This window comes from Danio rerio, chromosome 5, assembly GCF_049306965.1.
Source record: "Danio rerio strain Tuebingen ecotype United States chromosome 5, GRCz12tu, whole genome shotgun sequence".
Classification (NCBI taxonomy): Eukaryota; Metazoa; Chordata; class Actinopteri; order Cypriniformes; family Danionidae; genus Danio; species Danio rerio.
Genome location: NC_133180.1, coordinates 32,741,482 through 32,813,570, shown reverse-complemented (window position 1 = coordinate 32,813,570; position 72,089 = coordinate 32,741,482). Strand labels below are relative to the sequence as shown.

General features: G+C 34.8%; 3 protein-coding genes and 1 long non-coding RNA gene across 5 annotated transcripts; 2 read left to right on the top strand and 2 right to left on the bottom strand.

Annotated features, from left to right (window-relative positions):
• Positions 1 to 14,234: 14,234 nt before the first annotated feature.
• taok3b (TAO kinase 3b) lies at positions 14,235 to 35,650 on the bottom strand. Its single transcript, XM_021476516.3, has 8 exons — positions 35,222 to 35,650; positions 31,329 to 31,565; positions 29,212 to 29,340; positions 28,874 to 29,077; positions 26,966 to 27,205; positions 26,130 to 26,342; positions 20,205 to 20,387; positions 14,235 to 15,971 (listed from the first exon to the last, which is right to left on the bottom strand). The coding sequence occupies exons 2-8, from the start codon at positions 31,512 to 31,514 to the stop codon at positions 15,810 to 15,812; spliced, it is 1,317 nt and encodes a 438-aa protein (XP_021332191.1). The 5' UTR covers positions 31,515 to 31,565; positions 35,222 to 35,650; the 3' UTR covers positions 14,235 to 15,809.
• A 4,206-nt stretch (positions 35,651 to 39,856) lies between these two features.
• m17 (IL-6 subfamily cytokine M17) lies at positions 39,857 to 42,828 on the top strand. Its single transcript, NM_001079833.1, is given in 3 exon segments — positions 39,857 to 39,897; positions 40,160 to 40,311; positions 42,286 to 42,828. Coding segments are annotated over 3 exon segments (648 nt in total). The 5' UTR covers positions 39,857 to 39,860; the 3' UTR covers positions 42,745 to 42,828.
• Positions 42,829 to 49,523: 6,695 nt separating this feature from the next.
• Positions 49,524 to 56,203, bottom strand: tescb (tescalcin b). 2 transcript variants are annotated; one of them, NM_205693.1, is made up of 8 exons: positions 56,076 to 56,173; positions 54,852 to 54,921; positions 53,951 to 54,031; positions 53,311 to 53,450; positions 53,117 to 53,178; positions 52,900 to 53,007; positions 50,779 to 50,826; positions 49,526 to 50,627 (listed from the first exon to the last, which is right to left on the bottom strand). In NM_205693.1, the coding sequence occupies exons 1-8, from the start codon at positions 56,137 to 56,139 to the stop codon at positions 50,550 to 50,552; spliced, it is 651 nt and encodes a 216-aa protein (NP_991256.1). In that variant the 5' UTR covers positions 56,140 to 56,173; the 3' UTR covers positions 49,526 to 50,549. The 2 variants fall into 2 exon arrangements, with proteins under 2 accessions (XP_009299742.1, NP_991256.1); XM_009301467.4 differs by lacking the exon at positions 53,951 to 54,031 and having other exon boundaries at positions 49,524 to 50,627; positions 56,076 to 56,203.
• A 106-nt stretch (positions 56,204 to 56,309) lies between these two features.
• On the top strand, positions 56,310 to 63,345 carry LOC137495604 (uncharacterized). Its single transcript, XR_011015524.2, has 3 exons — positions 56,310 to 57,519; positions 61,754 to 61,852; positions 62,204 to 63,345. It is a non-coding gene; the product is annotated as an uncharacterized lncRNA (long non-coding RNA).
• Positions 63,346 to 72,089: the final 8,744 nt, after the last annotated feature.

The following is a 72,089-nucleotide window of genomic DNA, read 5'->3' as shown; positions in this document are numbered from 1 at the left end:
CATCATTTGTGAATTTGCCTATTAAAGACTTAAATATTGGAATTTTCTAATCAATTAAGTAGTTTTGATCTGAGGTTTATTAACAGATTTCTGCAAAAAATAAAAAATAAAAATTCATTTTTTTTATCTGATGCATTTTTACAGCAGTTTATTTAGTGGATGTCACCAAAAACCATTCTACTAGCTGAAACACAGAAAAGGTTATGGTCAAATTAAGATTCAAAATCACCCCACAGTGGATGAAAACATGCCCAAATGCACATAAGGGTTAAAACTCTCACGCAATGACTCTGGTTACAATATCAATCGTTGTGTTAATATTGATTAGGCTTTATTAATACAGCCCTTCTGGATGTGTGTGGATGTGGAACAAATAATCATAATAGCAGGACTACTCAGGGGCTACTTGGTAGACTGACCTGTTGGTAAAAATGACCTGATGATACTTGAGGCAAGGCTACCTATAGACATTGCCTTTTAGAGTTTTAGCCATAAAAGAAGACATACAGATTTATGTAGTTCATTCCAATTTAACTTTCAGCTGTTGGTAACTGACACAGACAGTTTTATGATCCATATGGTACATGCTAGGAGGTAAAATGCCTTTCGCTTATGTCTTTCACTCTAGCAAAACCACGTGCTACACTCATGTTGGTCCCCCTGATATGATACCTTTGATACTTGACACATTAAAAGTATGTCTTGGTGTTACTGGTGTGTTGCTGGAAACTCTGATTGATCTGAAGGAAGAAAACAGGACCCTCTAGCAGATTATTTTCTTCTGATCTGGCTGTAAAAGAGTATGATTCTTCAGCTGGACTCAGTTACCTTTCTTTCTATTTGATATGTAAATAGTGCTTACGTTTACTGTACTGTAACTACAGTAATTAACAATTCAATTATTCGTTCATTTTCCTCAGGCTTAGTCTCTATTTTAGAGGTTGCAAAGCAGTAAGAACCACCAACTATTCCAGGCTATTTTTTATGCAGTGGATACCCTTGCAGCTGCAACCCAGTACTAGGAAACACCCATACACTCTTACATTCACACACAGGCATACATTATGACCAATTTAGTTAATCCAATGGGTTCTATGCACAGCTAGAGTTTTAAAGTCAACGATACACTTTTAGTAAAAGCTTAATGTCAATATTTTCAATTTCACAAGGTTGTTTTTACAGCATCAACGTTGTAATGTGATTACAATACATTCAGTTAAGAATAAACTTAAGCTTTTATTTAGTTGTTCAAGTGTGAAATAAGATAAAAGACTGTTGTAAAAGCTAGCACCCTCAGTAGCAACAGGTTAGTGCAGAAATTCCATTAAAAAATACTGGGGTAAAATAAAGTCATATTTTAAAAACATGGTGGGGGGAAATGGAATTTAATGCAGTGCTTCTTGACCAATCTGAGACCCACTTTATATTGTAAATCTATCAGGCAGTGAAGATTGCTGATTTTTAAAGAAATGAGATCTTAAACGTGACAAACAATGGAAAGACAGTTTACCAGAAGCCCTTGGACTGCCTGTCTGAAAATTAAAAGTGTGTGTCCATACAGCCCATTTACCTAAAGTGTTCAATGAAAAACACAGACTGTGGAATGTATGTTTAACAGAAATATTCTGTGGATTGTATTTTTGAATGTAAAATGTTAAAAACAGTAGATTACTGGCAACCATAGCTGCCAATATTTTTACGTAAAATCAAGAAAGAAAGAAAGAAAACAGCAAAATGTTTTTTGTGTCACCATTGTGGAGGATAGTAGCGTCTGTGTTCAAGTCCAAGATGGACTGAACTTATCTGATGTTTGGCTGCATCTTCTTTTGTTTAAATGTAACTGTGTAGTCACTAATGCAGTGAAAATCTGTTTGCTAATTGCAAACACACTAGTGCACACATTAATACAAACACATTAGTGCATTGAAGGACTTTTTGTGCACTCAGCTACGATTTTGTGAACTGAACATTGTATCAGATCATGAAATATGGTTATTTTCCATAAATTTAAACAGTTCTATAAAACTTCTGTATTTTTTTACGGAAACATTCTGGCAACCATAGCGGCTAGTATTTATTTATTGTAAATTTAACAGATATTTTACCTATATTTTTACATACATTTTTGTTAACCCTTTCAAAAATGTTATCTTTAACACTTTCATAGTGGTTGCCATATTAACTCTGAGGGAGTGTTCGTTTTACTTCTAAGGTATTTAAATCTACTATCTAAAATTTGCAGTGTAGCGCATGTCTTTGGACTATGGGGGAAACCGGAGAACGTGGTGGAAACCCACGCAAACATAGTGAAAACATAAACTCCATAGAAACACCAACTTATACAGCCAGGACTCAAACCAGTGACCTTTTTGCTGTGAGGCGTCTGTGCTAACCACTGAGCCATCGTGCCGCTTCATGTATTCACTTGTTATTTCACTGTTTTTGGCTTTAAATGCTGTATCAGATGCCAAAATTAAGGGATAATTAATGACCTGCTTCGCTTTATGAGCACATCAAAGCTTCAAATGTGCATTTTATTCTAAAAATACAACAGATCAAAGATTATTATTCTGATTGTACTATGGTCACCACCACACCTAAAGACAGCTGTTGTATTTCAGCATTTGTCATGTTTTTGTCTTTACATGACTCCTGTGTATAGGACTAATTTCTCACCCAAAGGCTTTTTTTCATAAATTTTCCTTTTGGCTTAGTCCTTTTATTAATCTAGGGTCGCCACAGCAGAGTGCATTGTCAGCTTATCCAGAATATGTTTTACACAGCGGATGCCTCTCCAGCTGCAACCCATCACTGGGAAACACCCATACAATCTCATTTACACACATACACTGGACAATTTAGCTTACTCAATTCGCCTATAGCACATGTGTTTGTATTGTTGGGAAAACCGGAGCACCTGGAGGAAACCCACGACAACATGGGGAGAATATGCAAACTCCACATAGAAATGCATACTGACCTAGCCGAGGCTTGAACGTTCTTGCTGTGAGGTGACAGCGCAACCCACTGCGCCCCCACGCCGTCAGCTTTTTATCGTTAAATTATGTATTTTTTGTTGATATTGTAGGCTGTGCGATTTGGAATAACTAATTAGCTCAGCATAGTGATATAAGTTCTGTAGAACTGTGTGGTCAAGACCTGCCTGGAACTACTATAGCTGTGCATTTACCTGAAAATAACTGCACACCTTAGAATCAACACCCTTGGGGTGTTTATGTTGGATTCATGACAAGGCAATAGAGTCAGTTGCAGTAGATTAATTTTACAGCACTAGCCTAGGCACTCAAGTACAGTACATTAAAAATAAATGCAGGCCATGACTGAACATGCAGGGTGATCTCTGAGTGGCAGTCTCCAAAATTAAACCCAGAAAAGACTTGTGCCCACCAGTCTTATTAGGTGAGGTTAATATTAAATTAAAATAATGAATTAATGACTTTAAAAAATTGCAATGGTTGTTAGCAGTGTTGGGGTGCCGCATTACAAGTAGCGTGAATTACTTAATAATATAAATTGTCTAAGTAATGAGTAAAGTAATGCATTACTTTTCAAAAATAAGTCATAATATTTGAGTTGCTTTTTAGTTTAATTAATTACCTTTTAAAAATAAATTGCTGAATTAAAAAATAGTCACAATAAATCACACAGTCATGAAAGAAAATAATTTTTCTTAAGACAAATAGTGAATAGCAACATTCACTGCAGATTTTATTTGACTCCTTTATGGAAAAACAGTAGTTGTGATTTTTAAAGATAATACTCATCCCCTTCACTCAGCATTTGAATTGTTGCCATCAGGACACAGGTTTAGAATTCCTAAAGCATGAAGAAATGCTTATAATAAGTCATTTATCCCAATGGCAGTGGTTATTTTAAATCGGATCACTGTTTGAAGTGAATGTGGTGGTTGCCAAGAATGATCTGCAGTAGTTTGTAAGAGGCTAATTTGGATTTTAAACCTTTAACTTATGTTGTTGTCTTGATGAGTGTTGTTATTGTGTGGTTGTTGTATGTATGCAATTGTTGTCTGTAAATCCAGTGTTAAAGACAAATTTCCTTTCTGTGTCAAGCAGAACAGGCAATAAAATAAAGTTTAAACTAACTAGTACAAAAGTAGGAAACATATTGCTTTAAACTTTCAATAATTTTTATATATGGCATGTGTATACATATATGTCAGGAATCTGGGGTCAGGAAGTTCTCCAATAACATTATCCTAAAATATTTTTTTTCTGTGTTTTTAAAGGTAAATGTTGGTGTAGGTTATACAGTGCATTCTTAATCGCAGAGCACAACTCAAGTTCTGAAAGAGATTAAGCCTCAGCCAAGCAATGCAAAAGTAACTCAAAAATAACGTAACACATTACTTACCATAAAAAGTAACTAAGTAATGCAACTAGTTACTTTTTGGGGAGTATAATTCAATATTGTAATGCATTTCTTTTCAAAAGCAGCTTTCCTCAACACTGGTTGTTAAACTGTTGCACTTTTTTGTGTTGTCAATATGTGCTTGTTTTGTTTAGACCTGTTGGTGTGTGTGTGTGCCGTTGCGTGCAATGTTTGTATGTTTAAAACCCCCTCTGAAAATATTAAGGGTCGTTGGCATCGTTATTTTGGGGGTCGTAGGCCTAAAAGTTTGGGAACCCCTGCTGTAGTGCACATGTGAATATTTTCTTTAGTGTCTGAAATGACCAAACAGTTATCATAATGGGCTATTCAGACATTTTTGGACAGCTTGGACCTGAAAACAGTATTCCATACATCACAAATTAACAAGTGGATCAGATAAGCTTCATGCATGCTACAGTACCATGCTTGAAATTAAATGTTCAACACAGGTAATGCCCAGCACTGATGTTGGGTGAGGGGATTGAATGTTCAGGTCTTGGGCGTTTTGCAGGCCAGTCTATTTCATCAACACAAACATAATTTGTTTGTGTCCTCTCTAAACAGTTTTAATAAGTTAAACATGCACAATTCTCCAGAATTCTCAAGAATTGCTGAAACCATTCATTCAGAGGTGGCAGGTGCAAAAAGATGTCTCTTTAAAGGTGCTTCTCAGTTTTTAGATCTACATCATTCTGAACAACATTTGTATTCCGAAATGGCTCAACAGAAACTTGATATTTGTGTTAAATTAACAAATATGCCAAAGATATTACATATTTGCATTTCTTTTCATATTAAGCATGTCTTTAAAGCTATCCTATGACATTTTGTCTTATTTTTCTTTAAACAACTGTAGGTTTCACCCACAGTCCATGCACAGTTGGAACTTCTGGCCTTCACAACAGCTATTGCAAATCGATTATACAGTGCTCAGCATAATTGAGTACACCCCATTTTAAACATGAATATTTGTATCTATTTCTCAGTAAATATAGGCAATGCACTTTGGTGCATTTAAATAAAACAGATTTATTAAACAGATATGTTTATTAAAATAATATTTTAGTCACCAAAAATATTTAGAAAATGAAAGTTGCAATTAAATTCAAGTAAATATTGCAAAAAAATGACAACCAACAAAATTGCAACCAAATTTTATTTATTTATTTATTTATTTTTGCTTTTCTTGATTTTTCCACTTTTTTAAATTTGTATTTAATATTTTTCTATATCATATAAATGTGGGTGTACTAGTTTTTAGACTGTTATCGTAAGGTATTGTGTTAGATAAGCTTCAGATTTGGCAGTAGTGCTGACTAATAATGTATATGCACAAATACAATATTGTAGAGCTTCCTATTAAAAATATGAATTTAAAAGAGAGATTTGTGAGGGATCTACTTATATATGCTGAGCACTGTATGTTAAAAAAAAAATTATATATCAATCACAGACGCCGGTGTGCAGAAATGCATGTTGTCATGAATTAACTTAATTGCTCATGAATTAACTTAATTAACTTAAATCCTGTTAGGAAAGAAACAATATTGTATTAATAATATTAAATTTGTTTATAACATTATAACAGATATTAAATACATTTAAAGAAAGGTTCAATGATTATTAAACTTAAAAAGGCAGCGATTTTCTTACTAGTTGACTTTCTCATACCACAGACAATAGCTTTTGTTTCAGTTTTGTAGAAATTAATTATTGTAGTTTTTTTTTTTTTTGGTTAAAAACTGATGAAAATGTTTGAATGTTTTTGAGTATATATTATGGCTGCAAAATACTGGGGAAATATGCGGTATGTGACATTTCTCCACAGAAATCCTATTCCATAGCTGTTTTTAATCATTTATTTATGGACTGTAACCATCAAAATAACCAACCAATATATATATATATTTTTTTTAAATCCAATTCAGATGTAAAGAATATATGTGAAGGTGCAAACATTTAGAATTCAAAACAATATGAATGAGTGAAAACCTCAACAGACATTCAGATTTTATTATTATTTTTATTTTAAATTTTTTGGCTGTTGTTATTCACCACTCTTGTCTCTGCTCCCCCCATTAGTATGTTTGTTTGACTCTAGGTTCACCTTTGGGCCGCTGTAGCCAATAGCACCTACTGCGGAGGTAGTATAACAATAGTAAGGCATCTGATTGGTCAAATCTTTATAAAAAAGCTACAATAAATGTAATTTATTGCACCTCTCTGTGATACAGACATTGCAATAACTATAATATTAGGATATATTATGCAGCCCTAATATACAAACACACACAACACACATAAGGTACATTTCTTAACAAGTTCAATATTTACTGCCAATTAGCCCATCAAAAATATTATTTTTTGATAATATTTTTCTGATGCATGCAATACTAATTGGCTTCAATCAATTCATTACATTTGTCATTCCATGCAAAAGTTGGAAGTCGTAGAAGAAATCAATGCTGCTATGCTTTAAGCTCTTTACCGCATTCAAAGCTATTTCCTTAATGATTCAAAACTTGCTTGGCATCCTATTTGCATGTTCCTGCAAATGTTGCCAAATGCCAACCCTGACGACTGCCCTGCTGCGCCTTACAGTTCAGTCTTGTCTGAGCCAAACAGTCAAGGAAAGCCAAAGATACATGTTCTATTTATATACTTGCTCTTATGTCCATATCTCTCACAGAGCGTTACGCATGTTTGTGGGTGGAGTAAATCCCTGGTGAATAATCCTATAAAATTAGAAAAACATGTGTTTAAGAACAACTGCTATATTTTGAAAATTTTCTGATGGCTTATTTAATTTGAAAAGTCTCAAAATTCCCAAAGGCATTTTTGATAGTGGCAGTATTAATTTACATGTAAAGTACACTTACAGTTGAAGTCAGAATCAGCCCCCCTTTGATTTTTTTTTCTTTTAAATATTTCCCAAATGATACGTAACAGAGCATGGACATTTTCACAGTATTTCCGATAAGATTTTTTTCTTCCGGATAAAGCCTTATTTGCTTTATTTGGGCTACAATGAAAACTGTTTTTAATTTTTTAAAAACATTTTAAGGTCAAAATTATTAGCCCCTTTACGCAATATTTTTTTTCGACTGTCTACAGAACAAACCATCATTATACAATAATTTGCCTTATTAGCTTAATCTGCCTAGTTAACCTAATTAAGCTAGTTTAGCCTTTAATTGTCACTTTAAGCTGTATAGAAGTGTCTTGAAAAATATCTTGTCAAATATTATTTACTGTGGTCATGGCAAAGATAAAATAAATCAGTCATTAGAAATGAGTTATTTAAACTATAATGTTTAGTAATGTGTAGAAAAAAAAAGTTCTCTCCACTGAACAGAAATTTGCGAATAAGAATTAATGGGGTGGCTAATTATTCTGACTTTAACTGTAAATGTGAATTTTAGTGCCCGTAATGTGTGGATTTTACTTTTAAGAATGCTGTACATGAAATCACAGCTAGAAGCATGTCAAGGTTTGATGCTGAACTGTACGGGCAAGTCGTTTGGCTTAATATTAAAATGGAAAAAGCATTAAGAACAAGTTGACAACTTCACACCTGCTGTGTTTTTACTGCTTTGGAGTACTGTGATTCTGTAAATACTCTGAGATCAGCAGCTCATCAAGGCTTCCCCACAGCAATAATTTATATCCACAAATACGAGCCAACAACTATCAAGCTTCTCATCACTCACGACTCTAAATGCCCCCATGGAGATCTACAATTTAACTCGGACATAAACAGCTAAATCAAAACACGACTGACATGCATGTATTGTACTTTGGAGAAGGAATCATGCTTAAGTTTTTACAAATATTTTCTAATATTTTAATATTCTTTTTTACTGCCCAATTTACCAATTAGTTGACCATATTTTGATTGTTTTAAATAATGACTGTTAAAGTAATTTTAAGAATGACTGTTTTAAATAATGGTTTACACACAGCATTGTTGGTTTACAAAAAAATCATACAAACATAATCCTGTTGCACTACTACACTTGATTTTGGTTTTATTGTAAAATATATATATATATATATATATATATATATATATATATATATATATATATATATATATATATATATATATATATATAAGAAAGCATGTTAAATGAGAATCTGAAATATTGTATGACACACTTCAAAAAATAAAGATCATTTAGTGTTCAAAAATGTCTTATTTTGATTATTTTTTAAATAGATTGCCCTTCATATTTTCTGATTTTCATAGTATATTTATTAATTCTGCTACTTTTACTATAAAATGTCATGTAAGTTGATATTTTATAAATTATGGGATGTGTTGGAAAAGCGGTAACACCAAAGCTCCAAAAATACAAATTTATTCAAGTAAAAAAGTTGACACAAAGCGAAAGAAATGAAATCCAAACATTTTTTTTCTTGGTGGAATATCATTGTACACAAAGCCAGATAAGACATCTCTACATGTTCTTTCAGTTTTAACAGGTTGTTTTTTACTGCATCTTTGCGTTGTTTAATATCTTGAATCATATCAAGGCATCTAGTTTGCTTTCATTGGTCATGTTCCATACAAGGTCCTGTATTATGATACTTGTGAGCAGTGCTCCTAATCAAATGCCTCCTGACACATGAAAAGTGTATCCCTTGATGTACTTTCCCTATCTGGTTTCCGCTGTCAAAGCAACATTTATTTCCAACCACACCAACTGCTTAAGTGTTGTAGCAAACAGCTGCAAGCTTAGTTCGGCACCAGCTGACAACCTTTCATGGTCAAGGCATAATTTAGTTAACTGCAGACCTGTGCTTATTTGTGTATTTTAAATGTGTTAAAAACATATATTAATAGCGCATATTACAAATTCAGTTTTCTGAATGCACTGAATAGATTAATAGCAGCTTGGTTGTAAGGTTTCAAAGACTAGTACTCCTTTAAAATATTCTAAAGGTCATAAAAGGACTGTTGCAGAAGCTGTGCATAAGTTATTTATAGGCAGTCTCATTTCTTTAACTGCCTTAATGTAACTTAAGGATAAAGTCATATTTTATTTAACAGTGGCATATGAACCTAATACATGCCAGTGTATGTTTTATACTTAAACATTTTTTAATGTTTCAGAAAATTAAATGTAGATATGCAAGAAGAAAAAGTCCATTTAAGTCCAACAACTACAGTTTAGAATAGTAAAACATTATGAAGATAATAAAAAGATAATCTTAATGGTGATGTGCTTTTTAATTTTTAAATGAATTCTTTACGTATTTTATTATTGCATTTTAAGTACTGAGGAATTAGTTTAAATGGTCTAATCATTAGAATTATATTATTTTCTGAGCGTGTAATCTTTAGAGAGAATTGTATAAAGGGATCCAAAACAAATCATCTGCTTTTATTTAGAAATCTTAGCAAGCTCCCTCGTGTGGTCGTCTAGTGAATCTGTGAGTAAGGAAACATTACACTCCTTACCAGCACCTATTTCCAATGCAGACACAAAGTCCTCCGCTGGAGGGCGCAATAGAGTTAGAAAGCAACATTCTTGGTTAAATATCAGAATGTCGCCTGACTCTTTGGAGACGTTAACACTTTAATATATTGAATTTAAATCTTATATTAATTTGTGTATAATGTACAGAGTCAATTCTAAGCATTGACATGTGACACATTAATGGAAATTCCAAAAAAGGGAGCATTCAAAAAAATGTAGCAGCATGCTGTTTGTTTAGCTGAACCATAAAATCAGCTGGTATAATTCTTTTGATTAACTTATACTATAGAGTGAAGAAAACTCTTATTAACCCATCATACCTGATTAATGTTTAACAACATGTAAACTCCTGTGAATCAAATTAGCCAGATACAGCACATGTGCTCTGAATTCAAGAGATGGAAGCAGGTTGGCCTCTGTCTGCTGCTCCAACAGAGAGTCAAGATGGATTTAGATAAAGCAGAAGCAAATGTTTGACAGAATTGTTTTGTGTTTGTAACTGTAAGACTTACTAAAAATCTTCCTCTAATTTTGCAGGATCCCACCGTTTGTTGGGACCACTTTGCTAGGACTCCTGTTAGGGAACATGCAGGATTCATGTAGAAACCTTGCAGGGAAAAACATAAGTAAAACATCTGAAAATGTTAATTATTAATTACGAACTTGTTTAAACAGCTTAAAGATAAAATGAGACAAGTGTGAAGAAAATGAACACTGAACAGATCGGCCCATCCTGCAGAAACAATTGGACTCTGAACAAAAGATATTTTCACTTATCTTATGGCTAGGCCCACACAGAATATGTCAATGCTGAAATACGCAGATATTTAGCCCATCGTTGAGTCTATTTATTTACTTGTGTAAATGTGTGTAAGAAAGTGTTTGATGATTTATTTACAAATACAGTGTAAAGTGATATTTTCTGTCTTTTAGTTTATTTGTTTTATATGACAGACTTGCTTTGTTTACGTGGATCTAATTGGATTTAAATTGTATTTTATATAATTAAGTTTTATTTAAGGGTCTGATTACAGATTTTTTACAAAATTTTCCAAAAATGTTTGCAGATTCTGTCTGGCCCTACTTATGGCTAATACAAATATATAATCTTGTAGATTACTTAATATTAGAAACAAAATGTATAATGAAAACCCAATAGTATCTACAGCAGACTTGCATATGCAAGCTGAGTTTATTTTCTTAGCTTATCGTTTTTTTTATTTTTATTGTTTATTATTATTAAATCCATAAACAGTGTATACAATATAAGTATATATACCATGCAGTCTCAGTCACAATGCACTCAATGGAGCTAGTAACGTCACTGTGATGGGTAGGGTTAGGGGCGGGGTTATGTGTGCTCATTAAAAGCATTGCATGCAGATCATATGTCTGAGATGTCTGCATCGTGTTTGCATCTCTGAATAACACAATATGTAATAAAATTAAACTTAATTTATCAAAACGTGATTTATCATTCATTTTTAGCCCAAAGTAACCCAAGGAAACATTTTCTCAACACTTATAATTTTTGAACTCTTGGATTACAAATGATTAAATAGTTTATTTTGATCAAATATTGTATTATCATTTTTACATGAGCACTGGTTCATTTTATACGTACATTGATAAATTGCTCTGACCTAAATATAAGTGCAATTATAGATATCTCTTTTTTATTACATGTGCTATTAAATTTAGCTATATACAGTGATAAATGTGATCATTATGGATTCCTTGCGTGTACAGAAAATTGCAGACTGAACCCAGCGAACACACTTTTTGTTTGTTGTATAGATTTTGGAATTTGGGGAAAAAAATTTGTGCTAGTTAAATTCATAAATATTTAACGTAATATTTTGTGTGTTACTTTATTAACATAATTTACACTGTAACACAAATGACAATCATTTGTAATGTAATGTTACTACATAGTGGAAAACAATGTTTAGTAGACTTTACTTACAATAAGTGAGTAAACCTGTTGCTTGTAAAACAATTAGTTGACTTTACCTAAAAAAGTCAGTAAAACTGTTGCCAATTTTTTAAATAAATGACTGTATGTGCAAAAGAATTAGGTTAAATCAACTTAAAGATTATAAAGGTTAACTAATCTTTTATAGTAAGGTCAACCTTTTGCTTAAAAATGTAACCAGCACAATTAAGTTGAGCTCTTGACGGTGTTTTAAATAAGAAATGTCGCCGTCTTGTGGTCAGTGAAATGACTGTATATTCTTCCGCAATGTACCGTGACGTCAGTCAAGCAAACAGTTATAAACAGACTATATAGCTGTACATGGTGATGGAAGTTCTGTCTTAAGTCAAAGACGCGTCTACGTCTTATCCTGGACATTATGTTATGGCTGGACATAAGCATTTTAGTTTCATGAAACATTATGTATGGATTGTTTTTGGACTTCTTTCAATTATAGATGGTCTTACGTTTTATTAAGGTTTTTAAAGGCCTTTCAATAATGACTGTTATTATGTTATACCTGTGTAAGTGACATCTGAAGTGAAATACTTCAACAGTTTTTTTCTTGTCTTTAAATAATCTCTTTTTTCACTGCCATCTTTAAATGTTCACTGTATTAGATGTAGTGTTAAACATAAGGCACTTTTTCTTTTCTGCAATGAGCAAGTAAAAAGTCAATGTTTTTTTTTTTCTTTTCTTCAAGAGAGATGCGTTCAAGTACTTTAGATGTGTTTTTGGAAGTCACAATACGGTGAAGACACGTTATTTTCTTATGAAACATCCCAATTTGCATGAGTCGCTTTCTTGTTAACCAAAATGACTTTAAAATGATTGCAAGTTTAGAAGATATATAGAAAAGAAATAAAGCACATAATTTACATACATTTAAAGTGGGCAAAGTATGAATATGATAATATGAAGGCCATGGACGTTTAAAATCATGTCTTTGTACATTTAGAGTTTAATGGTTAAAATAGTGTTCAGCCAAGTTGTATTCAATATGGTAAATATCCGCATATACACAGTTGAAGTCAGAATTATTAGCCCCCTGAATTATAATTATTATTATTATTAGTTTACCCATAATAGTGTTATTATTGACAAATGAATACAAAAGAATCACAAATAAAGGTTAAAATAAGTTTGTGATGGTACTGCTTTGATTAGGTCAATTATAGGTAATTTTTTAATTCTTTTTTAATAGTTGCTGTAAGAAATCAGCTTCTTAAAAAAATGCTAGTAAATGCAGCAACAAACTGCATAGATTTACTTCTAAATTTAATGTCATTAAAATGAATTCAATCCCCAATTCTTTATCGTATAAAACAAAGTATAAATATATATATATTTTTTTCAATTGTATTAAACTAACAGAAACTATTTATTGTGTCTATTTTTAAAACTAGAAAGTTACTTTTTTTCTTGCAAATATAAGTCAGGTTACACCATTAGTAAAAATGAGTGACTAGAGACATTTGGTCAGCAGAGGGCGCAGCTCAAACAAACCTTTTAAGCTTTGCTGCCTTTATAGATTGCATGAAGGACGCAGTAGAGAAAAGTTCAACACGTATGCCATAATAGTAATAATAAAGAAGAAAGAACACAAATATAATGTTTATCCTAAGTCTTTTTTATAGAACTTGATCATCGAAGGTCAGCAGTAAAGACAATGATTTTTAAATGCAAAAAAAACGATTTGTTTTGTTTTTTTAACATTATTCCTGCTTTTATTTTTTATTTATTTATTTTTTTTTCATTTTAATGAATGCTCTACTAAATCAGGTTGTTTTTTATTTTTATTTTTTGCAAGTGAGATGAGTATGTGCATCTTCACATATGTCTACAGCACAGGTCAAACTGAGTTCCTGGAGGGCCGCAGCTCTGCACAGTTTAGTTGCAACTCTAATTAAACACACCTGATCAAACTAATTGAATTCTTCAGGCTTGTTTGAAACCTACAGGTAAGTGTGTTGATGCTGTGCAGAGTTTGACACTCTTGCTCTACAATAATCATCATTTCTTTTAACACAGGACCTGGAGGTTTGTCTGTCAGTAAAAGGAAAAACAAAATAACATGTGTTGCTTATTTTAAAAAAAAAAACCTAACTTTATTACTTACCCCAAAAGTAATGTGATTACGTACAGTAACTTGCATTAATTGTAAAATGTGAAAATAACAAACGCTGAGATGAAAGGCGGTCTTGTGAACAAGAACTTTTTTCCATGATGTTTACATTTGCTGAAGGGCATATTGAGGTTAAATACCGTAAGCATTTGAAGAACAATGCCCATTCTCAAACATTCAAAATAGATAAATGAACATATCATTCTATAATATATAAAAAAACGATCAGTATTTCCCAGCATGCCATTAGCCAATCAAAACTTCATTAATGTTTATTTGTTAAAACAACACTTCATTTGTGCAATGGCAGTTTCAACAATGGCTTTGTCGGAGAAGAGGCCCTAAATGACAGGGGGGGAAAATCCCGATCAAACATTATGAGACACTCATATATGAGAATAATAGGGGTAAAGGTCAGAGTTTATAAAACATAGTAGTTGGTCAGGCCCAAAGAATCTTTTATTACACACCACAAATCTGCCTATAAAGTACATGTTGTTGTGAATCAAGAATCAACCGAACCTAGTGGCTGGACTGGCGTCTTTCGTTAATGACAGCAAGCCATGAACTCTGTTACACAGAAGTGTTCGCATTTTAGCTCCACCAGACATGTGTAGGCTGTCAGTCACATGATGCACGAGAATATAAGTTACTTTCTATTTGACTTACAAAAATAAGTTTGCATTCGTCTGCCTTCGCTGAACTCCATAGATCTTTGTTGGCAATGATTGATCGATACATACAGTATGTAAACCCTAGTTAGGTTATCATATACAAATATTGATATAAAATTTGTACAACACAAATTGCAACATTTTCCCTGTACAAGAGCAGTGGTAAGTCCACACTGAATGAATCACAATTCAACAGATTGTGCAAAAGAAGGAAAACGAAAACATTCATCAACAGAACTTAAAGGCATTTGGCAATTTGGCGGGTATTTATATCAAAGATAAAGCTTATGTTCAGTATCAATAGCCATGAAAACAAAACTGCTATGACCACTTTTATTTGTACACGGCTAAAATCTCGGACAGATTCATGCTCCACTTCACAACCTGAATTTGTCTTTTAAAGTGCATGCAATAATACCAGTAACTCTGACAGAACTGATTTAATGTCATAAATCCACATCCGGATATAGAACTAATGCCAATTCATTTAGGATACTGAACGATGAGTACACTTTTTTTGTGCCCCCTGCCCGCCCCCCCTTTTTTTTACCCTCCTAAGTCAAAAGAAACAAAGCGTGGGTTCCACAATATGAAATCAATCGGATGCTCTTAATGTAGTCACCATATTTTCAAATGAGACACTGCTTCAAAATCGGCTTCTGCGCAAAGTTTTCATCAACAGTTGTCACATTCGCTGTGATACGTACAAAACAGCTAATAGCCACGGTGAAGACGCAGGACACATTCTACAGTCACAATGTCCTTTGATGACACCAAAGGCATTTCACACTTCATATCCACCTTACATGATGGGATCGTACTTAACATATCAAAGTGCTTACTTGTACTAAAATATCCTGAATTACTAATTGAATACCAAAAGTGGGACGATGGCATGGAGAAAAGGTCGGTTCGTCTAGATGGTTCGTCTCGGTTTATGATGCACCAGCAAACCACTTTTGTGTCTGTGGCTGTTAAGTTTCTCCGCTCGTTCAAGAATTTCAGCCGATAAAGAGTTATAAGACATTGATCCAGCATGGTCACTGTTTGGGTGATCTTGGTAAATCCAACAATCAGGGACAGTGCAGGCACAATGTGTCCAAAGACATCAGCGTTGAACAGTCCCCTCCGCTTCTGTTGGATCATCTGGCCTCGTCCTTGGGAAAGTCAAACGAGGCCAAGCTTCCGAATCCTAACCGTGCGCTTTCCAAATCAAACATCTCCAGTTCTCGCTCCTGGCGCTCAAATAAATGCTTGATTTTTTCTGTTCGTTCCTTATGAAGTGAGGCCAGCTCTTCTTCAATCTGTGAACAGAGATGTGGACAATTTCCTCAAACAAGATCCCATCCATTTTACTGCCACCAAATGTGCGGCTTGATTAAAGTGTTGTCACCATAGCAAAATGATGACTGCAACATCACAGTACTGAGAGTGAATCGTACAGTACCTCAACAAAAACCTAAACTGCAATCAAATAATAGATGATCCACCTCATTAATAAGAATTGTTTCAATAAAAAACCGAACTCTCCATATGGACCAGCATGCAACTGCACTGTTTTATTTTAAAAAATGATATGTTAATAAATCGCATACCTGTGCAACATAAATATTTGTCATTTGGTTAGCTGTGCAAAAGCATAATGCCAAATAATTGTCATGTTTTTATGCTCAAAAATGTTCCACTACCCATTTTGTGAAGTGATATATACTTGGTCAGAAATATTTGTCCCCCTTTGAATTTTCTATTCTTTTTTAAATATTTCCCAAATGATGTTTAACAGAGCAAGGAAATTTTCACAGTATGTCTGATAATATTTTTTCTTCTAGAAAAAGTTTTATTTGTTTTATTTCGGCTAGAAAAAAAAGCAGTTTTTAATTTTTTTAAATCCATTTTAAGGTCAAAATTATTAGCTCCTTTAAGCTATATATTTTTTCAATATTCTACAGAACAAACCATCGTTATACAATAACTTTCCTCTTTATTATAACTTTATTACCCTAACCTGCCTAGTTAACCTAATTAACCTAGTTAAGCCTTTAAATGTCACTTTAAGCTGTATAGAAGTGTCTTAAAAATATCTAGTCAAATATTAATTACTGTTATAATGGCAAAGATAAAAGAAATCTAAAATAAAAAGACAACAGTATCTCCAGCAGAAAATATATCCAAAAAATGGCGTTTTAAATTGTAAAGAGCCTTATACCGGCCCATGCCTACATAGGAGTGTGATTTTCCTTGTCCTTCAATAGATTGACAGGTGCCATGTTTCTATAATAACGTGTATACACATGTCCACAGAATTTTTTATTTGCAAATAAACTGGGATTAAAATATTTGTCATAACTCTCTGTGATTTTTTTATAAGTTTTAATACATTTTTAAAACAGTGCAGGTTTGTAGTAAAGACAGTAAAATATGTAACAGTGGTTGGGGAGAAGCAGCTTATTTTCATTTAAAGCCACAGGTTACAAAAACAGCTACAATGTATTCAGACACCAAAATGGGCAGATTCTGGAGATTACAATAAAATATCTGATGGCTATTTTGAGCAGAAACCTTAGAAACACATTCTGGAGACATTAAAGGCTTACATATTGTAAAAGGGGTAAAATAGGTGACATTTAAAGCTATTAAAGACAAAAAAGCTAAATCAGACATAGGAAGGCTGCAGCTGACAGTCAGGGAATTGGGTTGCACATGCAAGTTGAGACTTCATGCAATGCTTTTAATGTGTACACCTAACCCTGCCCCTCACTGTGCACAGTGACTTCACTAGCTTTATTCAGTGCATGAGAATCTGAATGTCTGGGACTTGTGTCTCAGCTTGCATGTGTACCCTCTAAAAAATACTGGGTTCCACAAAGTAGATTTGGGTTAGGGCAACATAAAGGAATTAAGTTAGCTTATTGGTTTTTACAAATTTAAGCGGATTGAACATAAAACAATTAAGTTGTCCCCCCAAAAATCTCAAGTATTGTGTTGTTTCAGCTCATTTTAATTAGGTCGTTTGAACAAACAGCAAACATTTTTTTGTGACATTTTGCAGCCAGATATTACCCAGCGAACAATTTTGTGTTTAATAGACTTCTTATAGACATCTAAACGTAGACATCTTGGCTAAAACAAGGCTAAACTAGGGCAGTCAGTAAAAATCTAATAGACATCTAGGAATAGCCCAAAACTAGTCATGATAGACATGTTTTAAAAACAAGAAAATGCTTGCAAGGTACAGCTGAGAGGATTATGGTGTGCACCTGCCCAAGCTCCAGGTACATCTCCAGAATGAGATAACAGGCAGGTAACATCATTTAAGACCCCTTTCACCCTGGCCAACAACTGTTCACACGTCTTTCCTCAGGGACACTACAGATCTTTATGCACTAAACCATTTAGCCATAAAAACTTTTTTTTCCTCAGGCCATATTCAACTTAAATAGGTAGCACATCAGTTTCTACCAATTTCTTTTGCTCATGAATATTTATATAGAACCCTTACTGCTTATTGTTTTAAATATAGGCACTTAATTGTAAATGAATGCCAAAGCCTCTAAATGCCATCTGAAATTGTCATCTAAAATGAGCATTTTCCTTCACCCCCTGTGTGTAGGTTTCACTTTTATGTAAAATAATACGTTATTCTCATTGACTTTAAATGAAAATACCTCAATATAAACAGGGTGAAAAAAACAAAACGACATTTAAATACTTACTGTATATATATATATATATATATATATATATATATATATATATATATATATATATATATATATATACAGTAAGTATTTAAATGTCGTTTTGTCATTGTGTTGATGTATGTACAGTTAAAGTCAGAATTATTAGTTATTAGCCCCCTTTTAATTTATTTTTTATTTATTTATTTATATTTTTTTATTTCCCAATTGATGTTTAACATTAATTTTTTACAGTATGTCTGATAATATTTTTTTCTTGGAGAAAGTCTTCTTTGTTTTATTTCAGCTATAATACAAGGAGTTTTTTTTTTTTAAACCATTTTTAGGTCAAAATTATTAGCCCATTTAAGCAATTTTTTTTTCGATAGTCTACAAACCATCGTTATTCAATAACTTGTCTATTTAACCTAACCTGTCTAGTTAACCTAATTAACCTAGTTAAGCCTTTAAATGTCCCTTTAAGCTGTATAGAAGTGTCTTGAAAAATATCTAGTCAAATATTATTTACTGTCATCATGGCAAAGATAAAACAAATCAGTTATTAGAAATGAGTTATTAAAACTATTATGTTTAGAAATGTGTTGGAAAAATCTCTCCTTTAAACAGAAATTGCGGGAAAAAATAAACAGGGGGCTAATAATTCTGACCTGAACTGCATGTATGTATGTATGTATGGTTGTTTGTATAAATCTATATTTGTATGTACTGTATGTACGCACTGTATATATTTGTTCCTAGAGCTCCTGTAAACCACAAAAATACTAGTGTGTTTGCGCACACTTGACAAATAAAGCTCATTTTAATTCTGATTATGAATGGAGGAAAAAGAGTTATTTAGTAGAGAAGAGTACGTATTTTGTTTGATTCTGTTTGATACTGTCATTTAAGTCTTTACCAACTGTGTTTGTAAATATTATTAGGCACAACAGGTATTTCAATAATTTTCGTTGCATATGACCCATACCTGTTTTGAGGATTGCATAAGAGGGGCAGCGGTGCATGTAATGCAAAGGAAGGAAATCCCACTGTTTTATATTTATTTCCAAGTGTTTTTTTTGCCTAAATAAAATGAAAGCACAGAAGCGCCCAGAAAGCAAGGGGCGTCCCCTGGTGGTTGGGAAGTATTGGTTGCGTATACACAAAAAAAAATATTCAAAGACGATTCCTTGTATTTACTACGTTTTTAAAGTTAAGTGATCGAACATGTTAAGTTGAACATTACTAAATGTCATTTGTTTGTTTAAATCCAACACAAAAAAATAGTTTGCAGCAATTTTGCAGACATTATTTTTTTAGTGTAGGGAGGATCGGCTCTTTAATGTTTATTGCCACTCTCCATAGAATGATTGAAAATATGGGAGAAATTTAGGAAAATACGTTTACGGGATGATAGTGGGTTAGAATTGTAAAATATGGGAGAATCCCGGGAAAAATGGGAGGGTTGGCAAGTAAGATAACATCAAATAATGGTGCTAAAAGAGCTGAAGAGCCAAACACACTGTCTTGAGTGCTTTCTGTTTACATGGTTTTAAATGGTTATTGTGCTTAATATGTCAATTATGCCCAACATTTTATTTTCTCATTTGGAACAAAGCACTAGTTTTCATCTTTAAAAGTCAGTATCATGCTTCTATAACATATGAGTATGCAGTCCTGCACTTTAGAGTTACGAGCACACATACAATGTAAACAGGATTCAGCAGATACTGCTCATTCTATAATCTGGTGATTTTTAAAGATTTGTAAAGCACCATTTTCAACAGCAGGATATCGTCACACTTTTACTACTGATGTATTGCGGAACCTGTGAATTACAGAGGTTACAAAAAAACAACTCACCTTCTGTTCCAAGTGAGCCCGGCGCAAAGACGCCTTCTGTTCCAACTTCTGCACCTCACGCTCATGTTGGGCCTCCATCTGCGCCTTCGTTTTGTTCTGGTAGGCATCGAGGAGCTCCATCTCCTGATGTAGCTGCTGCCGTAAAGCCTGACATTCGGCCTCCTGCTCTTCATCTAAACGTAACTGAAAGAGTAGCACACTGCAATTATTATCTAAAACATTTGATTATTTTAAGACGCAACAATTTTAACATTGTGCTAACATGCTAATATTGTACTTTTAGCAACACTCAAGGTGCTTTACTTATTTTTTGGAGTGAAAACCACCACCACTTAACCACCACCAATTTGCTGCATGGGTCCACCAGGATAAAGGGATAGCAGCCATGGTGCACCAAAACACCAGCTCATCGGTGAAGAGACCAAATGAGGCAGCCACTTCGTAGATATGAGGATGATTAGTAGGCTATGATAATGTTCAGAGGCAGCTGTACTCTTTTCAAAAACACTTTAGATTTTTTTTCTAACCACAGAGAGCTGAGTCTTCAGTACAATGATTTTTAACAATATTTTGTCCCCATCATTAGGATAGCACCTCTTTCAGCACATTTTTACCTATTTTAGTAACCATGCTTGGTTTATACTTTTAGAATAAGTACGTAACCAGCCAGTTATATATATTTTTCAGGTATAGGTATACAGGTATATAACTTTTCTAGAAATAGGAAAAAACTAAAACCAAATAAATGAAAGTAATATAAACATTAAAACAACACCTAAATACAAAAACAATCAAATTAAGTTACAATTTCCAAAAAAAAAAAAAAAAAAAAAATATATATATATATATATATATATATATATATATATATATATATATATATATATATATATATATATATATATATATATATATAATTTTATACCATGTATATACTAAAACATTGTTCATTCGGAGGAGGATGTTTTAAGTACAATATTTGGTTTTGTTGAGAGAGTCTAGTTGCTCAAATTCTATTATAAGGAAGATCCTAGCAGAGCCACTAGAGGGAAACCTCTTAAATGGTTTAAGCCAGTTGCTGCCTTATGGGGAAGGTAAGGGCTTTTGAACAATTAAACATGTTCTGTGCATTTCCAAAGAAAATACATGTTATTACATAAACCAATCCTGCTCCTGCAAGACCAATGTCATGCATATGCTACACCCAATACACATCTGTAAACATTTTTAGAAGCTGTCGTTCGGAAGAAAGCATCCTCCACAGGTTGGATCTGTACTTTATCAAGTGTCTTATTCAAGAAAAGTAATTACAATAATTACAATATCATAATATTGTAACAACTATAAGATGTTTTTGTATTTAGTTCTTGTTGTTTTAATGTTTATATTACTTTCATTTATTTGGTTTTAGTTCTTTTCTTATTTCTAGAAAAGTTATATACCCGTATAGCTATACCTGAAAAATATATACACCTGTCTGGTTGCGTTCTGATTCAAAATGAATAAATACTATGAATGAATTGTTCTACTTATATTAGCTTTAATTGAATAAACAGATTGCTGATCAAATTTAAAAGAAACTTAAACTCGCATGATATTAGACTTTTGCTAGTGGACTAGTGGACTAGAAAACAAAAAGGATTCAGCTGTGGGCACTATCTTGGGCACCATACTCTAAAATTATTACCATTTTCTAGCCACTGGTTGTTCACTTGTTATTGTGGTAAATTATTGGAGATTGTTGAGGTGTATTTGATTAAAATCAGAGCTGAATTCTGCATGACATAAGATGTTTCTCAACACTAAGAATGCAGAGAACGAACTTAGGGTTACTGAGACCAATCCTGCCAAGTTAACTCGGAAGAACAAACTCGGAAGACCATGAGAACACAGAAAGCATCGTGTGGGAAATGAGATTCGATGATCTTCCTGTTGGTTACATGACCTTCATAAAGTTTCATGAGAAATAATTTAAACATTACAACATTAGTACACTGATTTATTGTTTGCTAGTTTTTTTTTTCTTTTTAATATATATAACATGTACAAACACCTTACAAAGATACTTATCACAACACAAATAAAATAGATTTTAATATGAGTTTCACCAAACACCATTCCATGTGTTTATGCCTATACTAAAATTCTGTAAAAAATTTTTTATAAAAAATAAAAAAAGTATATATTTTTACTATCGCTTTAATGAAAACTCTTGAGATAAACATGTTAGGCTATATCTCTGAACTGTAAATAATATTGAATATAAAATGCTGGGCATCCTCACTCTTTCATTTAGCCACAATGACTTGTGGGTTCTTTGGTGGTTGGTCATGATGATACACAAGGATAAAATATCACTTAAGAACGCATAGAACGCACAGTCAATGTCGGCAGACATACAGTGCATTCCAAACAAGAAGTATCGCCCTCCAAAGGGCACTTCGAAGTGAAAAAAATCATGGCTGCCATATTGAAGTGTCATTGCAAAACTGGCCACTTTGAAAGGCCCTTTGGAACGAAGGAGTTTGAAAAATACAACTGATGGACTCTTGGGAAAATTATCCTTTAAGCAAGGAAGCTGTTTGGTGTCACATACTGCAATCAACTCAGAAGGATTCATCCCTATGCTCTAATCCCTTCAGCGGGACCCTTCAAATGTATTAGTTCACAGGTACGAGGCCTTCAGATTGGAATCCACCCATAGTGTGCAAATGGTGCCCTATTTGATGGAGCAGCCATTTGTTGTGGTGTTCAAAACTACACTGTAAAACCCAAAAAGTTAAAGTAACTCAAACCATTTGAGAAAACCGATTGCAACAAACCATTTAAGTTCAAAAACTAATCCTAATAAGTACTGTGCACTTAATCCATTTGAGTAAACAAAGCCATTTGAGCACAGTAAAACCAATAAATGAAGAGAACTTAAACCAACTGAGTACTGTAAAACCCAAGTTAAGGCAACTTAAACAGTGTGAGGAAACCGATTGCAAGAAACCACTTGAATTAAAAATTTACAAAACAAATCTGTATGAGTACTGTAAACTTACTCTATTTAAGCTGACGTAATGAGGTATTTTATTAGCTCATTACCTTCCACACTGAGTTCAAAACTCTTTTCAAATGAGTGGAATTCACTTTCAGTCAATTTTGAGTTAACTACACTCATTTCATTTGATAAAGTTCACTGTTGGGTTTTACAGTGTAAAGTGGACAGCCTGAAGTACACCTAATCAATCCCATAACGCATTGCCATAATGTGTACAACCAATGTACACTCTTTTGCAAGAGAATACTTATAATTCACAGACAGTTTGCATGTCAAAGTAATTTCCACATATAACCACAAGATGGCATCCACAGAACAATCCTATCAGTGTAAGTTTCTAAATAAATTATTGTTCGATTAAACATTTGTATGAATGACAGAAGGCATTCTGTCCAGGGCACTCGGTGCTCTGATTCACAAGTCATTTAACCCTGAAAGACTTAATTATACAGCAAAAAAAAAAAAATAATTTAAATCACTTATTAATGCCATTATTAGGCATTATTAAAGGCCTCTAATACAGAAATAAGTGTGTTTTTGCATTAAGTACATTTTAGGAATTTTTTAGGGAAATATAATGTTGGGCCTTTGGGTATCAGAACAAAAGTTATTCTACACACTGTCTGAACAATAGTAAACAACATTTAAAGCTGTTTTTTAGAGGTGATACTGCTTGTGTAGGCCTTTAGGCAAATCATCACACAATAATGATAATCATACAACGCATATTTTCATGAAATGTATAAATATAAGAAGAATTTCCATCTGAACTTTTCCTAATTTTTTTTATTTACTTTTTTTTTGGCAAATAGTAGTTTCCTTTATTGTTTTTAAAGTAGAGATATTAGACAAACATTTCAGACAGCCCTGAGAGGGTTTTGAACTCTTCACATATAAATTCTTAATGCTGTATTTACAAAACGTGGTGCAATAAATGTTTATCTCTGTAGCTATGTTCAGTCATAATAGTCTACATTGTGTTTGTCTATATCTACACTCTGTGTGGCATCGCAATAGAGGGGCATTTCGGATTTTGCATTCTAAATCAGACAATCAATGAGTTTTCGATCCAAATAATCTTAAAGAAAAACAATCCTAATCAAACTGACCTGTTTGAAAGACTTCACACATTCCACAATACACATTCTAGTGTCTGACTAGTTGATTGTGTCCTCTCCTTATAAGCTAATGGTCCAACACTCCTGACTATTATCTTTAATGAAGCAGACAGATATTTGAACACACAAGCAAAGCCCAGAAACAGGACCAGTTCAGAATATTTTATGAATGAACACAAGCTTCAAACATGAATCGATGAAATAATTTGTTTCATAATTATACTTATTAATTCATAATTATTAAAGTTTGTTTAAAACTCAAAATTGTAACAAAAAAACTGCTTCAAATCTTTGAATGGTTAAAACAGAATAACCAGTATTTTTCAACATTGATGAGATGGGAAGTAAATGAGAAATTCCTGTATGTGATGTGCAAAGTCCAACCCCCTTGGCCAAGGTTTGTCAAAATACAAAACTGACGAGCTCAAAATCAAGACTTAAATAATACGTGACCTAGACCAGGGGTGCCCAAATTTGGTCCTGGAGGGCCAGTGTCCTTCATATTTTAGTTCGAACTCCAGTTAAACACACCTGAAGCAGCTAATCAAGCTCTTTCTATGTAAACTAGAAACTTCCAGGCAGGTGTGTTGAATGAAGTTGGAGCAGAACTATGCAGGAAACCGCAGGATCAATATATACTATAATCACAGAAAAAAATATTTTAGGCAATTTACTTAACTCTTATTTATTTTTTTAACTAAAACAAGATGCTGTGCTTTAAGGCAAGTTCTTAAATTTAACAAGTACATGCATAGGTACAAAATCTACCATCTAACAGCATTGCAAGATTGAACAATAGGATATGTTAGTTGTGAAAGCGTGGTCTAAGAGAATTATAAATAAATGTAGATTTAAGTACAGCTAAAACTGACGTTGTGGACTATATCAGTGGACTATTGTAGGGAATAGCGAATGAGGGTATAGGCAGACTGTTTCAGATACAGCCCTAGACTAACACATTCAGTGTTATACTGCATATTTGAAAACATTTATCAGCAAGTCCAAACCCACAAAGCAATTCTGTGTTTAAACGGCATCTAAACATCAGTTTTCCATCCCAGTTTGCACTATTAATGCATACAATTGCACTCAATCTGCCCCGGCCATTATCCTGTTGTTTGCACATAAGCCAACTGCACTAGGCACTTTTTTTTGCATAGTAAGCACAAATTTAAGAACTCTTATACATCGTTTACATTTGTTTACATTACTCCACATACAGTATTATATATTATTTACATTCATAGATATAAACATTTTATTATTATACTTCCGTCACTTCTTTGTATATATCTGTGTGTTGTGAATGATGTATATGTTATGTGTATGACACTGTGGACGGCAAAGTAAGAATTTCATTGTAAAAGGAAACGTATTTCCTTATTCTGCACATGAAAATAAATAAATTAAATTGAATTGAACATAGACGCCTTGGCTTAAATAATGCTAAACTTGGGCTGTCAGTGAAAATCTGACAGACGTCTAGCAATAGTCCAAAAATAGACTAGTCGTCAAATAGACATGAATAAATGACTATATGGGTGAAGTCGAAACTGTCTATTTAATGGCTGGTCTATTTTTGGTTTTGCTAGATGTCTATTAGATTTTTACTGACAGTCCAAATTGAGCCTAGTTTTAGCCAAGATGTTGTCACAAAAAATGCTTGATGGGAGGTTTTTGTTTACAACCTAAGATGCCATTCGGCCCTAATTTGATTTGACTGCCACAACATCATTCTCTCATGGTGCTTGTGTACTTTACCGATTGTGAGGCCATCATCTCATTGATGCTTTGCTCGTATTGTTCTGCCAGCTGTGCAAGCTTGCGGGTCTGTTCCTCCTTTAGAGACTTCAGGATGGCTTTGTGGTCACCCTTCGGGGAGACTTCCAGCTGATGGTTCCTCAGAGCTTTGTACTGCTTGTTTTGCACCTTACAGGTATCTTGGAATTGCTTTTTGATCTGCATCTCCAGTGTCTAGAACACAATGGACAGTTTTGTAATGCATCTGTATTGTCTGTTCTTTCACTGTTATTTTACGTTTTTTTCCAATGAATATGTTTAAATAAATATACAGTTGAAGTCAGAATTATTCGCCCCTCTTTTTCCACAATTTCCCAAATTTTCCAAATTTTTTTGAACAATTTCTGTTTAATGGAGAGCAGAGTTTTTCAACACATATAATAGTTTTAATAACTCATTTCTAATATCTGATTTGTTTTATCTTTACCATGATGACAGTAAATAATATTTTACGAGATAATTATCAAGACACTTCTATACAGCTTAAAGTGACATTTAAAGGCATAACTAGGTTAATTAGGTTAACTAGGCAGGTTAAGGTAATTAGGCAAGTTATTGTATAATGATGGTTTGTTGAAAAAAAATGAAGCTTAAAGGGGCTAATAATTTTGACCTTAAAATCTCTTTTAAAAATTAAAAAAATGCTTTTATTCTAGCCAAAATAAAAAACAAATAAATCTTTCTCCAGAAGAAAAAATACTTTTCCTTGCTCTGTAAAACATAATTTGGGAAATATAAAAAATAATAAAATTGAAACGGGGGCTCAAAATTCTGACTTCAAAATTATATGTATTTACCTTCAGGTTCCGGGGCTGCTGTCGGCGTTCCAGTGCATGCTTCCTGTGTAGCTCCCTCTGCCGTCGACTGTTGTACTCCTCCTGGTTCTCCAGCTCAGTTTGATGCTGGTGCCGCATCAGCTCGAAGCGTAGCCTTTGTAAGGTTTGTAGTTGCCGCTGTTCCAGCTCTTGCGTGGACTCATCCTGTCTGATCATCAATGCATGCTCCATTTCTTTTTGCATCTTCTTCTTGTTAAGCTCCTTCAATACAAAAAACAAGTCACATGTGAATAATATTTTAATAGCTGTAAGACAAAATAGGATTCGTTTTCTAGAAAAGGATAAGTGTAAATGTTAAAATCTGTATTTTTGAGATTTTGGAAACTTGGCTTTCAAAATATTTCTTTAAAAATCAATTTCATATCAATACTGTTCTTATGAGCTTTCTATTTAACATGGAATGCTGAACAAAATGTGGTTTCCACAAAAAAAAAAAAAGAACAATTGTTATTAACTTGATAATAAGAATTGTGGCTTAAGAACCAATCAGCAAATGATACTGAAAACTGAAGTAATGATGGTGGACATTCAGATTAGCTATCAAAGACATAAACTGCACTTTACATTCATCAGCGCTGTAGATATTTCCAATTTGTATTTTCATGAGGAATTTTTATTTTCATGAGGAAAATGTAACTTTAATGCATTGTAAGTAACGAAGCAAATCAACGAGCTACGGAGTGAATCACAACACTACAAATTTGATTCGAAGCAAATAAGTATATGAACATCAAACAAAAAAGTAAATACAGTAGCACTACAATAACAATAACAATACAATAACTCTGCAACTCTCACATGGTCGCTCACTAAAGCTAAGCAGGGCTGTGCCCGGTCAGTACCTGGAATGGAGACTATATGGGAAAGGTGGGTTTCTGCTGGAAGTGGTGTTAGTGAGACCAGCAGGTAGTGCTTAACCTGTTTGTGTGGGTCGTAACGCCCCAGTATAGTGAAGGGGACACTATACTGCTCAGTGGGCGCCATCTTTCGGATGAGATGTTAAATCCGACTCTCTGTGGTCGTTAAAAATCCCAGGATGTCCTTCGAAAAAGAGTAGGGGTTTTAAGCCAAATTTTCCCACTGTCCATCATGGCCTAAACATGCCAAGATCATAATTGGCTTCATCACTGTCTTCTCTCCACCAATCAGCTGGTGTGTGGTGTGCGGTCTGGCGCAATATGGCAGCCTTCGCGTAATCCAGGTGGATGCTGCACACTGGTGTTGATTGAGTAGACACCACATCCCACCCCCCCACCCTTAAAAAATGTGTAAAACGCAATGAGTGTTTAGAAAAGCACTATATAGATGCAAGGAATTAGTGGAAAGAGTATATTTTAAATGTATCACTAGATATGCATATAAACAAAGTATTTTTAAAAAATAATTGAGACAAGCTTGATTATCGCATTCACAGTACTTCATTAAAGTGGGCGGAGCTAAATGTCTCTCTTAGGATGTAGTCTGATGTTCTATATGGTTCCATAGGCCGTTTTTTTTTAGCACCGATTTAGCTGTTAAACACATTAAAAAGGTGTATTATAGAGAACAAATGAGTTTATTAAAAGCATATAAAATGTATTAAAACTTTCAAGCTCAATATTTGAAGGGTTTCCCTATAAAAATATATAAATCATGTTTTTGCATGTATAATCTGACTGTTGTGCTCTTATTAAAAACTGTTTTTTTTGTTTTGTTTTGTTTTTTTAAAACAGCCTTGGGGATCATTAATCTACTTTTAAAATCAAAACAAAAAAAATCTGGTTGACCCTTAAATTGAAAAGAACTATAATTTAATTACTAAATCAAAATAGTCAGGAGCAAAACAAGTGACTTAAGACGTTCTTTATGGTGACTAATATTATTGCTTGCCTCCCGTATTTGCTCTTGTTCAAACTCGTGCTTCTTGATAAGGCTTCTTCTTTTTAGAGCACGGCAGCTCCTTTCGTAAACCAGTCTTTGCTGGTTCAACAGCTGGGCCTCCTCCTCAGCCTGGGAGCGCTGCATTGTTTCCTTATGCCGTGACAAGCGCTCTTGTTTCTCCTCTTTTGGTGTATCGAAGTCTTCATTCATTTCCTATTACATACAGACAAAAAAAAAGCACTGCGCTTTACTGCAAAATATCTCTGCATAATATAGTAATATATCATTGCAACGGCCTTGTTCAACTGGATATAAAAGCCTGCAGAATTAGACTGTTCTGATCACACCTCTTTCATTCTTTCTCTGCATAGTCTGTACTGCTTTTTCTGGGTGTCCAAGAAGGTGGTCAGTTCCTTCTTCTGCTGGACCAAGATCTGTTGCTGGATTCTTTTCTCCTCAGCTGCTGTGGCCTTTATCTTTTGAGAGACAGGATCAAATAACTTTTGGGTTTGCAACATTAACCACATACAAATTAATCACAAAAGCTCAAGGGAGGATAAGCATCACGGAAAAAGTCCATTGTGGTTTAGATGTGCATCAGTAACCGCTTTGTCATCATTTATGGTTTGCTAAACTGAATAAACTTATTGAACTAATTGATTTCATATTAGGCATAGGCCGGGGTAAGATTCTGACGATATGATAACCTTGGATAAAAATAACACAGTATCACAGTATTGTAAACACTTTTCCCCCCTTGAACACAATATATTTTATTTTAGGAAACATTTAAAATATTTTGGAGCAGTAGCTTTTGATGTAGAGGTTCTTTTTCTGCTAAAGATACTGTTGCACTTAAAACTAAATTAAATAGTTGTGGTAAACATGGTTTAAAAAAAACTTATATATACTTTAGGAATGGTATAACAGTAAACTTTGGCGGTTTTAAAACCTTGAGTTTTGAAAATCTTGACCTTGTACCTTGAAACCGGTTATCATCCCATGCTGAATGTGTTAAAATGCTTCTAAAAATTTCTAAATTATAATTTAAATAGAATTTCTTTATACATATATTAACTTTGAATACTTATTTTAAAGAGTATTTACCATCTGCAAAAGAACTGATCGCTGTTGCAGATTTGATAATACTAAAAATACTTTTTAAAAAATTAAAAGTCTAAAACTTCTGGCTTAAGAGGTTCAAGTCAGATTTTGTAAACTCTGCTTAACTTAACACTTTGTCAAGTATGGTACAGAGGTGGAAACCTCCTCATGATCTTTCTTTTAAGCACTGGTTGCATTCACTATTGGAAATACTGTATGTGGAACTGTCATCAGCACAGACAATGCAAAACTGCACATTCTGTGTGGAGAATCTACATAGGCGATGTCAAAGAAATCTTGGACACTTAACCCTTATCTGATACTTTCATTCATTTTCTTGTCGGCTTGGTCCCTTTATTAATCCTGGTTCGCCACAGTGGAATGAACCGCCAACTTATCCAGCACATTTTTACGCAGCGGATGCCCTTCCAGCCGCAACCCATCTCTGGGAAACATTCACACACACATTCACACACTCATACACTATGTACAATTGAGCCTACCCAATTCACCTGTACCACATGTCTTTGGACTGTGGGGGAAACCGGAGCGAATGCAGGGAGAACATGCAAACTCCACACAGAAACGGCAACTGAGCCGAGGATCGAACCAGCAACCCAGCGACCTTCTTGCTGTGACATGACAGCACTACCTACTGCGCCACTGCATCGCCACATCTGATACTACAAATGTCAAATTCAATGTCATTTATCTAATTGCTTGGTCTAAACACAGTTATTCTGTGTTTCCTGATGTGCATAAAACGGGGTGGAGGGGTGGAAGTATATATTATGGATTAATAGCTGTTAAAAGTATTTTATTGTAAACATTGTACAGCTATACAGTTTTTAAAATATTTCCTAAATGATGTTTAACAGAGCAAGTAAATAAAAAAGAGAAAGTTTTATTTGTTTTATTAAGGCTAGAATAAAAGCAGTTTTTTAGAAACATTTAGGGTCAAATTTATTAGCCCCTTTAAGCTATTTTAGATAGTCGACAGAACAAACCATCGTTATACAATAACTTGCCTAATTATCATAACCTGCCTAGTTAACCAATTAACCTAGTTAAGCCTTTAAATGTCTCTTTAAGCTTTATAGAAGTGTCTTGAAATATATCTAGTCAAATATTATTTACTGTCATCATGGTAAAGATAAAATAAATTAGTTATTAGAAATGAATTATTAAAACTATTATATGTGTTGAAAAACTCTGCTCTCCATTAAACAGAAATTGTGGAAAAAAATAAAAAAGGGGGGGGGGGGGGGGCGAATAATTCTGACTTCAACTGTATATTTTCATTTTTTTAAATAAAAATTGAATTACAACAAAACTGTGTGTGTCAGAAAGAGTTACAAACCTCCTTGTCCAGTTGTGTAGCTTGCTTTTTGGCTAGTCGTTCCAGTTCGATGTAGGTGTTATTGGCCTGGGTCTCAACTTCCTTCTGCAGCCGGAGCTTGTGCTCATCCATCTCGGCCTTTAGCCTGTTCTCCAGGGCGATCAGCTGCTTCTGGTGCTGCCGCCGCATGCGCTTATACCCTGACATCTGCTCGCGCCACACAGCTTCCTGCTCATGCTCCTGGATCTGCTCACAGACCTGCAGGCACACAATGCATTTGGGGTCAAAGGTCAGGGAAGCCAAGCAACAATATTTACTCTTCTGATCATTTAAACTACAAGATGACAGATATTATCTTAACCCTTTAAATGCCCCTCCAAGAAAAAAAAATGTTTGGATTGCATTTCTTAACTCCTAATGTTACTAGTTAACACACTCAATAAGTTTTTTTTTTTTCAAACACATCCCATAATTTCCATAATATCAGCCTCTACCAAATGGTTGATATATTGGTTTTTGGTCAAAGTACCAGAATTAATACATGTATACAGTACTGTGAAAACCAGAAAATGTGAAGTGTAAGAGCAATTAATTTAAAAACAAATTCAAAAATAAAACATTTCTGAATACTCAATCATCTTCATGTTTTGAAATATGCCATAAAATATTTCAGATTCTCATTTAACATGCTTTCTTGTTGTTTTGTACATTAAAACCAACATTAAGTGTAGTAGTGCAACAGGATTATGTTTGTTTGATTTTTTTTGTAAACCAACAATGCGGTGTGTGTACACCATTATTTAAAACAGTCATTCTTTAATTGACTTTAACAGTCATTATTTAAAACAGTCGAAACATTGTCAACCATCTGGTAGAGCAGGCAATTAAAGGGTTAAGCGGGTAGTTCACCCAAACATAAAGGTTTCCTCAGTTTTTACTACAAACCTTCATGAGTTTCTTTCTTCTGTTGAACAATTCAGATGGTTTTAAAAGAAAATGCTTAAAAACCATAATAAAAATAACAAATACAATAAAAGTCATTGGTTTTTGGTTTCCAGCTTACTTCAAAATATCCTCTTTAGTGTTCAAACGAATAAATAAACATTTAAAGGTTTGAAACCATTGGAGGGAGAGTTAAAACATTGTGTCTTGTTTTGAGAAATAATATGCCAATATTAAGTGAGTTTTTCCTTAAAACAAGCAAAATAATCTGCCAATGGGGTAAGCAAAATAATCTTGTTTTTTTCTTTTGACGTAAGATTATTTTGCTTGTTTTAAGTAAAAACTCACTTAATATTGGCATATTATTTCTCAAAACAAGACAATATGTTTTGCTTGTCTAGAAAACTCTTCTTGATTTAGGAATTTTTAGATATTTGGACTAGAAACAAGACAAAAAAATCTAAGTAAGAAAAGCATTTTTTGCATTGTATTTTATGCAGAAGATGCCTTTCTAGCTGCCACCTGTCACTGGGAAACATCCATACACACTCATTCACACACATACACTACGGACAATTTACCTTACCTAATACACCCAGAGGAAACCCACCTGAACCCGCAAACTCCACACAGAAATGCCATCTGACCCAGCCAAGGCTCGAACCAGTGACCTTCTTGCTATGAGGCGGTTGTGCTACCCAGTGCACCACCGTGATGCCCAGTGAGTAACTTTTGATGTTTAAATGATTTATCTCTTTAAGATATATGTAAATGTGTATAATGTGCTATTTAAGTTAGCAGTCATTTTCAACATCATGATCAATTCAGTCAAGTGGTTTTCATGTCATTTCTGTAATAATGGTTGATTAATAGTTTTCAAAATTCAAAAAAAATTAAATACTTATAAAACATAAAAATTCCAAATGTCTGCCACTCAGTGCACCGTTTTTAAATGATCCATTTTACTTACTGTAAAGAATATTTTAACAATTAAAAGAACTTTTGTGCACTTTAAGCTTTTGTGAATGTCAAAGGGTTTTATTGATGGTACAATCAATGCCAGTAAATAATTATTATTTTAAATTAATAATTAATAATTATTTTTCTTTTTTAAAATATTTTCCAAATGATGTTTAACAGAGCAAGGAATTTTTCACAGTATGTCTGATAATATTTTTTTTATTCTGGAGAAAGTCTTACTTCAGCTTGAATAAAAGCATTTTTATTTATTTATTTGTTTTTTTTACATTTTAAGTTAAATTATTAGACCCTTTAAGCTATATATTTTTTTAATAGTCTACAGAACAAACCATCATTATACAACAACTTGCCTAATTACCCTAACCTGTTTAGTTAACCTAATTAACCTAGTTAAGCCTTTAAATGTCACTTTAAGCTGTATAGAAGTGTCTTGAAAAATATCTAGTCAAATATTATTTACTGTCATTATGGCAAAAATAAAATAAATCAGTTATTAGAAATGAGTTATTAAAACTATTATGTTTAGAAATGTGTTAAAATAAATCTGCTCTCCGTTAAACAGAAATTAGTATAAAAAAAATAGGGAGCTAATAATTCTGACTTCAAATTTATATATATATATATATATATATATATATATATATATATATGAGAACAGAAAAAAAGAGAGTGGATCACTAATACTTATAAAAAAAGAAAAGCCCACATGGGCAAAAGGGTTACTCAGTGGTTAGCATGGTTGCCTCACAGCAAGAAGGTTGCTGGTTTGAGTTCTGGCTGGAACTGTAGGGCTTTCTTTGAGTTTACATGTTCTCCCTGTATTTGAGTGTGCCCGTGTCCTCCGGGTGCTCCAGTTCCCCCACAGTCCTATAGGTGAATTCCATAAACTAAATTGGCCATAAGGTGTGAATAGGAGATTGTGAAAGTGTTTCCCAGCACTGAGGGTTGTATTATTAGTGTAGTTGTACTCTCAATGTTAGGTTGTGACAGGAAGGGTATCTGCAGTATAAAACATAGGCCAGAGTAATTGGTGGTTCATTCTGCTGTGGCAACCCCTTATAAAAAAGGGAATAAGCAGAAGACAGTAAGTAAAAAGTCCACGGGTATTTGGGACAAAAGGAGCTACTATATACATGAACTGTCAATGTATAATGCATAGTTAAATGTGCAAATATATCAGATTTTAGTTTTAAAATTTTGTAGATGCACCAGAAGATTTAATCATATTGTCAATTTTAATCACATCGACTAGTTCATTTGATGTGGTTTTGAGTGCACAAGCACTGCATGCAACAAAAAACTAAATATTGTTATTAAAATAATTTTAAATGCATCTTACAGTACAGCACGTCAGATTTTATAATGTTACATGCCTTACATATATCACTGAGCAACACAGGTGCACAAATCAAAAAGACTGTCAGAGTATAACATCTGATAAAAAGAAAAGGCCATGTAATATTTGAAAACAGGCAATCTATTTCTGCTTTCATTATTCATATTTGGCTTCATTTAATTTTAGATTAAATATATATTTCAGAATCATCAGCTTCGTCTTGATGGGTTGAACACACTGCCTGAGTGAAATATGATGCCTATGATAATGTCAGTGACTGAATCAAAATGCAAATACTGCAAAAGCAAATATTTTTCCATTACGAATTTGAACCTGCAACTATTAAGAAACCGTCTCATTTTGCGTTCTGCAAATACGTGTGAGAGAGAAAAGACACTGTACAGTACATCATGTACAGCTTCCTAAAAAAATCTAAATAAGAACAAAATAAATATCTTTACTACAACCAAAAAAAAAACGAAGCGTAAAATAAGCCTGCGCTCCGGAGACAGAAAGACATGGGGGGGATGAAAAAGCGCTTATTAACAGGATGTGGTTGCCATGGCTACTGATGTGGGGTTGAGTGGATGACCATGGCAGGCCTGCATTTCTTATGCAAAAACGGCAAGCGGAAGAGGAGAGACAGGCTGCCTACCAAAGATGCTGGTGTGATGATGGCAAAGCGTTGGCGGATGCTGCTGCTGCTGCTGCGATGATGGCGAGCCCGGCTCTTGTGAAAAGAAGAAGGCCGCAGCTCTGGCCTGATGTCCCTGTCTCCAGCCTCATCCCTCACGCAAGCATGCTTCTGCAGGGGGGGAGGAAAAGACGAAGTGAGTGGGGGTGGGCGCTAACCGAGCGCCCTGCTGCTGATGCTGAGGATGAGGATGATGCCGCTGCGTCTCCCTGCTGCTTCCAGCGCATCCTCTTCACCCTTCATCGGTTACTGGCGTGCGTCGCTCACAGGTGCGCGCAGAAGCAGGCAGGGCATCGCGATGGATGACGCGCGATCGAGTCGCTGGAGAGCGGGAGTCCGGAGCCTCTCTTTAGACCAGCGGCTGCACTTCCTGAGAAGGAGGAGGACGACGAGGAGGAGGAGGAGGAGGAAGCGAACAGATCCGGTGGGATAGAGTGAGTTACGCAATGCCTACCACGGGCAATCGGCAGAAAGGAGTGTGTGCGCGTGCACGCGTCTTAAACTTTAAACGTTTCCAGCACTACACCCTTAAAGGTGCACTAGCGTGATTTTTCTTGCTGCGTAAAAAAATCTGTTAAGAAATCAGTTTGGCTGTGTGGAAATATGTGGGGCTACACTCATAACGACATGTCATCTCAGTCTATTATATTCAACATCGCTGCTGACAGGAAGTCTACTTGGCTGAGATTCAGGCGTTCTTCAAACAAACTTAGAATAAATAAAACATTAAAATGCAAGTTTATGATGAGCCATTCAAATATTAGAAGTCATGCAAAGCAAAGAATACGTTCAACCTGTGCAGTGTTTTCTGATAAATCAATGGCCTGGAGTTATTATTATTCCACTTATCACACCTAATGTTCGGATGTTGTATTTAAAGGTACTTGTCAAGTTTTTGTCCTCAAACCTTTGCTGAGCATAGGACTAGTTTCTTACAAATGTCATCCAAACCCTTTTGTTTAGTCTTGCTTAGCTTTTTTTTCTGTTGTTGGCTGACATCACTTGAAGCATCAGAAATCATTCAGCAAGATGATGGGGAAGTATGATGAAGTCTTAAACTACTGCACTTCAGCTGTGTGGTTATCTGAAAACAACTGAATGCTTTAGAATGTTCATCAGCCAGTCAGAGCATCGTAAAATTGACATAGTTGGCTTCGATTTTAAAGTCCAAGATTCAACTAACCTTATGAGTCACTTTTAATTAAATTACTATAACTGACTTTAAACAACTTATTCAAGTTAAAAATTAAGTTGAGCCATGATTTAGTTTGATGCATTACAAATAAGATAAAATGTTGTCATGACTTAAAAATCACTTACAGTGAGCTAATTATTCACTTGACAACTGATCCGCCATGTTGTATAAGAGAATTGATGAGGATCTGTTGAATTATTAGAAAATAATGCATAGCCATTTACTTAGCAACACTGAGGTGCATTATGCACTATTTCAACAGACTCCATTATTATGCTTACACCACAACTTTTAAACATCAATCAAGTTCTTGTCATCAAATCTTGTGTGTAGGACTAGATTCTTACATATCTTTTTGATGCCTTAGTTTCCAAAATGCCAGCCAGAGCAAGAAATGCACAGCAGATTAATAAAGCATTTCCATGAAAATAATTGAACAACAAAATACTCATCAACCAATCAAAATTAAGCATTCAACATATGGTAATGCAGATGGAATGACAACTGCATTCTACAGAAAGAATTAATAAAATAAAAAAGAAATTTGGTGCATGTGAGAGTTTAACAAGACTGACTGTAGACAACAAAAAATACACATATAAAGCAGTGACTGCAAAATAGCACAGTAAAAGTACTTATACAGAACTAAAACATATTTAAGAAAATTTTAATTCCTATGAAAAGCTATACAATTACAGTAACTTGAGTATTTGTAGTATGCTGCTTTACACCACTCTGTATTTCAGTCAAATTAACGGTTTATTGTTTATTTAATGATGTACATTACCTGACAAAAGTCTTGTCATCAATGCCAGTTGTAAGAGCAATAAATAAAACTTGACTTAGTTGATCAATTGGAAAAGTGTCAGATGGTTGATTTTTCAGATGAATCATCTGTTGAACTGCATCCCAATCATCCCAAATACTGCAGAAGACCTATTAGAATCCACATGGACCCAAGATTCTCACAGGAATCAGTCGAATTTGGTGAGAGAAAACCCTGGTTTGGGGTAACATTCAGTATGAGGTGTTCAAAAGATCTGCAGAATGGATAGCAACATCAACAGCCTGATTTTATTTTGGTAAAATAAGCATAATCTAGAAGCCTTTGCCTTTCATATAAGCTAAATGATCAACTAGAAGTAAAGTTTGTTGTTGCTAAAACATGGATAGGCGGCAAGACTTTTGTCAGGTAGTGTATAAGTAACCATGCCTCGTCATCCACCTACAGTATAATTGTTCATTTATGATCTTCCCCTATCAAAGAAAGAGTACTCATGTGGGAGAAATGTTGACATCTGAACATCCAGCAGTAGCATTTGTTTATAAAAACCTTCCATCCTTAAAATGCATTTTTGTTAGCTGGCATAGAGCAGATCCCTTAATGGTCACATGGTTGGCTGTTTTATGCAATTACCCGAGTGATATTGTGCTTTGGGTTATACTGTATAAGGAAATGAAACAGTGATGACTCCTCTCATACATTTGAAGGAAATATTGCAGCATTGCCTAGTGCAAATTGCAGCGTCTCAGCAAAAAAAAATTCAACAACAGACAATACGAACTAAACATAATAAGAATGAATTTATAAGTGCACATTTAAACACTAATGTCAATATTGTGTCAACTGTCCGCACTTTGCGCTCTTTTTTATACTCTTATTCTATTTATTTTCTATTCTTATTTCAATCTCTAGATTTTTTGTAGTGCACAGTCCTGTGTTATATGTTTTCAATTTTATGTTGTTTGATGTAGCACCTTGGTCCAGGAGGAATATTGTTTTGTGCACTGTATATTGTTAAAATGACAATAAAGCCAACTTGACTCGATTACCAAGATTGATGTTACGAATTCACATTAATTCTCAAAAATTACGAGAGCTTTGTCTCTCTTTTGTTTGTTGCATGGCACACAAAAAAATTTGAGGTGAGTTTAGACTAAGTTCTAAATAGGTAATTATGAGAAATACACGAAGGAGACCGGGGGATTTCCTCAAACTCTCAAGTAAAGCACTTCCTGTGGTTTAGAGGTTAAGAGAAATTATCTTTGATCTTCCTGACCCAAATATAAAACCCAGTCCTGTCTGCGTAAATGCTGCTGATTTAGCGCAGACACACTTCCAAAGAGTTGGCTGAAGTCGATAAAGATCAGATAGAGGTGTCTTGGGTACCGTTTTCAAGGCTTGGCTGTCACATCCACATCCTCAACCCTGGATGTTAAAACAGCAATAAATAAAATAAAATACAGGGAAATTGACCACACTCTGCATAAAAGAGCAAATGGTATACTACTAGTATATGCTCATTTTTTCTTCACTCTAATAGTGCACATTTTTGGTAAGGATCGTGGAAAGTACCAGGTACTGAGCTACTATTACCTGTGTTTTGCTGAGAAGACACCGATTTCCCCTGTGGCACAGCTTACCACATCAGTGTCACGCTTGTGCATGAAAAGACAAACGCCTTACCCAAGAAAGTACATTTATTTGTCTAAGCCTACGGATGTATTTTTACAAATGTGGCTGTGAGATCAGCCTTTCTTTGGTACACTATGGTAAATATGTGCTAAGCGCAAGCTTTCGGCTCTGGGGTTTCCCTTGCAGTCATAAAGGGTCAAAATAAAGCTTAGCTCAGTTTTTGTCCACTTAAGTCATCCTGCATGCAACATGCAATGACATCACACAGAAGCTGGACAAGAGCACAGCAAGATCTGTCATTTTCCTTCCTTGTCCGATAGGTGACTGAAATTCCCAATGTTGTGTCTTTTTTTTTTGCGTCAAAAGATTAAAAAGTTGCTGAAAATCTAGAATTGAGAAACTACCTTCCTTATGACGGTGCAAGACCACTTCCTGATGAACCAATGGGCATAAAGTTCAGAGTAAGGGTGGAAAGAGTGCTGTGGTGGATGATAGATCCTTTTTAATTTGAATAGCTTTGTGTGGCATTGTGAAATTCAGGGCAATGTTAACGAATGATGATAAACAAAATGTATACTTGAACATCTTGCTAATACTAATGGTGTTAAATAAAACACCAAAAATTCACCAAAATTCTTCATTTTAGATATTTAGATTTTAGAAATGATCAAATCAATTGTATTTTGATATCAGACGGCAATTAGCTACAAAGAGACACCATTGCTCAACCCACCCATAGTCAAGCATTCACACAAACCTGGGCGGCAACAAAAGGAGGAGGGAACATTACACATAGTACATGTGATAATGAAGACGCAAAAAGAAAAAAAAATATTCTGGGAACTCTTGTTGCCTCAGAAAGCCGGCCGCGTCATTTCCTTCCAATGACAAATGTGTGGTTTCAGTCTTTAAAAACTTTTTCAGAGTTGTGATCATGACCAGTTTGAAACGTTGTCTGTGAACGGAGAATGAACTGTCATGTCAGGAACATGCTCTGCCTGTCTCAGAGATTGCAAGTCAAATTCAGTAAGTATTACCGCCACACTGCACACTCAACAATACGCTCATAGTCATGCTCAACTATTGTCAAACATGGATAGACTGTTGATATTAATTCATTTGATCAATAACTCAAAACACATATGCACATTGATTTACTTGTGTTGATTATATGTGCATTAAAGGATTTTAGTGAATTCGAAACTAAAGGCATGAATGGCTGCGCTTTAAAATATGAATACTTTTTAACTTGAGCTTAGCTAATTTCTGAATGTTTTTTTTATTACAGGAGCATACTTCGCTATCATAATCTTGATTGCCGTTCAGTTAGTGCAACCAACAATGTCATGCAAGAACGAAAACTGCAGCCAGCGTCTTCACCGAAGTCTGAAGCTCAACAAGTTTACAAACAAGATGACAGTGAAGCTCTTGGACATATATGTAAGTGCTTTTTCTATAGTTACTTTTTGCAAATGGGGTTCACGTCAGTGGTCTTAAATCAGTCGTGATTGGTACATGAAAGGAGAAATGCTCTGACAATATAATCCTAATATGGTCAACAGATGCATGGGTGGTTTCCACATCCAATAAGGCGACTCCTTCCATTGATAAAATTGGGTTGTTTTGAGAGTGGGTGGGAGTAGGTGGGAACTGTAAATTTAGCTCTTTGGCTGTATATGTACTGTCCTGACTAGACAAGGTTTTGAAATGAGTCGCACAAAGGCATAGCTCAATGTAAATATGGTTCATGTGTGGGTCATGCAGAAAATAGTCATGACGATGAATCAATGGAATCAATGACAAAGTGGGTTTGTAATAAAACTGATTGATACAAAGCAATATAATAATATATTAAAAATATAATTCTTATAATTTTTTGTGAAGAATCAGAATTTCTTCATTATTATAGATGTTGTAACACTGTCTAAATAAAAAAAAGAGTGACATTTTTAAATGCATAAACAATTGTGTAGTTAGGTTAAGCTCTAAGCATGTTTTGATTTCGAGTTCTGAATACAAATTTATTTTAAAAGCCTTATGCCATGTCCTAACCACCTGCGATGGGACACTGTGATGCGATATAAGCTATCTTTTACACATTAATTGGAGTTTACATATTAATTGGAGTCCTAACTATCAATAGCAACGTCATGCAAAATTTGTATTATAGAAATGATTTGCATTTATGTGATATTGTGGCATAAACTACTATGACACTGATGGCCTCAGGTACTGATTATAGTGCTTTATTCAGCATTAAAAGTTACTACTATGACTTTAAGTGTCAATTTACATGACATTTATTGCCATAGTGAAAGCGACAGCAGATAGTTTACCTCAGATCTAGAAAATAAAATTTAAACATGAATGTTGGAACTTTGACTGATATTTGCAAACAAATATCAGCCACTCAGCATGTACTGGAACATTAACACTACATTAACACTAACCGGAAATTCAAATCGTTTCCAATACGATGTTTGACGGTTACCAAATTAGTAAAATAAATTACCAAGCTACCAAATAGTGCCTTCCATGTGTATAACCGCATTTACCATCAGGAGGTGGCAAAATGACTAACGTAGGAGAATTTTGTTCGCAAAATCTAATATGAATACAGTAATCCAACATCAGTGCCTGATAGCGTCGCCTTTCTGCTACAGGAGCAAACCATTGATTGTGTGAGGTGTCCAACATTCCACATTTAATCTTAACAGTTGAGTAAGTGCACAGTCCTGGCATTTAAAGTGCAATTATTCTTTATCGAACAAAAATATTTTTTCAGTACACTATTTATACTACAAAATGGTGTAGAATAGAGAATAAGTATGCAATTTGGAACACATATTGTGTTCTCCTTAATACTTCTCTGTCAAAATATACTGTATATACACATAAGCTAATGGATGCCGATGCGATGCATTTCCGAAACTATAAATATTTAAAATAGGCACTGTCCTCATAAATAAACTTCATAGATGTAATCTAAACAACTACATTCTCGCCTAAAAAAAGTCAGTAATCCAGAAGGGTGAGGAGGCTGTACGAGTTCTGATACTGCAGAATATCACAAGGCTATCAGCCAATCAGATTCGAGAACCAGACAGAACTGTATATACTGTATATACTGTAAAATCCAACGGTCAACTTTATCTAATGAAATGAGTGTAGTTAAGTCAAAATTTAAAGTTAATTCTACTCATTTAAAAGGAGTTTTGAACTCAGCGTTGAAGGTAATGAGTTAATTAAATACCTCATTAATCAAATGGAGTTAACATAAATGGTTTATAGCTAAAACAATTTGCCTTAACTTTTTGGGTTTTACAGTGTGTAAATGTGCAAACTTCCAAAATCACAAACTATTGAATCATTTCTGGACTTTAGATCTTAGACTCTTTGTTTTCTCTCTTTCAGAAAGCCAGTCAAGGAGACTCTACAGACCTGATCTGTGAAATGCAAATGGACAATGTTCCAGTGTCTACAATCTCCGGTCAGACTGAATCGGAGCGCATCTTAAGTATGTATTCCCACCTGAAGGCGTTTCTGCCACACCTGAAGACAGTGATGGAGCAGCAGCGGGACCTGGATCCTCCAACCAACCCCGTGACAGAGGGAATTAACAGCTTGATTACACACGTTCGCCACATGGCTGTAAGGGTGAACTGTCTCTTACAAATCCTGCAGCCAAATATACCCATTCCTGAGCCAGCTGAAAGGCCAACGGGAATTCCCCCAGCGCAGAATATTTTCCAGCAGAAGGTCTATGGATGCATCGTCCTAACTCGGCTTCAGCAGCTCCTTAGTCAAGCAGTTCAAGAACAAAAGTCTCTCAAGGGAAAAACCTGCAGGAGGACAAAAAAGAATTATTCTTGATCAACTCAAACTTGTTCTGTTATGTAAGACCACGTAATTTATTATTAATATTTATTTTTGTACTGTTTATAAGAAATGTTTTCTGTAGAAGTGTCCTCTTTTGCTGAGGATATATTTATTCATATAATTTATTTCTGTCCTAATTGTCACATTCATGTATGTGGACCAAACTGATTTTAGAAACAGGGCTCAGTGGCTCTGTCAACTCACAGCAAGAAGGTCGCTGGTTCGAGCCTCGGCTGGGTCTGTTGGAATTTCTGTGTGGAGTTTGCATGTTCTCCCCGTGTTCGCGTGGGTTTCCTCTGGGTGCTCCGGTTTCCCCCAAAGTCCAAAGACAAGCACTAGGTGAATTGAATAAACTAAATTGGCCGTAGTGTATGAGTATGTGTTTGTACTGGGTTACAGTACTAGGTTGAGGTTGGAAGGGCATCCGCTGTGTAAAAAAATGCTGGAATAGTTGGTAGTTCATGCTGCTGTGGCAGCCCCTGATAAATAAGGGACTGAGCTAAAGGAAAATGACTGAATAAACGTATTTATAAACTTCAACTTGGACTAGTTTGCAGAACATTTGGCCATCATATGACAGTAAAAATACTGTGATTTGATTTACTTATCTTACATTAGTTGTCATCAAAACTGAACACATGATGACTGGACGCGATGCCTTTTTTTGTCCTTCAAGAACAAAAGCTCAAAATCACTCTAAGCTGTTTCTTAGGATCCTATGGGGTTTAGCATGTTGTCACAGACACAAAAAATCTTTAACGAGCAACTGTGATGTCACACGTTGGCTTTTGCGGTTTAACACAACCTAAAAAATTGTGTAAATGTATACCATCTCAGACGCAGACTTCATTTGAGACCATTTTAGAAGGCAGGAAGTATAAGAGACTGATATCAGCCCATAGTGACGCATTCATTTCACCACATCAGAAAGTGGAAAAAAAAAAAAAACTGACTAGCCGTCTCCATTGTCACAAGGTATGAGTGTGCATTTGTGTCCATTTAAGTGAGTCTTCCTTTACAATAAACAGACTTGGATTTGCAGATTCGCTCAGCACAAATACTGTAATAATGCTGAATGAGAATGTTGTGATTATAAATTTAAGTGTATATTTTGATACTTATTTATGATGTATGTCATGATCTACATTATTGTGCATTCATTACTTCAAAATAAACAATGCAAAAAAGAAACGTTTGCATTAATGGACATTCAAAACTACTTTTTTTCATTTAGTGCACTGCAAACACTTTGCATGACATCAAAACAGCACAAACATTGTTATGATGTTAATGGAAATATTATAATAGCAGCATCTTAGTGTTAAGTTATACCAAACAACATACAAAACAATTAAGATATGGTATAAATAATGGTACGTCGGATTTATTATATGCTGTTAGTTAGTTTTGGCGAAGGAAAAAAGAAATCGCCACCTCAGGCACTTTGCCCTAGTCACACGCTACTGTGGAAATAGAAGTAGGAAGATTCATTATAGGTCAAGTTCTGCATGGCAACGTTCTTCAGGAAAAACAGGGAAAATAAAAAAGCTCTATCAGCATTTCCACCCATTTTGCTTAGCATGTTTGACTTTGTTGTCTATTACAATATTCAACTGTGTTTTGTTTTTGACTCTTCAAAATAAAGCATTAATCATGCTGATCTACTGGATATTCTTCGCAATGCAGTTTTACATTATCAGAAGTTTAACTGGGTCAAAAGTGTCAAAGAATGCTGCAACAATTTGATTACGTAATGCAAATGAAGAATGCGAATTAAGAAATGAAGAATTGTATTTCTTTTGAGTATGTTGTATAATAATTCCATGATGCTAAATTGTGGGTAATGTAAAGTTCTGAGAATTTGGCTGTCAGTCAGTCTTCTATTAAAAGGGATGGTTAAAAATGTTTTTCTCTAAAATAATTTACTCACCCTTACGCCATCCAAGATGTATGACATTATTCTTCAGTAGAACATTAGATGTTTAGCTGATAGGCTGAAACTGTCATCATCCTTGATGATTCATATAAAGCATGTCAAGGCTAAACATCCCCTTGAGAGCAAAAAAAGAAAACGTGTAACTGTGCAACAAAATAAATACTATAAAATGAGAAGTCTATGCAAAATACTGAACATTATTTACAACATCCTTACCTTTAATTCTCAGCTTTTGCAAACTGAGCACCTTCATAATTTGACTGCAGTCAACCTGACAAATGTCTTGATACAAGATCAGAACATTGTCTTCAGGTGTAGTCATCATAGTAGAAGCGGAATAATCGACTCTGAAATGGGGCTGCGTCACCACATCAGTTGTGCATTAACTTCTAGGAATTCAACAGCCTGTTGTCAATTATTCCCAATTCAATTCAGACCTATTTGTAAAGCGCTTTTACAATGTAGATTGTGTCAAAGCAGCTTCACATAAATGTTCATAGTTATTGGAACCGAATAGTTCAGTTTAGCTCAGGTCAGTGTGGTTTAAAATCATTACTGAGAGTCCAAACACTGAAGAGCAAATTCATCGATGGGTAGCTCTACTGATCCCAAACCATGCAAGCTAGTGGCAACAGCGGAGAGGGAAAAAAAACTTCACCGAGGCGAGTGAAGAAAAAAAACCTTGAGAGAAACCAGACTCAGTCGGGCACGACCATTTTAATTTCTCTGCTGGCCAAAAGTCCTGTGCAGAGCTGCAGTCTCAGCGGTGGAATTGATGTAAACCATTATATTTTTAAATAAAGTGTTCGTTAATGTTGTTGTATTGTGTTAGTTTAGCAAAATCATGTTGCAGAGCATTCATACATGTGCAGACATGCATGTCTTGTCAGCATTATGTTGTATGCCAAGAGATGACCAAAACAGTTGTGTAGTATGTGTACATACAGCCAATTGGGTTAATAGTCCAGATAACTTTTTTCAGCTTATAGCATTTACGTTCTTCAACTCCAAAATTTGCAATAAGTTTGGGATTTTGAACTCAAGTTTATACACTGTAGAAAAGTGATTAGTTACTTAAAGTGAGTAAACCAACTGCCTTAAAAGCAACAAGTTAACTTTACAAAAATAATGTAAGTAAACCCACTGTAACTTGGAACTGTCCAATTGACTGAATTTTTTAAATTATGCTTAATGTACTAACTTTTTAAAAAACTAAAAGTAAACTAATCACTTTTTTCCAATACACTTTTATTATATATATTTTTTAGTTTTTCTGTATCTAGCAAAATGACAAAAACTAAACATAAATCTGCTCTTCCAGACTCCAGTGTGTCTTCTAATTTAATACTAATTATAAGTGTAGATTTTATAGGCTTAATGAGGCACCAAATATGCAATATTGTGATAGAAATAGTAATTATTTTAAAACAGACTGCTAAAATAGTCTGACACTTTAAAAAGAGACTAGTTGACTTTAAAAAAGTGAGTACAATTAGCATAATTACAAAAATTAAGTCGACTTAGCAGTTTCAAGTTATAATGAGTTTACTTACATTATTTTTGTGAAATAAACCTGTTGCTTTTAAGTCAACTAAGGCAATTCACTTTAAGTAACTAATCACTTTTTACAGCGTACACTGTAAAAAGTGAAAACTTAACCAACCTAAACATGTTTCACCAAAAAAATGACATTTTGTGAACTCAGTACAGTTTTGAGGAATGAATTTGAAAAGTTAGGGGAAAAGACTGATGCAATGATTTTTTTTAAAGTGTTTTAATTATGTGAGCAGAAACAAATGTTATCATCAATTTGAGATTACTTTTTTGTTTATTTTAGTTTATCCATGTAATTAAAGGATTAGATCTCCCAAAATTGAATCTTCAGTTTTTTAACCGTCAGTACTAATCACTTGCCTTCATGTCGTTATAATCCCCTAAAATTTTCATTCATCTTCAGAGGTCAAATTGAGATCTTTTAGATTCAATTTGAGAGCTCCCCCTTCCTCTATAAATAGCAACAGTTCCAAGAAATGTTAAAGTCCAGAAAAGGAACAAAAACATCATCAAAACATGTGACTTCAGAACACCAAATGTAATCACACAAAGCTCCAATAAAACTACAAAAAAAAAAACTGCAAATTTGTCTTTGTTTGCTAATGTCTTCTCTTCCTTGTCAGATCCCCAGAGTGCACATTAACTATGAGCAATATGACAACCCACTAGCATCTTATTGCATATGCATATGATCTGACACAGAACCCATTGCCAAACAAAACCATTTTTACTGTTTTTTGCTGCACACAAGTGTTCTTGGAGCTTCAAATGATTAAAGTTGAACCACTGTAATCAGTCACGTGGAATGCTTTAACAAAGATTTTGTTCCTTTTCTGGTCTTTGAATGTTTCAGGAACTTTGCTGCCTATAGAGGGTCAGAGAGCTCTTGGATTTCATCTAAAATATCTTCACCTTCAGCAGGTGAACTTTTATTTCGAAGTTTAACCAAATAAAATGTCTAAACGTCAGAACATAAACATAAAGAAACATAAACATTTCTGATATCACATGAGGGCTACAGTAATAATCATGAGGTGTTGGAAAATATTGTGTCCCTGCTTTCATACTCTTCATTTAGTTAAACTTCCCCTGGTCAGTTGGTAAAAGGGCTGAAAACTGCCGTTCATTCAATAAGCAAAATCGTGTTAAAGAATGCATAAATAAGGTAAATTAGTCAATTTTAGTTATTGATATAATTAATGCTACTTTTACTGGACCTTTAAGAGGCGGTCCAGAGTGTATGTTAAAGGCTTGGTTGTGTTTATATGGTGCAAAGAAATGTGTGCTCATGCTTTGTTAAAAAAAAAAAACACTATTTTTTTTCATATATCTTATGTTGATTACAGCTAACATAAAAATGACATAACTAACAATTACATAAGTGACAAACAACAACGTCATATTTCCTAGTTCCTCAAAAAGCCTGCCCTCAAGAGGCTCTGCTTGGTCAGCTAACATAATGGGCTGTCATTTGCAGATCAGCTTACCAGGAAGCGCCACACCTCTACTAGCATGCACTTTGCCTCTGCTGTGTAAATACTGTCAGTCAGAGTAGCTGTTAGCCGTATCAGTTTGTGCCTGAATCCGACAGAAAAGGACACAGGTGAACCTCACGTCTGCCCTCTAAAATAAAATCTGACAAGTGCCTTTCACATATTTTTGGGTTATAAGCATGCGTAATTATTATGAAGCGTTCACACTTTTTAACTCTTTTGTGAGTTCGTTATTTGAGATGTAGAACACAGGGAAAGTGGCAGTGTACAGAGACAATGCGTGTGCTGGTGAAGATTGTGGGTGTTTACAGAGGTTTGACTGATAAATAAGAATTTGTAGCTAGATTGATAGCGTTGCCAAACAGCATTTGCCATTGTTTACATCCTTATTTAATTCCTCGCTACAACATACCATTAACTCTAGATACTGTGCATGTAATAGATCAATTTTAACAAATAAAAATACTTAGAAGTTGTGGATTACGTCCACAGCTTCATCTATTATGGTTGGAGCTGCTCCTCCTTTGAGGAGTTTTTAGCTGAATCCAGCACTGAACTGGGAGAGATTCTGGAAGTTGTCCTTTGTCAAATGCTAGAGCTATAAATTTTCATTATTCTCTGGAACATAAATGAAATTTAATTGTAAGCACTTCTGTCTTTGTGTCGTGTCCTTTGGAAGCCCAAATACAGAAACAGAATGACCTTTGTGGAAATAGCAGTGTTTGGACGGCATTGTAGCTTTCTCTGCTATAACATTACAGTGCCTCTGGCAACGCTCCTTCACTGTGTGGGGTGTATGCGAATGGTGTATGCACATAACCTAAAGGGTTTATGATCTCACTAACCCAGACGTATTTTTTTTAATCCCTAAACTTAGTTCGCTGTAGGCTTTGCTAAGCTTACTCTGTAAAAGCCAGTGTCTCCCTTTGTATTGAACGTTTAGTGTATTTCATTCAGAGATGTTGTTTATGTTCACACAACAACATTACACATCAACTAAAGTTTAAAATATGATATCATAGAGGACTAACCCTTAAAATTGCGGTGGGATACATGTTCTTTGCATGTTACATTATCTTGGGAACCACAAAACTATTAAATCATACTGCCAGATCACCTGAGAGCATTTCCAGCACCTTTAAAACTTGATAGCAGGAGATTTGAACAACACTTATATCAAATAAAGGCAGTTTTTATAATTGAAAAACCTTTAACATCCTTGAAAACTTTTTTTTATACAAAAGGTTCTTCAAAGTAGAAAATGGTTCTCAGTTTTCATCACACTATGAGAAAAGAACTGAAAAAATGTTCTTCCTGTCACCTTTACTTTATTAGTAGCTCAGTAGTCCTGGAAACTTCTGTTGTGCAAAACAAAAGCTGCATTTTGTTAAGCAAAACAGCTGAAGAAAACAGCTCTAGTAAATCCTGACATCAGATACAGACATCAAACTTCCTGATGTCTGAAATTGTTGATTTCTGTAGAAACACACAAGGGGTTTTTGTAGCGGTGCCCTGCTTAGAAAACCAAGGGAGTGGCACAGAAAAAGAGGGTAGTGGATCGTAGATACGTTCAGAGGTAGCGTGTGGTGGGGAAGACCCCCAAATCAAATTACATACAATCAAAACAGGTGCTTGTGTGAGAACCTTTTTCCTGTCTAGCTTGGCAACCTCAGTTGACACTTTCACACGAAATATGAAAGCGATCATCATCTTTTTACCATCAAATACAGAAGAGATCTGAGAAATGCTGATTGTTTCATGGAAAAGAAAAACACCAGTGCATTACAAAAAGTTTTCAGTGTGGCAAAAATGCCGTTTTATTGTGGTAAATGCAAGTTGCGGATTCAATACACAGTGGGTGCATATACCCTCTTTTTTCCCCTTTTTTAGGTTAGGAGAAGAAACAATTGTTCACTTCTTCATTTTGAGACATTTTTACCCTTTCACAGAGTAAATGCTAGAGTAGTTTCATTTTTGCAAGTAAAAATGCATTATGCAAAGTATTTTCCCGACATCAAACCTACATGTGTACAATCCATGCTGACACTACATATTGAGCTCTTTGCATCAAAGTTTATACGTGGCTTCTAATGTTAATGATTAAAGGTCTTTGGTGTCCACTAGCAAGTGCAGATTATCATTGTAACGCTGTTAATAGGTATTTTAGAATATTTTCTATTGTTTACAATATAACGCTAGTTAATACACTTATCGTTGCCCTTACACGAACATGCTGAAGCATGCTTATTGGTTGTACAGGTACCTGAGTAAATGTATGTCCACTGACACAAACAAAGCTGTGGCATTAGCAATATCTGCTGGCTGACAGGAGGAACTGCAGTTCTTCACTTCAGACTCTACATTCAACTACTTTTAATTTATAAGAATTAAATCATCAGCATATAAAATACTACTCATATATAGCTACTTCACAGTGTTAATAATTTGATGCATTATTTAATATTCATATAGTAATGTGAAAATATACAGTAGATGATTTCATTTGGTTTTAATAGATTATATTAGCATAAAGAGGTATTTAGAAAAGATAATTTATTAAATAAATAAATATATGCCTGCATAGCTGTAATTGTATTGTATTAATATATAATAATTATATAATATGAACATGCAAAGCAAGAAATTTGAATATATCAAGATACTTTTTGTTATTGCTTTTTAACTAACTAAGACACACACACACACACACACTGAGATTCCTGCAAATAGTACTAGGCTTGGGTAAAAACAACCGCATCTGCTAAAGTGCTTTTTAACAAAAATAAATATTTAACTGGCAGTATTTAGACAGATTGTTACTTGCATAGAACAGTTGTGTCCATGTTTAAGAAGCGAATGTGCATCCTCGTCTCAATTTCAACTCCTTTTAGAATCTGTTGAGCAGGACACAGAAAAAACAAAGTCAACGCAGACAGTGAGACAAACATAGTGAGTTCATGTGAAGAAATATAACACTATGTGCTGGATTTGACTAATAGAAAATGGTAAATTTGACAATCTGGTTTCATTTAAAAGTTTACAAACCTTCAGGAACTGCTCAAATGTTATTCCTTCATAGAACTCATCAGGTGCCTTGAAAAAAACAAACAGATTAGCACGAGATTGTGAATTCTGTGTGTTTGTGTCTAATACTTTGGGCACAAATAGTAAAATACTACATGGGGAAATGCAAATATAAACAGTTGCAAAAGCATAGCTCATTAACACACGCACATTTTTTTTTTTTTTTTACTTATATGTGGGGTCCTAGTCACTATTGAGATATTCAGATATTTGTGCATTGTGAATTTGTTGTAATGTGTAATCATTTTGCAATCTCACATTTTATTCTTTATTAGGGCTGCAGGATATTGGAAAAAATCTGAAATTGTAATATTTTGTTTTTCTGTGATATATATTGTGATACGAGTACAATTTCAACAAATTACTTAATATTTGGAAAAGATTTATGAAAGTAGGTTGATTGGTATGTGTAATAAACAATACTGTATATAGTCTTTGTTTTATAAATAATTCAATAAAATGAATAGTTAAAGTTGCAAATGTTACAACTTCTTAGGCTTGAATGCTTTTAAATCCTCATACACTCACAAGCCTCATGCAACACAGAACACAAGGAATTTACGAATTATAACCCTGGCTCAACATTGCATATCTTGCGAGGTGACTATTGCATTTCAATGATCACATTGCGATATCGATGCTGAAACGATATATTGTGCAGCCCTATTGTATCTGTTAATGAATAGTGATGGATCAAATTTTCAGTTCCTAAATTTTTTATTTATATTTGGCTAAAAGAGAAAAATGGCAGAAAATAAATGTCACTGCTGTTAACTAGCTTAATATTCAGCTCTGTGAATATTCTGCTCATGTTCTCGTATGCGTATCTATACATAAACTACACATGTTCTCTGGAAAAGCAAAGCTCAGTCAAATAACAAAAGGACAATTTTATGTAGTATACTTGTTACTGCTGCTTGCACAATCTCTACAGTGCTGTCATGGAAACACTGGTAAAATTCAAGCGGCAACCTCCCGCTCTCCCTTGGGAAGCTAATACGGAAGTAACTGAAACTGCAATTCATCGAAATTCCACTAGTCCTGGCTCCATAATAGAGCAAATTTCAATTGAGCCCACTGTTAGAATGGCCAACATTATAACAGAAAAAAAAGGTGTTTTACAGTCTGGTACAAAGAACGATTTTGGTTCATATAGCTAATATTAACCTTCATGACAACTGTGAGGGGGTGAATGTTTAATAACTCATCCGTTAACTTTATATTAGGTTTGCATAATTAAGGGCGGGGCCACTTAAGTGACAGCTAGGTCCCGCTGGTCGCCGTCACTTCACCTCGGCTGACTCTGGCAGATTAGCCGCTGAACTCTGTATGTACATCGTATTTTTGTGGTTTTTTTTTTTTTATGTGGCTTTACACAGTTAGTTGCCTATTGGTCTTATTTCTTACAACTATCAGATGATATGGGATGCTGTGTGCACTTAATTGTGCTCAAACCATTCATGTGGGCTCAATTTCCCATGTGAGTAAAGTTTTATACTTATATACCATCTCTATAAGTGTATTTGTTTTATTTGAGATCATTTATATTTTTCTTTAGACCTGTAAAGTATATTTTTCTTAAGACCACCAAATAACCAAGGTTATTTGTTAGCTTGTGTTTTTTAAATCAGTATAATTTAAGTTATTGGGTATTTTTAAAGCCTTACAAAATTAGTTTTAATCATTTAACAAACTAATAATTGATTATAACCAAATTTTATTTTGTTTCGGTTTTTGGCCAAATGACTTTAGAAATTTCATTTCAGGGCATCCCTTATTGTTTTGTTCAGAGGGCGCGTACACTAGTTGCAGTGCAACTGAACATTTAGGCACTGAGTAATTTAGCTAATTTTAATTATTTGTGAATGTACTTTTAGTACTGTTTCTAGTACATGCATCAAACACTGTAAAATCTAAATTGTATAATATATTAAAAGTTTTACCAAAAGAATTTAATAGAATTCGTAAAACTGATTACCTGGGTTTACAAAATCAAAAAAGTCATTAAGTGCTAGTTCAGGGGGGGGGGGGGGGGGAAGAAAAATGTATCTGATTTAGTAATCCAGCCTCTAGTTAACGTACCATGGGACCTACGGTGATACTGGCAACCTCCAGCATTGCAGCATCTGCAATGCCCTTTGCTGTCTCTCTGCCAAGAGCTCCACTCCGGGACAACAACTCCTCCACTACCTAAACAGCAGACAGCACAACACTGCTGATCATTTGAGGAGATAACAGTGAACTATCCACATGTCAGGATTTACTCAGAAGGATGCAATCAAACAAAAACAACTCTCACATGTCTGTATTCCTCCAGTGTTATGGTTCCATCATTGTCAGTGTCATGCATGTTGAACAGAACTATTGAAGAAAAGACAGGATAGCACCAATGATATTTCAAATTCATAACTCACTTCCATGGCATTTTATCTTTATCATCCTTGTTTGCAGAGAATGTTTTGAATGTCAATTGTGTATTGTGCATACACTTACAGCGCAGTTTGGCTCTCCTGATCTCTTCCCTCTGTTCCTCTGTGATTTGATGGGCTGGAGCTCTGAAATACGACATGACTGTAAGGAATTCCTCAAAGCCGATTTCTTGCACAGATCCTGTTGCATCCTTCTGGAAGTTCCTGTGAAGAACATGTAGGTAAACAAGGTGTCGCTGCTCCTTTGATAAGCCCAGAAAGTTAAACTTCACTGTTAATATTTAGTTTTGTGGTTTTTAGATTAATTTTAATGATTTGACTTATAATAATAATAATAATAATAATAATAATTATTATTATTATTATTATATATAACCTTTTTGTAATAATGAATAAAACTGTACAATTTTGGTCAAACATGAGAGAGACTGTATCATTTATGTTTTAATTTTGTACCTATTATTACAAAATTACTGTTTTTATTTTTGTTTTACGTATTTTGTTGGGTAGATCTCGGGCTCTGTTCAAAATCAAAATGTTCAATAAAAAAGGAATTAAAAAAACAAAGGTTATTAAATTAGACACCTGTATAATACAATTACAATCTACATTAATTTACTATTAAAATCACTTTTTGTAAATGTAATATAAATAGACACTAAAAAAGGACATATATTGACCCATATACAGCATCTAAAAATTACCTTTTATCAAAGAAAGCCTCTATAATCTGGGACCGAATTGGGTTGCTTTCAAGGTCTTGGATTGTTTTAAGATCATCTCTCCTTCAAATGAAAACAAAAAAGGGTTAACACACAAAGAACAGACACTGCATTTTTTACACACAAACACACACTCACATACAGTTAAAGTCAGAATTATTAGCCCCCTGTTTATGTTTTGTGTTTAAAGGAGAGATGATTTTTTTCAACACATTTCTAAACATAATAGTTTTAATAACTCATCTCTAATAACTGATTTATTTTATCGTTGCCATAAAGACAGTAAATAATATTTGACTAGATATTTTTCAAGACACTTCTATACAGCTTAAAGTGACAATTAAAGGCTTAACTAGGGTAATTAGGGTAACTGGGCAGGTTAGGATAATTCGGCAAATTATTGTATAACCAAGGTTTGTTCTGTAGACTGTTGAAAAAATATAAAGCTTAAAGGGTCCAATAATTTTAACCTTAAAATGTAAAAAAAAGAATTAAAACTGCTTTTATTCTAGTCGAAATAATATAAATAAGACTTTCTCCAGAAGAAAAAATATTATCAGACATACTGTAAAGATTGCCTTGCTCTGTTCAACAAAATTTAAGAAATATTTAAAAAAAGAAAAGAAAAAAAAAACAAAAGGGGGCTAATAATGTAAATGACTTCATCTGTACATATGCAAATATAAATACACATTAGACTTTTATTTTTTCATATATTTATATAAAATGTTTAAGAGCTAAACAAACCACCCAAGCAGACCCATTAACCAAGCATAAGAAATATTTGTAGACTTCAGACACCAGAATAACTGATTAGATCTGCCTCTTGAACAGTTGTGCAGAATCATCTCAAACAAACAAAAAACAACCTCTTGAATATTACCGTAGTGTATCCTCGTTTTGGCTGAGCTGCTTAAAGCGATTGTGGAGGATTCCGATCTGCTCCAGTGAAACTGAAAGAGAACAAGAAGAATGGAGGTGATATGACTCACCAGCTGGCACCATGCATGCACAATGTGTGAAGTGAAACAACAGCTGAAACTTCTCCAAGATTCTTCACACACACACACACACACACAGCTATTGTGTGACTGACTATTCTAACTAAATTATGAATGATTGCGAGGGATGCAGCAATCTTGAAGGCATCAGTCACCCAAAAATACAACATTCAGTCATCATTAACTCACCATCATGCTGCTCCAATCTGAAATGACATGCTTTCTTCTGTGGAACCCAGAAGGTGACATTAGAGACTGATAATACCTTCTGTCATATGGGTTTGGAACAACATGAGTGTGTGAAAGATGATGGGTGGAATCAATACCTTTTGCCTAACTAATTGTGACCACAAAACCTACTGTATCATAAGCACAATTTGGGGGAATTTAAATATATGCGCTATCTTAAGATGAATAAATAAGCTTTCCACTGATGTATCTGTTAAGATTAGATGTACGTTCAAGATACAACTACTTAATAAAAACAAAGTGATTTAATGAAATTATAATACAAATAAAATCACCTTTAATGTCATCTAAATTAAGTGCTTAGCAATGTACATTACAAACAAAATATCAAGTTCAGATATACTTAATGTGTGGCATTTACAATATATCTTCAAAGAGCAAGAACTTTAATCAATATTTTATTAATTTTGGCCAAAAATTAAAATCAATTATTTAGACCCATACAATGTATTTTGACTACAGTTATTGCTAAAAAATATATCTGTGCAACATGGTTTTGTGGTCCAGGGTCACAATTCTGGTCTGAACAGGTGAAAGAAGGTTGAGCACATTTTACAAACATACAGTTTCGTTATCATTTTTCCCAATTCTGAATAACGTTACCAATATTCAAAGAGAAACATTATGAACTTGCTGGCTTCCAATAATAGTCTAAACGGTCACACATACATTAGGCAGTAGCTATAACTCTAGTCTCTACCACATAAATGCGCAAGTTCTGACAATATATGTACACTACATGTCACTAGACAGTGACACATGACGCTTCCTGATTATATGGTGTTGCGCTTGTCAAACGTTGCACATAATAAGTATAATTAGAGGGCACCTACAGTAACCAAGAGGTTTAAACTTACATCCTGTCTTCTGTGACAAGGTTCGATATTGATGGTCATCGGGCAAAGACTGAAAGCTTCCCATCACGATAACGATCCAACACCAAAAAGCGTGTGTGCGACTCTGTTCCTCGATCTTCCGGTGGTTTAGATTTCACTCATACACCAGTGTTTGCCTTGCAGAACAAACGCATGCAAATTGCTCTGTGGCTATGATCGAGTCCCCAGGGTCCTAACGCCGCAAAAACAGCCTCTGTATGAACTGATGTTCTGCGAATTAACGCCTCGACTAATCCAGTTGCTGAACGTTTATCTCGCCAGAACAGATATGAAAATATAGGATTCAAATGTGGCGTCTACACATTACACAATGTTGCCTGAACTGAGCCTCGGCCACATTCATTTATAATACATGTCACCGTGACAACAGCAGCTCGTTCTGGAAAACAGAACTGAAACGACAAGTCCAAGGCCACAGAGAAGCTGCTGTAACAAACAGACGAGATATAATCAACGGAGAGGGAGATCTATTGTCGCGTTTAACATTGTATCATTGCCCCGAGCCGTTTATATTGCGTCGTCTACGGAACAAACAAAATACTCCAGCCTTCACTCAACAGGCCAGAATGATGTGTTATTGTGTTTTTCAGCATTTTAGCATTATTTCATAGGCGGTAATGGATGAGCACAAAGTCAACAAGCAACTACATTAACTTTACAAAATCTAAAAGGTCATTTAATATCTGACACCTAACGTGAATTGTCTGCTTTTATTTCTACTGAAATATAAATATATCGCAAAATGCTGTAATTTAAAGCATTTTTTTCTTAAAGGATATCTCATTAACTGTAGCATACAGTAGCTGAAAAGCTGTGCACAGGTGAGTTAAATCCATGTAGTTTGTAATATGTCAATCTACCACACGATGGCAGTAAAGATTACAATTTCAGCCTGTGAAGATTTAGCTTGGCAGCTGCACCATTTTCTTCACTTTGCTGTCTTAAGACTTATGTGTGTGTGTGTGCGCGCACTGTGGATGCCCTTCCAGCTGCAACCCATCACTGGGAAACACCTACACACTCTCATTCACACACATACACTATGGACAATTTGTCTTACGCAATTCACCTATAGCGCATGTCTTTGGACTGTGGGGGAAACCAAAGCATCTGGAGGAAACCCACGCCAACATAGGGACAATATGCAAACTCCACACAGAAATGCCAACTGACCCAGCTGAGGCTTGAACCAGCGACCCTTTTGCTGCGAGGCGCTACCCACTGCGCCACCTTTAGACCACAGTAAATTATTAGTATTGTGTAGGGCCTCCTTTTTCCCATTGGCGGCAAATACAGCATCATTTCATCTTGAGAATGACAAACAGAAGTTCTGCACAGCTGCCAGAGGGATTTTGACCCTTTCTTCTTGCAGAATGGTGGTCACATTGGTCACTATGTGTTGCAGGTAAAGGAAAATATTCTCTGAACCCAAAGTGTCTCAATAATATTTATATCTGGTGACTGTGCAGACCATGAGAGATGTTCAACTTCACTTCCATGTTCATCAAACCATAAACATACATACATACAGTACATAGTTATTACCGAGTACAGTACACACAAAACAGGACTGTAAAATAAAGCACTATACAATTTAAGATCTAACCATAATGGCTGATAGGTTCTCAAATAAATTGTCTGATAAATAGGTGTCCATAATTTCTCAGCAATGTTATTTAAATCCAAATTGTTCTTGAGCTCAAACACTGAAGACATAGGAGACCTGACAGTCTGTCATGAACAGAGCTGACAGTTGTGACCCAGTTCAAATTTGAGGTGTGGAGAACAGCCGGTCAAAACAACAAACACTGAAGAAACTTCAATTCAGCAGAGGACCACTGCCTTGACCTGGTCTAGCTGAGCTGAACATTTATGACCACCTGAGACAGAACACACAAACTGTCAAAATACTGTTTGTGTGAACTGAATTTCTCTATCATTTTTATGGTTTCAAAATGTAAAAGAATAAAAGGAAAACAAATTCAAAGAAAACTTGGAAAGATTATTATTAAACATATTATTATAATAAAAGTGTAATATAGGCTGTAAAATACACAATGCATGAGCTGCAATGAATGACCTTGCATATTGCTAGCTCTTTAAATCATTTACATAAAAAATTAATTATAGAACTTAAGCAGTTTTTTAAGTACATTTAGATGTTTTTAATCGTTTTGTTTAATTGTAAATTCTCTACAAAGTCTTTAAAAAGCATCAGCATAAATCTCTTGAACATTTTGAATGAAGCTGCCCTAAGACTAACACAAAATTCACACTGCCACTGATGTGCTGAATCATTTCTTTGAAGAAGAATATTTCTTTACATGACCTAGAAAATGTAGAATTTGTCATCTTCATTTGTTGGCTAGTGCTGGTGATACATTTCTTGAGTATTTTTCCCGTTGGGAAATAGTGAGGTGCTTCAGTTTATACTTCAGTGCTATTAAAAATGCAAAATGCAAGTTCATCTGGGCTTAAATCTCTAAAACCTCCATAAACAACCATAAAATTACACCCTGTAAATGTCATTTAGATAATGAAACAGCAGTACATCTAGTGTATATGAGCTGCATAAAAGTTCATGAATAAAATATAGGCTTAAATGCTGCAAAGAAACATAATTAATTCAATCAGTGCTAGGGGATTTATTTAACAGCTCATGCAAATGAATAAACACTTTATTTAAAATAAATAAATAAAAATAAAAACAAAATAAAAAAAATCGCTGAAATCTACAGTTTGAGGAAAAATGGCAACAAATGAACACTAAATTATTTTAAATATTGACATTATACATAAAATAGCCAACAAAAACAAAACAAAAAATCTATTATTTAATATAATCTTAACCCTTCAACCACCCCACCATGAAAAAAATGTTTGGATTGGATTTCTTAACTCCTAATGTTGCTAGTTAACACACTCAATGCATTTTTCCAACACATCCCATAATTTCTAAGATATCACCTTTTTTTTTTTTTTACAATAAAACCAAAATCAAGTGTGGAACAGGATTATGTTTGTTTGATTTTTGTAAACCAACAATACTGCGTAAACCATTATTTAAAAGAGTCATTCATTTAATGACTTTAACAGTCATTTATATTTAAAACAGTAAACATGGTCAACCTTTTGGTAGAGCGGGCAGTCAAAGGGTTAATGTATAGTATTAAAACTGTCACACAAAAGTATTTATTTTTCTTCTGAAAAAAAAAATTATCAAGTATATTTAGCACAGTTTCCCACCAAATATGGTAAGGAAACAGATAGCTTTTTAACAATTGACATGTTTTACCAAAACATTGTTTAAATATATTATAATAAGCTCATGAATACTTAATTTACTTTATCTAATTTGTTGCAATGCAGATTTCCATTCATTTATTTTTGTTTCTATCTTCTTTTTTGTGCAAGACTTTCACTTCTGCCATATGGGCAAAAAAAAAAATAGAGTAGCAAGTGCTGCTTATAACATAAGTCAGCACATAAACAGTTTTTGACAATGGAAGCTCTGCACAATCAAATTACACACAGCAGCACCTGCTCCTTTTGCTTTAATTAACACGAAGCAATGCTTGCATTAACAAGCATTATGTCCAGAAGATTAAAAAAAAAAACTGAACATCAAAATAGAATGGTTTAATGTCTACAGCAGCTTTCCTTTATTTACTTTAAGCTTAAAACTAAACCACAGCTGTTTGCATGCGTAATATTTTCCCGTTGGCATTAACCAGCAAATCCGCAACCAACACCAGATCCATTCCACACACCTTAAACAACAAACATTATTATTAGTTGAGCGAAAGCAAAAGAAAGAATTCCAGCGTAAATCCCATGCTCTGGCTGTCGTCCAGCTTCTGATGCTCCTCACGCCTCTCGCGCCCGCACCAGCAGAGAGAGTCACTGTCTGTGTCTCAGCAGCCCCAGGACGCCCTCTCATTCAGAGCAGCTGTTGTCTGAGAGCTGGAGGCACATCTCTGACACTCCGTCACACTCTCCTCTGCATGCCAAACAGGCCGCGCGTCCTCACGTTCTCATGCTTTCATTAAAAGCAAACATCTTCAATTAAGTCACCACACAAGCGCACTGAAGGCATGGGATTGCGCGATGACCCCCGCTGTTTGATCTGCCAGGCCGCATTAGGTTTGCGACGTCGAAAAATCCGAATTGTTTTTATTTGAAGCTCGGTTATTATTCGGGAGGCAGAGCGCGGCCTTCTTTCATTGTCAGTTATGTCAACTTCTAGAGGATAGGAGTGGACATCATGTCCTTGAGCTTTATAGCGAAGCCGCAGTACAAAGAAAAAGAAATTCATTACACCTCCGAGCAGACAGGCTACTTCTTTGGTAAACAGAGTGCTGTGTTTTAAAGCTCATGAGACGGGGGACAGATTCCATCAAACGATCACTAGAGTCTTGTTTTTTTACAAAGATAATGCATTTAATAATAATGATAAAGGTAACACATTAGGGAACAATTGACAATAATGTTTTATTACCTGCCTGTTATTAAGATCTGGGGAGCCTAAACCTTTTGGCATAAAGGCCAAAAACCAAATATTATTGAGAGCAGATAAATATATCAAACTATTTTACATTGCAGTTGGCAATGGGTATACCTGCTGAAAATCCAGCTTTTTTGGCCATTTTCAGGCTGGTTTACAGCTATTTTCAGCCTGGTCTAGCTTGACCAGCCTAGCCAGGCTGGAAATGGCTGGAAACCATCTAAACCCCTCTAAAACCAGGTTTTAGAACAAAACAAGCCAACCATCCTAGGCTGGTTTAATCTGGATTTTTCAGCAGGGTAATTTGCTAATTCATTTCATAATATCCATAAAAAAAGAAAACCTTACTTTGAATCGTATTAGCTATGCCATGTATGTCGTTTTTAAGTATAACTCATTGCAATAAAAACATAAGCAATCACATTTATAACACAGTGGAGTCTAATGCTGAATACACTAGTCAAGCAGAATCTGCCTTTGCCTCGATCCGCTCACTGAAGTCTCTGCATTGTCCTCTAAGCATCAAGATACTGTATGTATTTTAAACTAAATCTGATTCACTCAAACCATTTAAATGGAAACATTTAATTTTAGTAGCTTAGCAATAAAACAAACCAATAAAAGGTGACGTAAAGTTTGAATCTCTAAACAATCCCCATAATTCTCTCTCTCCCTTAGATGGGATGGCGGGCCAAATCAAAGGTTACCATGGGCCAATTTTGACCCGCGAGCCCTAGTTTGGGCACCTCTGATTGAGATATTGGCTTTCTATAAGTACTTGTTTATGCCTCATGATCTTAGTCTGCATACTTACACTGTAAAAAGTTCTTCAAGGGTGTTGTCCATAGGAATTAATTTTAAAAAGTATATATATATATATATATATATATATATATATATATATATATATATATATATATATATATATATATAGATAGATAGATAGATAGATAGATAGATAGATAGATAGATAGATAGATAGATAGATAGATAGATAGATAGATAGATAGATAGATAGATAGAGTTGAACTCTGTTGAATAGGTTGTACAGAACCACACTGATAATGACATTTTACGTTTGTAGTTATATTGCCTGCAATATTCAGTTTTTTCATTATTCACTTACCAACTATAGGATTCAAGTACCTCTGTGGTGCGGAAGAGAGACGTGGCTCTGAGATGCCTCATTGAATACATGGGAGAGAGTGGGCAAAAGCTGATCTCTGACTACTATGTAAGTATTGTTTAAAAAGCATAGTTTGACTTTTTTGGGAAAGGCACACATTCCTCAGATATCAATCTTATGTCTGACTGAATTATAGTACTGAGATGGAGCTCTGTCAAACATTCGAAACACGTCTACAAACACCTAAATGAATATGCAGGAACCAGGGTCCCAAGTTAACCTTTTGGACTTTTAGTTGCTTGTAGACTTGATTTTAAAAATAATGTCATTTTTAACTGCAGTTTCACAAAAGTAAAATCCTTGTTTTACATTATGCAAAAATCATAATCATCTGACAATATAACTGTCAGAATGGCTTTTTCAGTTTTGCCACTTATTGTTCTGTTTATTCTCATACAGGGAAAAACAGAGAACAGTGTCTATGAAGACTTGAAAATGCGCAATATGCAGATATATGTCTGCCGTGTTCCAGATGTGGTGGGCATCATCATTGAGGGCATCCCTGTGCTTACTCGTCTTGGAAACCACGCCAGGGCTATGAACTTGCAGTATCCACCACAACTCAGCAAAACATTTCAGGTGTTTCAAAGACATTTTGTGGGACTTGACACACTGCGTCCAAAGTCTTCCTCCTGATTCATGACACAAAAACTTCTGAGTTAGTTAATTAGTTGCCGCTCAGAGGTTCTGTTTCTTTGCTTCATCACTATTGTTCAATGGACAGTTTGACTTGGAACAATGTGGTAGTCACGCACCGACTTCTTCAGTTTCTGGATAAGTCTGCAGCAAATATGGGCATTTGATTTGCTTTTGTATATATGGGGCAAAGTTTGTTTTGTTATGTCAAATGCTGAGATCAGAGGCACTTTATTTTTTTTATTTCAATGTTGTAGTACATATGAAAATGTACTGTACTGTGTACACAACAGGCATCAGTTGGACACCTCAAACCCCCATGAGGATCCACACACACACACGCTCAGTTTTAATGGGTAAAGTTTAGAAGGGATACAGCTGCAGATACTCGCATCATTCATTCATTTTCCTTCAGCTTAGTCCTTCATTTATCAGGGGTTGCCACAGCGAAATGAGCCACCAACTACTCTGGCATATGTTTTACACAGTGGATGCCCTTCCAGCTGCAACCCAGTACTGGGAGACACCCATACACACTTATATACTATGGCCAATTTAGTTCATCAATTCCCCTATCGCACCTGGAGGAAACCCATGCCAACATGGGGAGAACATGCAAACTCCAAACAGAAACACCAACTGACCCAGCCGGGACTCAAACCAGCAACCTTCCAAGGCCACAATGCTAACCACTGAGCCTACTTGCATAAATATAGCATCATTTTTGTGACATTGTACAACAATTATATGTATATATTTACCGTACTGTGAGGGTTGGGCTTAAGTTTGGGGTAGACCTTAATAAAATACTGTTTACTGGGTAATTGAATAAATGATACGAGTATATTACTGCTTTTACACTGTGAAGGTTGGGGTAGATGTTAATAAAATGTATTTAATTCAAATTGTATGGGTATTGTAATACATAATCTAAACTATATGATAACAATAATATTAATTCCTCACATCTATATAGCGCTTTTCTTGGCACTCAAAGCGCTTTACACACATTGAGGGGAATCTCCTCATCCTCCACCAGTGTGCGGCATCCACTTGGATTAGGCGACGGCAGCCATACTGCACCAGACTGCACACCAGCTGATTGGTGGAGAGGAAACAGAGTGATGAAGACAGTGATGATATGGGGATGGTCAGGAGGCCATGATGGACAGAGGCTATTGGGCAGATTTGGCCAGGATGCCAGGGTTAAACCCCTACTCTTTTTCCAAGGATATCCTGGGATTTTTAACGAGCACAGAGAGTCGGGACCTCGGTTTAACGTCTCATCCGAAAGATAGAATGGTTCACTTGTATCGCTTGTTGCAAAAATGTTTTCAATTATTTTCCTAAATTCATGAATGAAAATATACAATTACAATCAGGAGATCAATATAAGAGAGATACAAGAGAGGGAAAATACAAGTGACATTAACAGCAGGTAATGTCACCTGTAAATAAACAGAGGAAAAATAAACAGGTGGGCTAATAATTCTGACTTCAACTGTAATAACAAAAATCGGACACATTTTTTGTTGTTGCACATACAGAAGGATTTAAGCAGTCCACTTCAATCAGAAAATGTGGAAAACAAAAATTCCTAACAAAATAAAAAAGATAAAGATAAAGTCTTCAGATTCATGTGCAAAATCTATGTAATAATAAATCATTTATTTTAAACTTAAAGATAGGAGGAGTGTTTAAATAATAATGCAAGTCAAACCAAAACTTCACACATTCACACATACAAAATAAAAGTTTTACAGTTTCATCATCCTTACCACAAACTGGAGAACGACTCGGAATATCAACATCTTTGTAAATAAATGAGATTTTTATTGCAGTATTTTAAAATGCCTTTATTTTTATTAGGAAGAAAGTATTTATAAGGCAACAACCAAGCTTTTCTCCAGTCTATATTATTAACTAATGCAACCCAACAGAATCTGCCTCACAGAACAATACGATGACTTTGCTGGGGAATTAAATGGATCTGTTCATTCATTCATTTCCTTTTCGATTTATTCCCTTTATTAATCAGGGGTCGCCACAGTGGAATGAACCGCCAACTTATCCAGAATGTTTTACTCAGCGGATGCCCTTCCAGCTGCAACCCATTACTGGGAAACATGCATACATTCTCATTTACACACACACACTCGTACACTACGGCCAGTTTAGTTGATCAATTCCCCTAAAGCGCATGTGATCGGACTGTGACCCAGCCGGGACTTGAATCAGTGACCTTCTTGCTGTGAGGTGATTGTGCTACCCACTGTGCCACCGTGATGCATAAATGATTATGTTTATTATTTTAATGTATTGTATATGACTATTGCCCAGATGCATTACACCAGTGGGGATATCTCTACGAACAGTATTATAATCTCTGAAGTGAGTAGGAAAGTCACAAACAGTCATAAAGCGTTCATAACACAGTAAGTTCCCCAAATCATCAAGTACAGAAAATAATCACTTGTAACAACAACTGCTGGCTGCTGGGATTGACGTCATTTTTGGAAGGCGCGTGCTGCTGGCTCTGACGTCACTCTCGGAACACGCGCGGGTTCTTTTAAACCGTAATTTCTCTGTCGGATTATCAAACTTACATTCCACTTTACTGCTGTTTACACTGTTTCCCAGCGCGCGATGGCGAAGACGATTGCGAGAACTGCGAGGTCCATCGCGGCCCAGATAAACGAGTGCTGCTCCTACATCCACAGCAAATACCAGCAGCTGCAGGCCTTCCGCCGACAAGTCAAACGGAGGACCAGACCCAAGCACTGGGACTGGATAGAAGACTTCGAGCTCGAGCACGAGCTGCGCTTCCCCACCCGCGGGCCCCGGAGCCTGCTGAAGCTGCGGAACCTGCAGCACTTCCTGCGGGAAACCGAGCAGAACTGGTGGGACTTTCGGCCTCCGCGGGTGCCCGGGAGACCGCACCGCGTGTTGCGGATAAACCTCCGGGACCGGCCGATCAAAGCCCTGCTGAGCACCGAACTTTTCCCTCCGAAGCCCGTAGACCGCACCGAGAGACACTACTGCCGGAAACTGCTGCTGATGGAGCGGCCGCTGGAGATCAGCTTACCGGCAGACATACTGGAGGAGATCCGTGCGCTGGAGCATCTGGAGGAGGAGCAGGGGCTACCGCCACACCTGCACTGCTCATCCGGTCAGGAGGACTATTATTCCGCGGATGAAGAGTGAACTTTAATAAAGCACACTGTAAAAAGTTCAAGGGTGTTGTCCATAGGAGTTAATTTTAAAAAGTATATTTCTTCCAATAAATTGATTACCTTTCCATTTTGAATTAATTTAAGTTTTACATAAGTAAAAATTGCGATTGTTTTTGTAACTTATTATTACCCATCAAAAATTTGTGTTTTACTGACCTTCAAAATAAATTGCTTCTACAAAACTCTATTTAAGTGTTTATATCCAAAGTAAAACTTCACGACCCGCCCACATGACGCAGAACGCATGCAGAGCAACGACACCGTTGCTCATACCTGTACCGGACCAGTTTCGACGTTCTGTGGAGTTTTTGAGGGCTTTATACAACGTGCAACACATGTAAGTAACTATTTACATTGCATAAAGTTAGGTTTTAGCCGACTGAGCACGCATTTATTGCACTGTAAAATGTAAACAAGTCGCCTTTCATGACAGTAACGGTTAAGTTTGTCAGTTTTGCAAGCGCCATGCGGCCTTACCGAAAGTACGGAATTTAACATTAATCTTAAAACAACTATCGCAAACGTAGGATCGAAATATGTTAGATATATTGCCAGATTATGTTTCTACTTTGTTTTATGTACTTTTACAAAAAAACATTGTCATTTTGTTTGTCTAGTATAGCTTTGGTGAATGTGAATTATTCTGTCTCAAATCATTCGTCTTAAATGTTATGCCTCTTTCCGAATTAGCTAGCAGAACACCACTAGCATGGGCTATCTTACTCGTACATGTGTCAGTTATAAGTTAACGGCTAAGTTTGTAGTCACAAATGTATTTCCTGCTTGATTGAAAAAGATGAGGACATTATATTTTTACCACCTATCTCTGCAATGTATCATAAAAATTGTTAAAGGTTTAACTTTATCTTTTGATAATTTGTTTGAAATATGTTAATTTGCCTTAAATCATTTGTTCAATTTAAAAGATTAAATGTTTATTTGCATTGCAATATTGTCAATGAATCTGACGTTTACCTAAACTCTTCTTTTAATTTGTGTTGCTTTTTTAGAGAGATGTCAGAAGCATAAATGACATGATGGCTAGGACATATAGCTGGGGGAGAATGGAAGTGGTTGTCCAGAGCCCAGATGTGCAAAAATTAAAGAAAGATGGCCTGCCCAGGTAAATGATTTATCAATGACATGCTGCTTGGCAAATAATGGTGAATGAAGATGTTTATGTGATGCTATGCTAGACACACTTTTTGCTGAACACATACTGAAAATTTTACCTCACATGTTTTATGGAGGATTTCATTGCATAGGAATAAAAGGTTGCCAATTCTTTACACATTTGGTTCCAAATAACAGACAAACAATTGATGTATTACAGAAAAATGAAGAATTCTAAAGGTGTACTGGTGTTCCACAAGAATCGGTTTTTATGTCCCAGCTGGACAAATAAACTCCAAAACTTCTTGACCTGTTTAGTGCGAAGGGTGCAGCGACTGGTGAAAACATCAATTGGAGTTATTGGAACTGATACAGGTAAGGCAAACATGGTAACAATGTGGCTGATGCATGTTTATGCAATAAGTACTTTATTTACTCATCTTGCCTAATAGGTAAATAGTGCAAAACAAAGTCATTAATTTTAAGGGTAAATATAAAAAAAGCGTGTGTGTGTCTCTGTGTCTGTGTATATGTATGTGCGTATGTGTATATATATATATATATATATATATATATATATATATATATATATATATATATATATATATATATGTATATGTGTTATTTGTGTATATATGTATATGTGCGTGTCTGTGTGTGTATATATGTATGTATGTGTATGTGTGTATATACATAGATAGATAGATAGATAGATAGATAGATAGATAGATAGATAGATAGATAGATAGATAGATAGATAGAGTTGAACTCTGTTGAATAGGTTGTACAGAACCACACTGATAATGACATTTTACGTTTGTAGTTATATTGCCTGCAATATTCAGTTTTTTCATTATTCACTTACCAACTATAGGATTCAAGTACCTCTGTGGTGCGGAAGAGAGACGTGGCTCTGAGATGCCTCATTGAATACATGGGAGAGAGTGGGCAAAAGCTGATCTCTGACTACTATGTAAGTATTGTTTAAAAAGCATAGTTTGACTTTTTTGGGAAAGGCGCACATTCCTCAGATATCAATCTTATGTCTGACTGAATTATAGTACTGAGATGGAGCTCTGTCAAACATTCGAAACACGCCTACAAACACCTAAATGAATATGCAGGAACCAGGGTCCCAAGTTAACCTTTTGGACTTTTAGTTGCTTGTAGACTTGATTTAAAAAATAATGTCATTTTTAACTGCAGTTTCACAAAAGTAAAATCCTTGTTTTACATTATGCAAAAATCATAATCATCTGACAATATAACTGTCAGAATGGCTTTTTCAGTTTTGCCACTTATTGTTCTGTTTATTCTCATACAGGGAAAAACAGAGAACAGTGTCTATGAAGACTTGAAAATGCGCAATATGCAGATATATGTCTGCCGTGTTCCAGATGTGGTGGGCATCATCATTGAGGGCATCCCTGTGCTTACTCGTCTTGGAAACCACGCCAGGGCTATGAACTTGCAGTATCCACCACAACTCAGCAAAACATTTCAGGTGTTTCAAAGACATTTTGTGGGACTTGACACACTGCGTCCAAAGTCTTCCTCCTGATTCATGACACAAAAACTTCTGAGTTAGTTAATTAGTTGCCGCTCAGAGGTTCTGTTTCTTTGCTTCATCACTATTGTTCAATGGACAGTTTGACTTGGAACAATGTGGTAGTCACGCACCGACTTCTTCAGTTTCTGGATAGGTCTGCAGCAAATATGGGCATTTGATTTGCTTTTGTATATATGGGGCAAAGTTTGTTTTGTTTTGTCAAATGCTGAGATCAGAGGCACTTTATTTTTTTTATTTCAATGTTGTAGTACATATGAAAATGTACTGTACTGTGCACTTAGGCTAGTCTGTTTATGTAAATTGCTCAGGTCAAGATTCACTGTATTTTATTGTTAGTGTACAGATTGCATTTAAAGGTCTTCTATGCTGCGCTTAAAGATGAGGTTAGAAGTTTCTGTAATTTTTAATGTTTACAACATTAACAATAAAATTGATTATAGAAACTTTTGATTAGAAATTGATAATAAGTGCACCCAGTTGTTGTGTATGGCAAATGTTAGAGTAATAAACATTTGACAAATACCTCTCTTTCCTTATTAAAGTTGAATTAAAAAATAATTTGTACAAACTAAGAGTAATAGAGAAAATGATTTAATTAAAATCAAATAAATTATTTTTTTTATTTTAAATGTTACTTATTTTAATTAAGTATTATTTGATCAATATACTGATCTTTAACACTTTGGTTAAACTCAAAAAGTTTGCTTTATATTGCAGACTCTACTTAATTTTTTTGCAAACGTTAAAATAATAATATTGATTTTTACCAAATCAAAATAAGAAGTTCAGTAAACTTACAAAAAGTAATTGGAAAATGTTGCCTTAATTTTTTAAAGTTTTATTTAAGTAACACTTTTTACAGTGTATTCATCCTCTTTCCGGCTTAGTCTCTTTATTAATTAGGGGTCACCACAGCGGAATGAACCACCAACTTATCCAGCATATGTTTTACGTAGCGGATGCCCTTCCAGCTGCAACTCCAACTGGGAAACACCCATATACTCTGACATGCGCACACATAAACTACTGCCAATTTAGCTTATTCAATTTATCTATGTGTTTAGACTGTAGGGGAAACCAAAACACCCGGAGGAAACCCACACGAACATGGGGAGAACATTCAAACTTCACTCAGAAATGCCAAAAGACGCAGCTGGAGCTTTAACCAGCAACCTTCATGCTGTGAGGCGATTGTGCTACCCACTGCACCACCGTGTCGTCATCTGCATCCTTAATCAAACAAAAATTACTAAGCAATAAATAACTAGTTTGAGCTAAAAGTCATTGTTTGTTAATTGAGAATTGTACCTAAAATAAAGAGTGACCATAAAAATCTTTCATTTCATCTGAACATGTATTTTGATTGATTATTTGTTAACTGATTAATCCTAATATAACTTACATATTGGCCCTGTTCAAGTACTTAAGCAGTTGCATAATAAGAGCGAACACATACTGCAAAATAGCTTTGGTATGACACTAAGAAAAATTTCCACTTTTATTTAAATAATGTTGCAAAATGTTTTTGATATAATTTGTTGGAATAATACTGCTAATCATCTTATTAACCTAAGACAAAATTCATAATTGTTTCGATCCAAACTTGGGTTAAATATAGACAAACCCAATGGATGTCTTAAAAATTGAAACATAAAATGTTAGGTTTGTCAAAATCTGACCCAAATCTGGATTAAAACAACTCAACAAGTGTTCATTTTTATATATTCATTTATTTATTTATTTTTAAACATTATTAAATTATAATTCAATTATTTTTAATGTACTATTAAACTATTAATTGCCTTGATTGTTTTGGAAATTTGGCGGTAGAACTGTACTGTAGCTCACAGAATATTCTGCAGCTGTTTTTGTAGTTGTGCTCAAAATACAGCATGAAGAAAACATAAATCTTAACAATAAATTCAATCTACTGTGTATTAAAAATGACTGTGCTTATGACAGATATAGTTAATTAATCTTATGTCTTATATGTTCATTAAATTTACATGCCAAGTAAGTTACATTCAGCATCTTATATGCGATAAAAAAGGCTACATTATAACTCTCAATGATTGTGCTTACGCAACAAATTATTCAATTATTTAATCATTTTACTAGAGGTTGCCTAAAAGTCAAAACCTTGCTTCAAACATGTATAATTAATTTACATAATTAAAATATTATGTCTTTGGAGTATGTCGCTTGTTTGACAGCACGACAGTAACTCCAGCAAGTTTAAACTGCAGAGCATTTTAATCCAAAATCATGCTTGTTTCAATGTTTACAATGTCTGCAACGTTTACTGCAGCATCTGCAACCCATCACATCAGTTTAATCTAAAATATGGGAAAATTGTTTTGTTCTGAGCATGCCAAGTCAACCCTCCCCTGCCAGTCCAGTTTCCCTCCTGAAAACTTCCACTTAGAGAAATGAGAAAGTTTGACAAAAAATTTATATTAGTTTCCAAAACAGCGTTCAGAGAAGTTTAAGAAAAAGACTTACTAATGCATTTTTGTTCCCAAAGGAAGTCCACAGGATTTGTGAAAGCCATTATAGGTCGTATCTAAATGAGCAGTCTCTGAGGCTGCCTACGGTGACAGCTCACACCAGATAAATATTTAAACCACATTGGGTAGCAAGTGGAAAACTGAGAGCACTGCAGTTCAGAAAAGGATAATTGAGATTTACATAAACAAATTTACCATCAAGCAGCTCTACACATCTTACACAGGAGTTTTGCAGGAGTGAAAATGGTTTCTTTACGCTGCAGAAAACCATGATACCTTGAAACAATCTTGTGTATTAGAACATCTGCAAGAAGCGATGCAGTTTAAAGAGACATCACTAACAATCTGGAATGCGCTGAATTTTATTAATGCCAACTTGAATGCAGCGGGTCGCATCGTTTAAAATTTGACAATGGGGTAACACTTTATAATAACTACACACTATACATTTTTTTAAAGCATTTATTTCTTACATTTATTAAGCATTAGCAAATAGTGAATTCATTATCTGTTAAGCATTAACTCTACATTAATAAGTGTTAGTAAGCAGTTTATAACTGCAGCTACAAATGCTCTATTCTTGACTTATAAGCACCTATATAATGTGCTGAATAATTGTATTTTCATACTCTGTTAATGATTTATTTTTCATTACTAAATTAAGTATCGAATTATTTACAAACTGTTTGTATTTAAGAGTAGGATCATTCAGAATGAGTTAGTAAATGATTAATAAACTATTGAAATCAACATTTATATGTCTTATTATTCAGGCATATACTAATAGTTAACTAATATGTTAGTAAATGCTTTATTAACTCAACTTCATGCAGTTTTGTGACCTAATCTAAAGTGGGGACTATTCATGCTTTATAAATGCCTTATAAATGACTATTAAAGGCTCAGTATCAAATGAACGATAATCTGTGCAATCTTTCTAAAAAGTAAAATTACTGTAAAGTTTAAACATTGCAAAATAACAGGAGTGTCAAAATATGACATCCAACTGGATAAAACAACAACAATATAATCATTTAACAATATAATAAGATGTAATGTTTAAACTCTACAGTGATTCTATTTTAGATCAGGTTGCAAAGATTTATTTCTCATTTGAAGTACAGTTTCATTTGTGAATCTTTAAATGAAGAGAAATGAATAATGTCTTTTTTTCCTGTTTAGAATTTAACTGAGCCTTATTTGTCATTTATAAGGGATTTATAAAG

Excerpts from the sequence above, each read along its gene's own strand:
- tescb (NM_205693.1), bottom strand. The coding sequence starts at position 56,139 with ATGGGAAGCTTTCAGTCTTTGCCCGATGACCATCAATATCGAACCTTG. Across the intron at positions 54,922-56,075 it reads CTTGTCACAGAAGACAGGAT|TTTCACTGGAGCAGATCGGA; the intron begins GTAAGTTTAAAC and ends GTTCTCTTTCAG. Across the intron at positions 53,451-53,950 it reads GAGGCTTTCTTTGATAAAAG|GAACTTCCAGAAGGATGCAA; the intron begins GTAATTTTTAGA and ends TGTTCTTCACAG.
- taok3b (XM_021476516.3), bottom strand. The coding sequence starts at position 31,514 with ATGTCAGGGTATAAGCGCATGCGGCGGCAGCACCAGAAGCAGCTGATC. Across the intron at positions 29,078-29,211 it reads GCAGAGAAAGAATGAAAGAG|GAAATGAATGAAGACTTCGA; the intron begins GTGTGATCAGAA and ends TGTATGTAATAG. Across the intron at positions 27,206-28,873 it reads AACAAGAGCAAATACGGGAG|GAGCTTAACAAGAAGAAGAT; the intron begins GCAAGCAATAAT and ends TTTGTATTGAAG.